This window comes from Ptychodera flava, chromosome 17 (genome assembly GCF_041260155.1).
Source record: "Ptychodera flava strain L36383 chromosome 17, AS_Pfla_20210202, whole genome shotgun sequence".
Classification (NCBI taxonomy): domain Eukaryota; kingdom Metazoa; phylum Hemichordata; class Enteropneusta; family Ptychoderidae; genus Ptychodera; species Ptychodera flava.
Window position 1 is genome coordinate 19411013 of NC_091944.1, and position 51674 is coordinate 19462686.

A 51674-nucleotide genomic window follows, 5' to 3' on the forward strand; every position below is an offset into this window, starting at 1 on the left:
TAGCCTGGTGTTTTTATGGTTAATTTTGAACTATGTAAACTAAGTAAACGGACGTAAAGATGTCAAATTATGGTGACTTTTCTGGATTTGAAACAACGTTTCCTGGCCACTCTACGCCACGCCACTCCGGTTGGTGACGATATCGCAATAGCCTCCGCCTCCAGCGATGCATGGGAATTGTCTTTCAATGGCTATATGAACTTTATCAACAGTCGAAAACTTAAGAGGCTTGTGGTCTTTCTGTGCGCGGGACCCGATACAACATTCCGTATGTTTTGAATTCTTAAGGGAATCTTGGGCTCATCTAGCTTTTCCTTAAAAACACAGGACTTCATGTGTAAGTCGTACAAATGTGGATTGGCGTCTTTCAATAAAAACCAACAGACACCCTCCTTGCTCTCACGAATGTTCCGGGGCCATGTCCCGCGTTTGCTGATGTCATGTCGCTTGTGGTTGTATTGACCGGATGTGAAACACTGAGTTCAAGTTGCTCACGGTCATCTTTTACATCTTCCGTTTCACGCGTCTACAAGCTCAGTAATATTTTGTTGGTTTTTTTGGTCAACAGCATCCGACACTTATGAACGGAAAGTGTACAGAAAATGGCCAATCAGGTCATGATCACAACAAAATATAACCACCAACTTCACGATTGCTATCGCTTTTACTGTCATCACCATCACGATGACGATGATAGTGATGATGATGATGTGGTGGTTGCGAGAACGAGGATTAGGATGAGAAAGAAGAGGAGGAGGAGCATAATGGTTGTAGTAGAGATGGTAATTATGATGAAGTGGGGGATGAGAAGTGTGTGGTCGTGATTACGATGATGATGATGATGATGATGATGATGATGATGGTGATGATTATTATTATTACTATTATGACGATGATGACGACGGTGGTGGTGTTGGTGGTGATGACGAAGACGACGACGACGACGACGACGACGATGATGATGATGATCATGATGGTGGTGGTGGTGGTGATGGCGATGGCGACTATAGTGATGCTAATGATGATGACACCGACGACAGTGATAATGATGACATAATGGTAATTAAGTCATTTGACGATGGGCTTTATCGCCAACGTTACAAGTATAGCTACATCAAATCTTGGCCACCACCTCTCTATCAATGACATCCCGCCTCTGATAGCCTTCACTTGAAATGCATGCCTTGGCGATCTGTGACTAAGAAGCTTAAGTGGCGACCAAATCCCTCCTATCAATGAGGCGTACACTTTCATCCCCCATTACTTCGGAAGGGCCTTGAATCATGATCTGGCCATCTCATGTCGTTTCAGCAAAGGCAAGCTGTTCGGATGAATTGTATTTGAACAATGGTAACCAATGTTTCATTTGAACTCCTGTATGTGATTAGGATGCCACGGCACAAGGACATAATTATCCGTTATGAGAATATAGCCTGCCCCCCAAAAATACCAATTGCGAAATTAGGTGTGCATGACCAACGCTCTTCTTCAATCTCTCATCTTACTTAAACAGTCAGCGATTGTTCTTGAACGGGGGAATTCGAATTTCCTGCGATTTCACGCAACATTAGCGCGAACTTGAACTGTGCCACACAAGACTGGCCTCTGAAATTGCCGACTTAGTATCGGACCAAAAAGTGGGCTGTTTGACCAGCAATTATCGGCTTGGTCTTTGCATATCATGTCACGTTTACTGTTATTGTGACGCTAAACATCCTCTAGGGCCTTGTGAAGTTATGATTCATACATATCATGTGGCTCCCCTGTATGCTGTGCACTAACTCTCTCACCTGCCTATCCAAATTCTTTGAGTATTTTACTTCCATCCATGCATAGACGTCTTCCAATAGTATTGTACATTCTACACGTATAGAGGCATATACACTCTCATTCTTCATACCTTTTTAACCACCCTGTTTGTTACAAACTATTTATATAACTTGTTTTCTTTCATCGTCACAGATACAGGTTCCAATGTGTAAGACAGATTCGGGAAAGAATACTTTTATTCAAGTTGGCGAACTATCAAGGACTGGGATACCTGACCCCAAGATATTGTAACAGTAGAAACACTCGACATTTTCAGAGCCAAAGCGTCTTGGAATGAATTGTCTTAGCACCTATTTTTCCACAACTTTTATGTTCAGTTGCTCACAGCTAGCGGACTCTTCAGTTTGATGAACTTCAAAGTGGTTAGCTTCAGAAGAAATAAGCAATTAAGGTAGTATGCGCCTCGAAAGTGAAAAAAAACGTAATATTTTGCTAAAATTTTCCTCAAGGAATATTTCAATCGTTGTCTTTCAAAATCAAGAATAAAAATAGGGGGTCACTGTTCAAATTTTGGTACAAGGGAAATAAATTACTCAAGATTTACCGATATTTGACATTCAAAATGGCTGCTATCTCTGTGTTAACTCTATGGAGAAAAAATAAAAATTCAGATTTTCCAAAAACTAAGCCGGTGAAATGTTTTCTTACACTGAGAGCTTTAAAATGAATCCCCACACGTCGTAGATCAGAAAAGAATTGAAAAAGTTTATGAGTCCGAATATCTGTCCCCAACGCGCGTTCTTCCTAAAATGGACAATATAGCTGTAACGTTTGATACTGTTTTTATTGTTTCTGTTCTGTGAAATAATTGAATTTTCGTTTATACTTCTGATGTTTAAGTATAAACCTGCAAACGCAATGCACTGTACACAGCAGGCGATGTTGTTATTGGCAAATGATTTTTAGTCCGGACATTAAACCAATGGTCAACAATAACAGTCACTGTGTACATCACATTGCAAGCGCTAGCATACAGGTTGTACTGAGAAATTGAATACTGAGCCATATCGACATGACTTTGGGAATAGAACGGGAAGACTTTATTTAGCAGGCAGAATAAACATAATAGAAAAAAACATCAAATATTACAGTTAATGTAGGTTTCTGTAGGTCGGGGCTACGTAAACCTTCATTTATAAACACATAAACACATGGTAGAACCCAACATAAACATTTATTGTCCATTTCTCATCTAACAGATGCACATTTCAATACGGTAAATGAAATGTTGTTTGCAAGGAATTAACATGCACGGAAACTCGTTGCGACAGTCATGACTTGTCGAAAATCGCTGCGCCAATAACAGGTGGAGTTCCACCGTACTTCCCTCACGGCGGGAAGCTTACTTCGAACGGGGTGGTCCGCTGCTAGAAGACTTTGCAACAGAAATATCTTTCTCGCGCAACGTAAACAATTCAAATCCTAGTTTTAAAATGCGGGGATGTCTAGCTCATATTGTATCGATCGAGAATATACGCCGGTTTTTATCGCTGAGAACGTTTTAGCGTGAGTTTGATAAATGTCTTCCTGGATCGCATTGACAGCAAAGGGCATGCGTTGATAGACGAGACCTGGATCGACAAAAATGCTTGTCACAATACAATCCATGGAATCGATGTGAGAATGTGACAGCGCTGTCTTCCAAGGCGAAGGTGAGGACAGATGCTCAACCCGGTAAAATAAAGATTTGAAGATGGCTGAGAGAGAGAGAGAGAGAGAGAGAGAGAGAGAGAGAGAGAGAGAGAGAGAGAGAGAGAGAGAGAGAGAGAGAGAGAGAGAGAGAGAGTCTGATATGCACGAATGACAGTGTGTTTGGTTTTCCAAGAATACGGATAGTGCGATGGGGACAAGGACAATTTGAGAGCATCTCAACATTTTCATGTTGCTAAATAAAGATGTTTTATCATTTCTCAACTGTCAATACACACTCCGTCCCATGTACATTTCGTTCAAATCCCTCTGATGACAAAAGTTCGTTCATCAACAGCCTGTCAGTATCTCTACAATACGAAAAGGGAGGAATCATTGTATATACAATTTAAAAAAGTGAAATATTCTTATCGCCCACTGATCAAAACATTCACTCGATTAATACCGTGTGATCGGTTTACAAGGTTGACAACGTCAGTTTGAAATCAGCAGCCGGTAAAGCAAGTTTGTGAGATAGATGAGGGAAGAGAAACATGAATTTCCTCAAAATTGAATAAGCAGGCCACCCAAAGCAAAGGAAACGACTCTAGACTTCCTCTCAAAGGAAAGTATTTTTTCTGGGATTTGAAACAAGGGTGAAAGGTCAAAACCAAACGACGGTCAAAGTTATGCGACAAAACACGTTGAAAGCAAGGCTCTTAAAAGCTTTGCTCCGGACGTCAAACCGATGTTCTGTTTGCCAGAGTTGATGAAGTCCGTATCGTCGGATGTGACAATATTGTTCAACACAAAACACGTTTGACGCAGTGCAGGCCTTGGTGTTTGACAGAGTGATTCTCGCCGAGCTAGAAGCTGGTCCAATGATTTACTGTCGTGTGATGCAAGGAATTTAAAGCTTTTAGCCATGGATTATCCAAAATACCCAAGTACCATTAAAGAGGCGAAGTTGTTTGGGGTCAATATTTATCCCCGGATAGTGTTCTGCAAGGATTATCTTCGGGCATAGAGGGCGTCCTTGACATTTTGATCGCCGAGGGTCTTCTCAATGTTGGAACTGAAACTGGACTGTCAAAAAGCGTTAAAGGGGCTCTATAGTTTGACCCCACAGCCATCTCCAGTTGTCGTCAAAGTGTGCAACACTATAATACGCATAGAATGACAGTGTATTAAATGATTCACTCTCAAACATTTCAGAGATGAACAATTTGTCACTGTCAGTGAGTCGACTTCGCTGGAGATCAGCGTGTTATTTTGAAATTCAAGAATGTCATTGCTGTCACTTCAAATTTTCGTTGGTGATAGTAGACTATTATCAGTACTATGGGTCAATCAATTACGTGAAATCAAAGTAGTAGTCGGTTGTTAGGAATTACAAGGAGAAATACCGAGTGAAACTATGAGACAGGATGACTTGAAATAGCTTTTAAATTACTCTAAAATACATTTCGGCTGGCCAAATCACAATATACAACAAAAATAGAATTTGGCAAGATCTGCCCCTGAATAAGACAAATTTGCATGGCAAATTTTATGCTGTTGCTAACGAGCCGATGCCTGTTGTCCACACACAGCGTGACAAGGTTGACAATATAATTCAAACTTGGTATGGTTACGATGAGACATTGTCCTAGCATGGACGTATACAGAGTTTTTTAAGTCCATGATGATAGTGACCAGCGCATATTTTTCAGGCACCTAATTCTGTACAGGATGTGCACTGTGCTTCTTTCCATTGCATCGTCGTCCGTTGAACCCAAGAAATATCCCTGTCGACGTAATTCTAATTGAACCTGACAAAAGAAACAGATAAAACAATTAACACGCGACCAAATTTACGACAGTACAAATTTTTGCAAGGCTTTGAGTAAAAATATAACTTTTAAGAGAGAATATAACTCTTCTATGATGCGGTACTGTATAACATCATTGGTTTGGCTATGAAGGTCGTCGTTTGGGAGCAAATATCATCATCTCCAGTAGGCGAATTACTCTGAGAATATTGTTTTAATATCAGAGGAAACGTTGCATCTCCGTTAATATTTTGTTATAAAAGACTACAAGGGTCAACCGTCCAGGCAATATCCGGGAAATCAAACTTTTTGATGCGTTGAATTTATGATTTGCACAGTCCGTGAAATTTCTGTCCCCATAATAATATCAGTGAGTGTCTACGAAGATAGGAATATAATGCGGATCACTATTGTGTGGCGTCATCGCTGTGCCACTGGATGATATTTCACACTCAGACAATTATTTGTCACCATGGCGACAGCATTTTCAAACACTGTCATTGACAGGCGCCGATCCACAGACATACACCCTGACTATATGTCTGGCGGAGAGCAATTTCACAAATTTTCCCTTGTGAAGACTAATTTTTGTTTCTTTGCTAAAGTCGGGATATCATATGTATGTCATATGTATGTATGTATGTATGTATGTATGTATGTATGTATGTATGTATGTATGTATGTATGTATGTATGTATGTATGTATGTATGTATGTATGTATGTATGTATGTATGTATGTATGTATAGGGAGGGCGTTGCACATGCATGTATGTTTGTATTTGTATATTAATCTGACAGTTTGTCGTTTTTATTTTTCTCTTCATCTGTGTATGTCTGATAATCCATGAGAGTAGGCCTATGGCGTCAACTTTCCTCTCACACGTGAAAGCAAAGATTTATACCGTAGCATGTTACGGTATCATCTTGTGCAGTTCAAAACGATTATAATGTTTTATGCGCTAATTACTAAGATGTTTTCCCTTACTTATCCTTGAGTGGATAAAAATGATTTCATAACTATATGATAATATTCAAGAGATTACTGCAGACGAAAACCTGATTTCTCAAAATAAAGCTGTCCTCTCATATCATCGTCATTTTATATACTTCCTATGACATGATATTAAAGTTACGTGTGCTGGATGTTCTGGGCGTGTTTCAGGAATATCATGACTGTATTGGAATCGTGAGTTGTCACGCAGTCGGCAGGGGCTCAGGTAGACTTGCAAGATTCAGTCATGGGTAGGGGTCTCCTCCAACTTCAACCCAAACCACGCAGTTATAGTATTAACGGAGATCCATACAATCCTTCAGCATGTTCGGTGTTAGGCTCAGTCTATGACCCACAGACATAGCGAGTTCAAAGGTCATAGAACGAGAACCGAAACACGGAAGTTGACAGGGTATGGGGATTATCGATTACTCACAGCTGTCACGGGGGTAAAGCTACAAATAAAAGTCTAATTTTAGATCAGAAAAAACTCCCTGTCGGTGCTGTCCGCAGAGAACGAGGAAAAATCACATATTCAGTCTTACATCCTCGAAGTAAAAGTTGCCGATCGGTCGCCGTAGTGTGCGACTCGGAGCGGGGACATAGAGTTCTCGGCAGGTGAGCTAGCTCTTGCTTTGAATTTGCAGGTCAGCTAACGGGCAGCTTTGGCGATGCATTCCGTGCGATCCAAATTCACAGAGATCTGACGATTCACCAATAGAGGTATAAAACGAGAAACTCGGTTTATAGAAGGAAGGGGAGCTAAAACGCCAATTGGGTGACATAGATTAGGCACTATTGTGTTTCAGCTTGAATTGATGGAGAGTAAAACTGAGGTCGGGAACGTTGGAGTCTTGATCAAAGACCGTTCTAATAACTTTCAATGTCAAGGGCGATTTTTAGTCGGCATTACATAACACATCAAGACAACACAAGACAGCACAACGCAACACAACACAACAGCATAAGATAGCCATAACACAAGTAATATAGCACAGCATAACACACGACATAACATATCATGATGTTGACGTTACGAGAAATTTCACTGAACAGTCAATCCTAAGGTGTTCAATGGCACGTACTTTATATATATATATATATATATATATATATATATATATATATATATATATATATATATAGTCAGAAGTAGTCATACAGTTTAAGTTCACTCGGACGGAAATAAGTACAGCAATGGTGTACAGTAACGTCATGCAAATGCAAAGAGTGGATCATTATGTGTTCTCTAAGATGGTATATATATATATATATATATATATATATATATATATATATATATTATATATATATATATATAATATATATATAATTGTGTGCAATGTACAATATTACAACATGGGCGCAAGGAAATACTTGGTACTTCCTGCATTAACACACTTCTGCGTTTTCTAACAGTCTTCCTCATTTCCATGACAGAAGTGAGATCACTAACCACGAAACGGTGTGAGTTACTAGGTTGCTACTCTCGACAAGTATACAGGTCCAGGTCGAAAAATGGCGTCCGTCAACCTCTTTCCGTCAATTGTTGCTCTTCTCCTGGGAATCGTAGCGAATGTCTGTCACGGAAATATGAAAGCCGACACGAACATTGACCTCGAAGCCTGGCTCGGTGCCTTCGGGGACGGTTTCACATTCGAAATTCCGGACTTGGAAGAGTTTTACAGCGAAAAGGATGCCCCGCCATCGTTACTGTATGGCCACAGGAAAATGCCAAAACTACAAATGGCGAACTCTCTAGGGGCGAGTGCTACCAACGACATGGTGGAAAATTGCGGTGAGTTCAGAGTTTCGTCAAGTTGCTTTAATTTGTCAAACTTATAACGTAAAACCACTCTATGCTGAAACATCATAGTAAACAGTATAGACCTAGCTGTGGGTCAATAGCTGTGCTGGTATTTTTCTAACGGGCTTTCTGACTTCAATAATTTTTTTCTCCGGTAGGGTGGGACTTAAACAGACAATTCGTCAGAAAACCACCGACACCTCTATGGACCCACAGTTACAGCAAACCTAGCCTTGTGCCGTACTATGTACACTAACTAGTTTTGAGTTTTTTGTTTGTAACTCACGTTCGAATGAGTCATATTATTTTTTTGGGACAGAGATATCCCGGTTGCGGTATAGCAAAAATGGTCGAAACTACATCAATTTTATAATCATGATATGGATTAAAACTTCGGAAACAGCAACTCATTTTTAAGATTCCATTTAAAATGAACAAATTCTGTTCGTTATCCTGCATTTAGTCTGTTCTTCTTTAAACTTGACATTGAATTCACTCGCTAGAATAGGAAGTTATTGATTCGATAAATGTTTACATGTAGTTTGCGGGATTATTTTTCCTCTGTTCCGCTGTTTCTATGTGCGAACGCAAAGCATAGTCCCAGATTGCGATGAGGGCGCTCTTTCCGGGCAGCCAACTTTGGTTCAGAAGGGAAGTACGACTACGAATCACTGAAAATCTGAGTACCGGTATTTTATTACTATACTGCCAGTAGAACATGTGAGAAACCATGACAACATGCGAAAAAACATGACAAAATTTCAAATCATCGTTTCTTACTTTAAATAAATTTAATCTATCCATTAATTATTCTGCAATTCTGGCCCGATCTACTCGAGTGACCGTACACCATTACATGTTGAAACTTTAAAACATGTTATGAATGATAAAAGTCACCCGGGCAGTTTAAAAGCTCGTTTGCAATTTCTATTCAACATAATGATTTTATATGTAGTAAAAAGCAATTGACAATTGATCTTTAAATGGTGTTAATAGTTTCATAATCGGTGCGAAAGGCATGCACGTGTTGAGCATAACAGATATATGGGTGTGGTGTTGGTCGTAATTGCATATTGAGAATAGCGCAGGTAATCATTTTTATGTATTAAAAGTCGACGGAAGGTGTTTACTGTCGTTAACTCTGGTTGGCGTGCTAAACAAGAAATTCTCACAGTGTAGTGAACTAGTACAACGAGAGCCTTGGTTGGAAAAGATTGCTTTAAATAATGGTCTGTAGAATCATGGCTGTAAAAAATGTGAGCCTGATTTTGAATAGGTTACCGATTCGATGGAACCTCCGAACATCTCAAAACTATATACAGTATTGCATAGGTCAGAGGTCATGAGGTCAGAGATCCAGCTTTGGGATATTAAACTTATGAAATTCAGATCTAGAATATGACGTTAGCAACACCGCCGTTCTTACACTATCCAAACTCTTCTTTTTCCATATGACCAGGGCCAGAAGGGAGTGACTTCTCGCTAACTTGGACACCAGATGGTCCCCTGATAAAAGGGAACACTTACACTGGACGTTTTCAGGGCACAGCAAGTAAGGATAGCACATTGATATATTACTGAAGGTCATATCAAAGAAAACGCGTGTTTCCGGTTATATATGCTGGAGGTATTTTTTTCTTTATGTTGCTGAAACCCATAAAATACGGTAAAAATGAAAGAATTTACAAATTACTCGAAATGTTTTGAAGATGCGAAAACATGATGCCAAGGGTCGGCGGGTCTTTCTCAGGATCGTTCTGGTTACCGGAAACATGTTTTTTATTTGTTTTTTATTTTATTGGCCTAATACACTTTTCGTCGTTTTTTGTTTTCAAAATGTCTATTTTCCATGCTTACTTCCCATCGTGTAATTCCAAAATTCTTTACGAGTAAAGCTCAGTAAGCTTTAACTTCCGATGTACTTTTAAGTACTTTTTTCTGTAAAACGCATTCTCTTGTTTTTTCTTCCATGCCGAAATGCTCCTAAAATGTTCGACCCCTGAGTACAGCCTATATTTGTGAATAATGTCATGTAATGATTTTAGCATATATTGATGTTAGTCCGGCCTAGAATGCATACACATTCTAGGCAATGCACTGCATTGGCATGATTAACATCTCTCAGGAGACGACAGAAACAGAGATTTTTGTTAAACTACTAAAGATAACGCAAGGTCTATCGAAAGTCACGGCAACATAAGGCAACCAGGTAACTCTGAGTCGGTATCATTGTCGTAAAAGTTGCTTTTTCCCGAATTTTATTGAGTATCAAAGGTATACAGTCACCTGTAATCTAAATATGCCCATATATGGTTAAAGGGGCGTTCCTTGATATTCAAAATGCCCATGCGAGGGCGCTGTTTTTAAAAAGCGGCCGGTCGCTTAAAATCTGTGATTGGTTAGATTTTCTCTTTCCATGGTAACTGTGGCAAAATTAAAAACAGGTGACAGTATACCTTTAAAGGTGACAATTAGGAGCACTGGCGCTAGATTTTCCAGAAGGGAGCTGAGGTAAATTAAGTCAATTTTGTATCCAGTCCCATCGACTCGGAAGTTCTTTGCCTGAAATTCTTCTATAATGGCATGCGTTAAACATACGACATGCATTTGCGCAGATTCTGTTATAATTTAACCATTGAAGTAAACAAAAACCAAACAAACATACAAAAAAACGAAAAAAGAAATGGGGAGCAAATGAGTAACCTATCTAATATAACGTGTTTTTCCACTTTAGTCCACGATATGCTCGGTGAGGGGCACGTAGAACCCAAGGTTTATCGAGATGGTATGCAAATATTCCCATTTATTAAAAGTGTTCCTCTGTGTAAGTTTGTTCCGAGAGAACATCGTAGGGAAATATGCGACATGGAAAAAGGAGGTAAGTTATTTCTTTAAAGAAACCTTACAGAACTATGACCCAATTAATTGCATTTTCAATGGTGGGCGTATTGTCTTCCAGGTTTGCATGGCACAACCAGTCACGTGAGTAAGGGAAATTCTAGAAAGGGTACTGGGGTGATGGCTTTTGGTGATGAATATGAATGAATTCCAAACTGACTTTGTAACAGCATGCCTCCCCCTCTGTACGCACAGCTCAAACTTTTGTCCAGCGCTTACTGTGCAATCAGGCTGGTCTAGAAATATGGAGTAACGATAGTTAAACAGCCAACATGTTTTCAACATGTGAAAACACTTGCTAAAACCGTCACTTGTGCTTTTGAATATGTTTTGTGCCATGTTGATTTGTAAGCTGACATGTTTTTTGACAAATCTTATGAAATGTGAAAGTCCTCTCGTAAGTCATCGACAACCCCAAATATGGATGGAACCAGCTGTCTCAACTTTGACCTTATTATTATGCAAAACTATTGTCATTTAAATGTATGAAAATTAGCCGATACTCTATGAAATTTTTCTGTGGAGAACATTGCAGTATGGATGTAACGTCTAATGTTGTTGAATTTTATTTCTGACTGGAAATCAACAAGTAAAATATGCTTTCATCCGTATTTCAACTGATGTTTTAGGACGAGAATAAAATATGTTTTCCCCAAAGAATAAAAATGATTTAAGTATTATAAAAAGCATAGGCAGTTGAAAAGGGTGCCCCTTAGACCCATTTTGATTCTGGAGTAATCAGATTCAAAGTCGAAACAGGCCCCATAAAGTATAGTTCACGCCTCAAGAGGACGCAACTTTGTAAATATTCATCCTTTCGTGATGCTATTGTCAGCTGTACATTATCAAAAAATAAATCTCTTGGTGGAAAAAACGTAGCAATGGTTCGTTTCGTGATGACGATTTTTCTGTTCTCGTTGAAGGCACCATGGTTTCAGACGCGTTGCTTTGAAATATATAAACATCACTCATCAGTAGATTTTCAAAAGGTCAAGCTAATTCAATTAACAAAATTTAATCCATAAGCAAAATTATAATTCAATTTATTATCGTATTTTAAATATTACTTATCAAATTATAATTATAATTAATCTTCGAGATTAAATGTCGGTTGCCACAGGTCAAGTTTATGGAAAGTATTCTCCGCAAGGACCCATTGTCTCTCTAACCTGGCCATACAGGTTGCCACTCAGGAAAAACCCAGCCTCGTACGTCTTTGCAGATTAACAGCGCCCTCTATAGCAATAGCAAGCTAACGCTGTCCATGTGTTAGCCCTAACGACACGGTGAATCGAAAAGTATATCGCAGAGATGAGACTCTGTATTTGTAACAGATCATTCTATAGGATAGTGTTCACCATTTTCATTCGTACACGTACCGCGTTGACCATATTTTCTTTTTCTTGTCCGCAGACAAATTAGACTATAGCTACACAGGGACCATTCCACACTACTCCTTCCTTAAACCAGTGAGTACCTCTTAATCAGCTCGAATAATTTAATACTTATTTAATAATCTTGCTCAAGGGTGTTAGACTTCCGTATCTATAAGAGTAAATGCTTATGTCTGTGTAGTGTGCGTGAATGTGTGTGTGTGTGGTGTGTGTGTGTGTGTGAGAGAGAGAGAGAGAGAGAGAGAGAGAGAGAGAGAGAGAGAGAGAGAGAGAGAGAGAAGGTGTTTACAGAGAGAATCCAAGGTTGATAATTTGTCAATGTTTGAATAAAAAAAATCCTTTTAGTTGATTTTCTTCGTTAAAGACGACATGCAAACCAAAAGTTCAAAGAAAATAACCCTCGTATGTCCCGATTTCAAAAATGTCATTTCTCTCGCTTATTTGTAATATTTTTGCCCGTGTGTTTGTTTTAGGGGCATTACCACGGAAACCTGCGTGTCTTCAATAAGGATTACCAGGAAATGGCTTGCCTCGCCTTCGATGTCACCCTGTATTAACAGTAACCATGACAAATGATGGACCGAGTAAGGTCGCATCCCGGATAGAACGAAATCCTTCGACTGCAAAAATTCTGATAAGTTTAGAACAGAATGCAAATTTTCAAAACTGTGTGTGTTTTCCTGTCTTGCAGGTTTTTATAGACTCATAATTGGTTATATTTTAAATGACGTCAAAAGAACGGTTTTACAAAATTTCATGTTATGTTTCTTTGACTTCGATGAGTTTTCAGGTGGCTAAGTGTTTTTATATCTAATACTCATGACGTGTGATTTGTTGACTCCTTGCCGAAGGAAGCATGGTCACCAAATTTTTCTGCGTCAAAAATATTTGCATTGTGTTTAAAATTGTCTGTCTGTTGTTATTCCCTTTTCAATAATCGCTGTAGTCATATCCAAAAGAAGAGCACTACAGACAGTCCCTCCTGTACTTTGAATGGTGAAAAGGCCATCCTTGTTTAATGTATTTGTCATTTGTAGATCACATGACTTACATGTCTCGGTGACCTTACAGAGATACACTGGTAATAAACAAGCCACGAAAAAAGCAAAACAAAACAAAACAAAACAAAACAAAACAAAACAAACACGATAACAAGAAATTGAATCTACTTTGGTTTAGCGATATGTAAACATCCAAGTGAGAGTGAATCAACTGACAAGTGTCAAATTCTTGTCCAATGTGACTTTAGACTGAAAGATACGTCGCTCGAGGGCGAGGAGGGGACCGTAGAGGGCGTCGTCGAGCGACGGACCCTCCTCGCCCTCGAGCGACGGATCATTCAGTCGAATGTGACTTTTGATATGTCGACATACATTGAGTTATTCTTGATTTCTTTAATTTCAGGTTTATTAGTTTACCTTTATCCTGTAAATATTTCTCTCACTAGCTCGATGAGATTGCGAATTTTTTATGGATTCTATAGATATTCAGGAAAATGGACATCTGTCACTTCGATATACATACATACATACATACATACATACATACATACATACATACATACATACATATATATATATATATATATATATATATATATATATATATATATATATATATATATATATATATATAATATATACATATATTATATTATCTAATCGCACGCTTCTTCTGTTCTACGAACGGTACCATGCAGCGACGGGGTGTTTTATTGAAATTTGATGAAAACATGCCACGTGGAGGCCATTAATAAATCGTCAAGCCATTGGATAATTGTGATCATTAATTAAGTCGAAATTAATGATCACGTGTTTCCGTGTCAGAAGACATCAAACGCATGTGTATGACAAAGTCACTGTGTGAATGGGGCTACACCAAAATTTCTGCAGGTTCTGGTTTGCAACACACAGCAGTGAACCATTGGAGACAATAAATCGAATCGATACTACTGACTTTGGCTCTCGTGTTACTATCTATATTCATGTTGGCGTTTATGTTGTTATCCTACATGTAATGTGGCGAAAAGAGCACTTAGACCTAGGAAATGATAGACATGAACTTGCACTGACAGGCAGTGAATATAGATACCATGTCGGAGGAATTTCAACACTTTATTTCTTTCTGTTTAATATACTGTTAGCATGCTTCTTTAACAGTATAACTTATTCTGTGAATCATACAGTAAGGCGCATGGTAGTTTATATCGTGGTTATTCAAGTAACAGCTGTTCTGTCGGCCTGGAACATATGTTTACTTTAAATTCGTTTTCATATATACAAAACACAGACACCAGCAAATTTCAAACAGTCTGTGCAAAAGTCTAACAATGGAACATGTAGTTTGATAGATTGGTGTATTATTCATGATGTACAACTGACTGCACAATGAAGCAAATAAGTCATCTTTATCTAGCCAGTCTAGCACATGTCTAGGATACTATAGGACGAAGAAGGAAAACCGTTGGACGTTCATAGAACATTTAAGCAATAAAGCACACCCAGCGACGGCTATACCGCGAGATTTTGACCAGTTCACGACATATATGCACGGGCGATAGCGAGTGCATATATGAGGTGAACTGGTCAAAACCGAGTGGTAAACCGTCGCTGGGTGTTATTTATTGCTATTATATCATAACAGTATATTGAAATTCTGGCATGGAACATCAAAAAATGATTTTTGCTCTAGTCGAAAGCTCACGCGTGTACCAGTCGTGCTATATTGCGAATATACCATGGCTCTTGTATCATGGATAACGCACCTCCGTCGGGGACAGATATTCGGACTCTCAAATTTGCATGCTTTCTTGGTCTACCACTAGTACTTGAAGGGGGTTATTTGAAAGCTCTTGGAGCGCAACTGAAGTTTTTTAACCGCCTACTTTTTCTGAAAATCAAAAATGTAATCCCCAAAGAGTTAACACAGGGATATCGGCCATCTTGAATTTAAAATGATGAACAATTAATAATCAATAAAGGGGAAATATTATTCTACTGCTTGGCGTCGACTTGAAAAAAGAAGGCCAAAAATCGGCGGGCAGGGAGTATGATGCGACCGTTATCAGGAGTTTGTCGATGGGCAGACTAGAGGAGAGGCATTTGGCAAACAATTCCATTGCATTTATTTGCATAGTGATCCCGGTTTTTATCCATGGTTTTGAAAGGGAATGGTTGAAAGTTTCCCCGAGGAAAGATTGGGTAAATGTTTAAGACTTGCAGTTTCGAGGTCGCGTACTGCCGTAAATAATGAAAATATTGTCAAAAGTTTCAGTCATTGTCCTGTTAGTAGCAAGCTTAATCCCCGAACTCGATGGACCAAGAGAAAGTACTGTGTTGCAACATAGCCAGGTGTTTGCAATTATATAGCAAAACTGAAGAAACACCGGGCCCATTCTTAGCTGTAGAATAGTTAAAACTGTCTTAGGGGTATGTCTGTCTGTCTGTCTGTCTGTCTGTCAGCATGTTTGTATTCATTCATCATTGAAGACACCCGTAGGCAAATACTGATTTCTAGGACGAGGCCAAGAATTCCCTTTGGGTGTGCTGCTCTTTCTGAAGCTCATTAGCATATATTTCCTGTAGATTACGTCACTGTTTCCTTAAAGCCCCCCACTCAATTATCGAATTTATCTAATATAATGAAATGGAATGAAACTTATGAAAGCATGATTGACGTCCCCTCTTTCTGGGTGCTTTAAGATGACGACCAACAAATCCGATTTTACACTGCGCTACGCGAAAGTTACAGATTATTGAGCTTGATTTTAGCTTTTAATTTGCTTTTTTCTCAACATGGAGGTAGATACAGTAAGACGAAGTATTCGGAATTCACCAGTAAATTTGTTTTCGGTAGAGTGAGCTTGTTAGGAAAAACCTGACAAATCAATCATAAAGGTAAAATAAAACGAAAGCGAAATTTTCAACCCTATGTGAACACAAGTTAAGACAGTATTAGTGAAGGTATACGCTTTAAGTGTTGCGTTGTCAACGTTCAGTTACTAAGAGCGCAAACAGGGACCATTTCATGTATGAATCTTCTGCAATACTGAATTTCTCTAGGCTTGAACTTGAGTCAACAAAGTTTGGCAAATTCTACAATGGAAAACAATGAAATGCATTTTCGAATTTTGTTTCAAGCAAAGTTGAGAATTTTCTCGCTTTCTGCGTAAAAAGTGTAGGCACTAATAAAGTAATATTATGAAATTTCTGACTTATACTGATCTATAGTGGAGTCAAACTGCAGCTTATATGCGGCCAATAAAAACGAGAGGAACATAATGACTCAACTTGAACTACTGCTTTTGGTGTTCAAAAACGGGAACCAGTAAGTTCACGGTTGTGCTCAATCCCTGGGACGAGAGTTTCCCCTTCTATATGTTGCACCACTCGTTCATCTTCAATGTTACACAAGTTGGTTGGTCCAAGCCGTTGATCATTCTGCATCGCTTGCAAGGCCACCTACAACACAAAGAATGCGATGTAGCTCATAGTACCCGCTTGACATTTTCGGATTTCCTTTACTTTACAGCTGACGCGGTTGTATTTTGCTCACCAATTTAGGTAATACCCAGCAACTTAGCTGAGCAGTTTGCTGTACATGCTCGCATTTACCTAAACAAGAGTCTGTTTTATTGTCTGAAGCCTGATAAGGAATCCATCAAACTTAGCAGGCAGCTCCTCCACTGAGTAAACTGATAAAATTTGTGAGTACAGGATGAAATCGTGATTACTGCAACCGCAGTTTAACTGAAAATGCAAAAATCTGCGGCATCACAGAGAAAAATTTACACGCAGCCAGATCATAGTGAGTGAACTGAGTTAACACGAAATCAGAACACGGAAATCAGTGTTCAACAAAACAAATACCATTCGATAGAAACGTTGACTACTTTAATAACCGGATAATGGCAGAATTCATTACTTATTTACAAATTTGATGGTAATTAACTTCGATAGAAATTTGGCAGGATGTCCACGTGGAACGATGTCAGGGGACGTTGTAGGCCTACGTGCCGTGACCGTTCCATTTTTGAGAGGGAGAGTTTCAAATAGTTCATCCAGAAGTGTCGGAGAATTTAACACTTTTGAAGTCAACTGGTAAACGAAACCATTTCATGCTCCAGCTATGCCGAGCAAAAGTTGGTTACTTTTTCACTCAATTCAGTTGTCATAGCGACGCACGTCCATGTATATAAAGGAATCGACCTCACATTCAGATCATATGAACCAGGAAGTCATATGCACGAATGTACAAACGCGAGTGCGTGCGTAGACTTGAACACATTGGAGAAAAGAAACGACACACATACGATCCTTTTCAACATGGCAGCCATGGAGAAAGTTGGTGTCTGCAGTTTTGCCCTGATTTTAGCGTGCTGTCTGCTTCTTTCATCGCCGCCAGTCAGTTGTGACGATGACGAGCAGAAGCATGTGTACACAGCCGAAATGTTCGAGAAAGCAGTGAAAGAAGACGCTCACTTCGTCATGTTTTTTGCACCTTGGTAAGTTTTTGACAGCGTCGCTGCGAGTTAAAAGTTTGCTACAAATATTTTGTATGAACCGAACACGTTTAGCATTGCAGCGTTGTCGATCCGAGGTCATATAGACATTCACAGTTCTTGTCTAGCTAGATTACAAGAAGAACTCGGTCACGTTGCATTATATCTGTAATGTAGACATTTTTATTGCCACCCGCTCACTGTTCTTGTAGTCAACGCGTCACAGTGTTGTTGAGTGCTGCCCTAGCGGTCTTTGACTAAGTGTGCGACGTGGCAGTCCAGGATGGGTTGCCCGACCAATGAACATGACTAAGGTGTTTATAATTCTCGACCTTGAAATTTGAATATTGAAAAGCGGGAGGATTTGGCATTGACGCTGCCATGGGTGTAAGTGTGATACCAGACTTTTGAGCTCCACATTTAGCAACTAGAAAACAAATATTTCCACAGTCGACAGAAATTTGTATAACGGTTTAAACGATTATCGGTTATTGTCATTAATTTAAACCGTATGGTCCGTCGTAAAGTTGTGCGCCGCTATTATGCAATTACCGGTGCTTACCCCTATTTAGCATGAGTTCTCCGGTATGGTGAAAATCTTTGGCACCTTCAAGTTCTGCGAATAGAGATTTGTAAATACTTGTATGAACTTTTCTCAATCTCATGTCACAACCTGCCATGCTCGTGAAGTGATGTACGTGTAGGTATTCTGTTATCTTGCAATGAGGCCAGGCTTCACCTGCAGCTTGACACTATTGTTAGGCGTATGAGACAAGAAAAGATTAAACAAGCTTGTCCAAGGTAGTTAGTTGTAAACAGTTTTAAATGTTCAAAGTAAACAGTCTGAATATTTTAAGATAATCTAAATCTAAATAATTATAAAATAAACAATCTGTAGACCTGACAATACAGACATACTCCCTGGGCACCCTCCCCAATATCATATTTTTAGTGGGGATATACACTATTTTTTTATGAATGCTAACCCCGAAATCCAAAATGTCCTCAAACAAATTAAAACTATTTTCATGTATTTGGGGGAAGTGAACAAAAAGTCTTGCTAATTACCATAGTAATGTGGAATTGTAATTTCAATCACATAATTAAGTCTTGAGTGAATCAAAAACACCAGTTGCTTTTTGCATTGTCATAACAGAAACCGAAAGAGGTCTTCCTGTTGATAAATTACATTAATGAGTTATTAACTAGTCATATTTGTGTAATTTGAGTATTCTAGAAGTCAATAGTGCAATCGTTGACCGGATTGATAAGGTACATGTTGTGTACACATTGTTCTAGTGACACACTTTGTCCCCATTAAAATAATTTATAGAGTTAGTTCCTCTTTTCAGTGATAGTGTCATGATGATGCGTTCCCATCATATCTACAGAGATGCCTTTGCTATCACATATTCATTTATAATAGGTGTAAAATAATGTTGCATTTTAGAAGTTCACAAGCTGTGTCGTGTACGTATCCAGTTTAAATAGCTTTACGGGGGAGGGGGATATTCTCCTGACTTACCCCAGAATTTTAGCTGGTACTTCTACACATCTGAATACTCAAATACACTGTACTCTACACATTACCCTAAATTACTTGTACAGAAGCTAGTGGTCATGAAACTCAAGGCTCTGACAAATGTGTATCTTGTAAAATTTTTTCATTATCATAATTCGTAATCAATAATTTTTAAACTGCAGCCTGGAAACAATATTCTTGCAAGATACTGTGTAATAGTAAATGCACAGTACAACTGATGAGAAAATTCCAAGAAACTTTCAATACCTCACCCCCCTTGAGTCTCATGTTAGTCTTGTTGTCTGTGAATCCTCTTGATTCCTATACAAATGTATGAAATTTAATTTGGTTGCTGACTTAAGTATACGTGTATACTAGTAACTAATAGTTGTATTCAAAATTCTTACCAGAGGGTATAGGTCATCAGTTTAGTATACATACATGTATGTGAGATATTTGACTCATACAGACACTTGTACTTTGTTGAAACTTGTTTCTTGAACACCTGTATATTTGCAAACACCCCTCAAAAACTATTGGGAGTTCAAGTTCAATAGTATAATAATTTGAATGAGTATTGACCGGTTATAAATGCATCACAGATCAAATCAAAAGTGCTTTGTGGAAAATAGTTTGAAGTTCATTGAATACGAGGCTTTCAACTCAATTCAAAGCAGTGCATTGTGAACCATAACCCACAGATTTTCAATTATTGAATTTATTCACTACAGTATGCATTGTTCATTTTAGTATTGAATGAAAGCAGTGCTCTCTGTGCCAGTGTACACTGGTTCTTTGTTGTAGAAATCATTTGATGAATTGGCTGCATGTCAAGCGTAAGATGAAATTCCTGACCTTCATGAAAAAAAGATCGTCATATCCGTAATGATTTCTGGTATTTGTACTCAAAGAGATGCCTGGACACTACTGAAATATCAAAGACATCGCAAATCTAAAGAAATAAATGTATGCTTCACAAAAATTGGAAAATTTCTGTGACGTGTGTGTACAAGCATGCCTTTTGAAAATTCAGTTTCCATATTGTACATAGGCTTTTAATTAACCCTCATGTCATCAGTTGAAGCCATACCCACCTCTCGGCTCTAATTAGAAGTCAATTTATCGGTCACGTCAAATACCTCTTTGATTTCAACACTTCCTTAAATATTCCATACTGCCAACATTTATGTTTATGAAATCGGCCATCCCAGAAATTTTGTGAGAGTAAATTTTTGAGTAAGTATTCAAATTTCCGTGAATACCAGAATTGTTTTTTTCACCATGCTGTGATGAATAATGCAGTGCAATTAGTCATCCTGTTCAGAGTTGCTCTGCAATATGTTGTTCTATAATGAAGTAAAGTCTCTGTTGTTATGTTTATCTGATAAGTTTTGAATAATAACCATCTGTGAGTACATACAGTCACTGATTAATGTTGAAAATTGAAAATCAAAAATCCAATATGTGGGTACAGTGGGCCGTACAGAAAGTTATCTATGCTTACAGTCACCAGGTAAATGATTTCAATTACATAGATTCTGATTTAGAGAATTTACATCTGCATTGCAGACACATCACCATTGTATATTATCTATCATAGCCCAAACCAAGGGCCTATGTCCCTGAGGGCAAGTGACCGTTTGCCCAAAGTCTGAGAGGCAAATGGTCTCTTGCCTCGAGTGTACATTGTCCCTTGTTTGGGCTTCAGTGTTTTTATTACATGCCTCACTCACATAGTTTTTACTCCAAATTTTTGGTATTCTTTGCAATCACAGCTATATGCTTTATTTTCACGATACGCAAAAATCCATTAAAAAAATAGAACTATTGTCATCATCAAATGCTGCATTGATATAATTAAATCAATGTTGTGCGGTTAATAGAGTTTTTAATGCATCAATTTGTAAAACCTGGATTTCCTATGTAAAACATCGAACTGGGTCATTTTTAAATCCGTAAGTCATCATATTGATAATTGTTCTGGTTCACTTTCAGTCAAATGATGACTATGCGGCCCATGACGTCATCAACAAGTTTGAGTTCAAGTTACCATAGGGCGCACAATATTCAATATGAGGCATGTAATAATGTTTGGTCATGCATTTGGGAGTACTTTCTGCATTAGTGTACACTATAGATTTGACTTGCATTCATTGACTTATTTGTTCAGAATATATTTACATGTCACTCAGTGCAATGATAGACTGTAGGGGGTAACAATTGAATGTCACAGTGAATAAGCAAATTGAAATAATTAATTTTTCAATTACGTGCTGTACTGAAATCATCAAAAGTGAGTTGAGTCTGTTATATGTAATTGGTATGGCACCTATTAAACTTGATCAGTATAGTTGTACCAGATTCTTTAATTTGGGTTTTGTAATTTACATGTAGAAATGAAATTTAAACAGGACTTTTCCCACCCCCGAATGCTAAATTCAATCTGAAGCTATTGCTAAATTGCTCACGGCAGTGTATTAGTGTCAATCCATTGTGAGTGTTTGCCAAGAGCAGCGACAGCTTTTCATAATAATCCCACATTACAAGTGACAGTGTTGGTTTAAGGTGCATGCATGTACAGATTTAAATTTGTGCATTGAAATAAAAACATGATTATAATCTCACTTTTGTACTCAGTACAATGTCTGGAACTAATGCACACACGGTGTGGAATTGGAGAGTCAATAGATTTTACTATTACTCTGCATACATAAAATTTTTAATGTTACCTTTTGGAACTCTGTGTAACTGATAGGCAATTTACTGTTGTCCATAGTCGCGTCATTGACCAGATCAAGTTGGCCTGGACAAGTTCATGAACTTTTAGCACAGGAAAAGAATTACCTTTAAACCTCTCACTCCCAGAGTAAAATAGAACATCCTACATTGGATTTGTGGGTCAATGTACAGTACAGATAAATCAATGAAAAGAATTGAAGTTGTACATTCATAATAAATATTAACAAGGGGCAAATGGTTATGGTACAAAGACCAACAGAGCATCCTGGAATATTTTCAGGATCCACTGATCAGAAAAAAGCTTCCTTGAGTGAGCCTGTGTTGCATTTTTTATCTTCAATGGATCATTATTGCATGCACCATTATATATTTGAGAAATGCTACCAGTATTTATATTTTTCAGAGGAGTAAATTTGAACAGAGTGTAGGGGGACCATGAAAACACATGCATGACTGCGACTCAACTCAGATATTCTCACCAGCAATATATCAAGGTTACGGCATAGATACTGTGTTACGCTGAATATGCAAACGGTTTAAATTTCCAGTGACTTATCATGTTTGTGAGATACATCCTAATTTTATAGTTAGAAATTTTCCACTTCCAGACTTCAGTTAGTTGAAGGGACGAGAAGGTTTGAGGTCATTTGTAATGGCTAATGACTTTTGTCAGCCATCATTGCATCTTTCTCTTTAACGCTGTTTCATTTTTGTCCAAATATATGAAACAACTGAGTGGAATTAACTGCAAGTCAGACCCCTGCATTGTATACATAACAGGTAGTGACTTGTTTATAATTATACAAGGTTGGTTCAAACATGAAGTTCCTTTACATGTCATTTCAAAATTTTTTTCAACCTTTGTGTTGTAGCCAAAATCTGAATTTTTTTCTGTTTGTTGTCCATTTCCTTGACAATGTGTGTACACACATTTTTTCTTTATTTGTTACAGAAAAATAATACAACTTAAAGTGAGGTGTGAAACAAAATGAAAAAATTCCACAATCAATCATTTATGCCCATAATAGGTTTGTTCATCAGTAAATAATTGTTGCCTCAATGTAGTTATTGAAACGGTAAAAAAATTAACATGGTAAAAAATCTAAAAGTTGAAAAAAATTATATGAAACTATAGAATTTTTCACAATTTTTTTCTACACGTGTGCAGGGGAAATGTATATTTTACTATACCTTACCAAGCTTACCTTATCTCACCAACCTTACTATCACCTCCAAATCACAAAGTGGACATTCTCTGTAGCTCTAGATAATGGATTAGATTATGTTTATGAAAATATTGTTCTAATAAAGGAGGACTTAAATTCAAACAGAGAAATTTGTATTGTTTAACATTTCACTCCTAGCTAATCATACTGATGTGGTTCATATTTCTTGCAAATTTTGGTGATTCCACAGTGAAGTGTGTGTCTTTAACATGACTTTATGTCAGTAGCTATTCAGGGCTCGACATAAGCGCTAGCCCACTAGCCCGAGGCTAGTAAATTTTTAAGAGGACTAGTAAAAATGTCGTCGGAGGTAGTCCTGCGGACTAGTGCAATTTTTCAATAGCAGTCCAGGAAAGTTTATCGCTACAAAACTCATGGGACGCCGGGCCACTCATTCGATAAGAATGAACCAAGCCTCAATCATTTAAAAATAAACTAACTTTTACCCAAACAAATTGGACAGTGAAACAGTGAAGCAAACTTTATTGATCACCAACTCTAAAATGAAACAGTTTACCTGCTACGTAGAATCAAATTGTACGGTACATGCCAGTAACATGGCCCCGGGAAACATGGCTCAACGCTGAGCATCAAACAGAATTGTCTGCACGTCGTGCATTTTGGTTTGCTTGAAGCTCATCACTTCGCCTAAAACATGAGCAACCCCACAATTTTGCTCAAACACTGCATCCTTGCCTTTCAAAGAAGATTTGTCTCAAGATTTCTTCAGGGGCATTCCCAAACAACACCTCCGATCGTTCGTAGCCAGCTTGACCCTGCTTTGGAATGTCTCCACATGCTGACCTCCATATATAGTCAAGACCCCCTAGCTTGATTGAAGCTGATCTTAAAAAGAGCCATCTAGCTTGCCAAAACAGTGCTATTGCAAGTTGCTACTGCTTGTACAGGTGAGGGAATTCCTCTCAAGATACTAACTTGGTGCAAGCAACTTATTGTTTGCCATTTTAGTGGAAAAGTGTAAATTATTGGGGCAATAAGAGTGAAGTGAACCTTATAACAGTAGTGAAAAACAACGTATGCAATGGGTGTATCAGACTGTTGTATCCAATCACTTCTGGGAGTCATTGGTTATTGCTAATCACATTTTGTTACCAGTAACTGGCAAAAACTCATGAAAGACACAAGCACATGAAATGGTAAAATGCAACATTTTTACAATTAAAAACTAAATTTTTCACAAACCATTATTACAAATGAGAGGTCCTCCCCACAGCTGGTCAATTTTAAAATGTGATATATGTCAAAAATATGAAGGCACTCCACAGGAACATTTGTGAATGGCTGTACGAATTTCAGTTCTGGTGAAACAAATCTGTCCTCACCATGAACAAACATGTTCTTTGCCAATTAGTGGTGCATTACCTGAGCTATGAAGAATTTTCCAACAAATTAATCCCTACGTCTTATTTTATTCTTAATGGCAATAGGCTATTTTCATGACCTTTCCTCCTACACAGGATATTTTATTCAGGTCATTTTAGTGCTTTATATATGATTCAAAGTTAAACATTTTGCAGTAAGCAAATGTGCTAGTTTTGCATGAAAAAATAATCGCAATCATACCAATCCATAATCCAATAACACTAGGTCAGAATTTGTAAGACAATAGTTGTAAACATATACACAAAACAGCACAGAACAGACAGTAAATAGACGGTACACAAACAAAGTCACATTCGTGAAAGAAAGATACATGGACCTCTGGTTATTGGGTTTAAAAACCTTTGTCAAAAAAAAATATGAGAATGGTCATATACACCTCTTTCCAATATGAGAGCAACATTTGGCTTTGCTTGAGCAGGACTAGTAGATTTCATTTAGGACTACTAAAAATGAACTGCTACTAGTCCTTCGGGCTAGTGGATGATTTGACCTTGCGTCGAGCCCTGCTATTTCACAAATGTTTGTAATATACAGATATGACACATCAGCTTTTGAACTGGCCATCTTTGAAATTCATTGACAAAGCAGACATGCTATTGTATTTTCTACATACTAAATATAGGAACTATTCATAAAAGTTTCAACACATGCAAATCCATTTTGCGACACGTGTTTATGTTAATATAAAGATACAGCCATTGTATTAGTGTACTGGGTGCCCTCATTTCTGACCTTATCCAGATGGCCTTTTCCGTTTATTTCAGTTTGGTAACAAAATTACTGTGTAGTAAAAGTAAGTCCTTTCACCAGCGTTCTGGCTTTTGTTTGAATTTGCAAACCAACTGAAATCATATAAAACCAATTTACCATTTCATTTCATTAGACAGTCATCATTGATGCCGTATAAAATGAACCAAGTTTGGCAAAAGTTGATTCTGCTTTTGTGCTTTCTGATCGTAAGTGTAATTTTCGTATTTTCAAAAACAGGACAAAGTTAATTTGATACTTCACAATGTGCAATTATACTGTAATTACATGCATAATGAATTCATTTCCTACCACGTGGAAAAATTGTAAATATCAAGTTGTGGAAAAAATGCATGTGCAAATAATACCAGTACCTTTGTTGAATTCATGATTGTATAGAATGCAGGTTATCAGATAATCGGTAGTGTATATGTACACTTGTGTTGCCCTTTATCAGCAGCCAGGATGTGTCGAGTCATGTTTTACCAACAATATCAAAATGTCAGTCTATTACTAACAATTTAACAACTATAATCGGTATTTGGTTGTGTTCTTCCAACTGAATGCATTTGTTAATATTTGGAAATAGGCTGTCATTATTTCTCGTAGGGTGGCTTTTCAGGTTTATCAAGCATTGTAGCTGTGAACAATTTTGTGAATTATTGTACCATATGGCTGTAATAATGAATAGAAAAATTGTCCGCACAGTAATTTTTACATGTTCACAGAGAATTCAGTATAATAACCCAACTGTTGGCTTACAATTCAAAACACATTAGGAATGATATATTTTCACTGTTACTGTACCTTTGCTTTGCTTTAATTGGTCAAAATCCAATTAACGCGTCTTGGCAGACGAGCCGTCTTGAGTCAAATTCTTCATAACAGCCTCATTTTGAACTTATTCGTAAATTATTTTCCCAGCAAAAACACCGCGCATAAGCACAGGACTATGTTATGGTTTGCTCAATAATCACCAGCGTGGCTGGAACTATAAAAGTTGTTCTGTAACAATATGGGTGAAACCTGTTCTCATGTTTCACTTCCTGTAGTGATACAATAACACTACCAGCTTGCACATAAAAACTGTGGCAGGCTGTTACAAAGTAATATTTCTAGTGATTAAAAATAGAGCTTTACTGTTTAAAGAATGATATACAAATGTATAGGAGATGTCTGAAAAACTCAGCAGTAGGGTTTGCACCTAACTCTAGGCTACCACATGGACATGTTTTTGATAAAATGCTATCACTATTGATCATGAAAAACAATCTTTGTAAGCTTTTTTATCCCTCTTTATGATTAAAAAATAAGTTTATAGGCAGTACATACAGTACCATACATGTTTCTTGCATGTTATTATCTGAAAAAATTGCAAAAATCACATAACTGTATTCAAAATCTTGTTTGTTGAAAAAGTTCAGGTTAGCACAGATTTTTTTGCCAATGTCAGTTGGCGTGATAACGTGCACATAGTTATAAATATATGGTAGAGTTACTTCCGCAGAGCCATAAAATTGTTTGATGTACCAATAAATCTCTGGGAAACTTTATTGCTTTTGTGATATGTATAGTTTGCTGGTAGTTTGACATGCAGCATTGCTGCTATTGTGTTACACTGACTGACAATTGAATTGCTTTCAAAGAAAATGTGAATTTGTTCTAAAGAAAATGTCATCGATTGAAGGTTTTCCTGCCAGAGTCACAAAATTTTATGTTATTTCAACTTTTAGGTGTGGGCATTGCAAACGTCTTCAACCGACATGGAATGAACTTGCAGAGAAGTACAACAATGATGAAGACAGTAAAGTTCATATAGCAAAGGTGGGTCACTTTTTACCCTTCCCACCCCTATTTCTGTCTCTAGAGGTCCAACTTTACCATAGAAAACAATGGGATTGGTTCAAACCATGATGGTGAAAGGGTTAAGCTCTTAATGCATGGAGAGCTGTAACTTTTGATGTATTTTCAAGCAGTTGTGTCATGTTTTCAAAATAATTTCTACCGCTATTTGCAATATCATGTTCAAATGCATTGTGTTCAATTTATGTAGACAGCATCTGTGTCATGTCAAACTTTAAATGCTGAGGACAGAACTTTAGTCTGGACTAATATTCATTTTCAACGAAGACATTACATTTTATACATTGCATTGGCAAGGCTAACAATGTGCGTTTCAATTCTCTGTTGGCACACAAACAATAATAACTTGCTTTGTGGAACAAAATTCCTGACAATACTATCAAAAGTTACGGCTGTTGTCTTGTTTTATAGATTTTTTCTCTGCGATCAAAGCATTTTTGTTTAAACAGTCTTTAAAGATCTAACAGCACTCCTGAATTTCATGTATTTATCACAGAAGCACTGATTTGTTTCGTTCTCTGTATTGACACAACAATTTCAGTAAACTTTGCAGGTTAGCACATGTACATGTTTGTGTTTGCAGTAGTAACAGTATAATTTTCTGTGTTTTTTCCCCAGGTCGATTGTACTGTAGAAACAGCCTTGTGTTCATCCCATGGAGTACAAGGCTATCCAACGTGAGTACTTAACTAAATGAAAAAAGGTAATGTGTCTGCCTGAAATTTTCAGAGCACAGTCGACTAGTGTGAAATTGGTGCAGTTCTTCTAATTGCTGACCCCGTGTTGCTATAATTGGAGTGCTTGTTGTGAGCAATGTATTCTTTTGTGGTGCTGTGATTTCAGTGTTTAAGGAATAACAACTCATCTCAATCAAATTACAATTGCCTCATGTTTTAAGGTAGTGTGTACCTCAAAAGTGAAAGACCTATACTTTTGCTAAAACTTTCGTCGAGAAAACCTAGAACATTCTCTTTCAAAATAATGAGAAAAATCAATTGTCATGTGCTAATTTTGGTACCAAAGGCACAATTTTCCTTATATTTACTGATATTTGAAAGTCAAAATGGCTGCTGTCCTTACAGAATGTTAAGTCTGTGGGAAAAGTTTAAATTTAAATTTTCACAAATAAGACTAAAATATCTATTTACCCCAAGAGTTTCAAAATCAGTGGGCCCTGGCAAATGGTAGATTAGAAAACAATTGTAAAAATTTGAGTTTGATTATCTGTCCCCAAGGCGCGTTCTACCTTAAGCAGGTGTATTCTGAAGTCTATATCTGTAGGTGTCTTTCAGTGTCCTAAATTTTAAGTCTCTGAACCAAATTTCTGTGATGATCTATAAGGTCATCTGTTTGATCAAGTTCAAATTCTGTGATGTTTGTTTCCCAGATTGAAATTTTTCCAGCCGGGCAAAGATGCTGAGAAGTACAAGGGTAAACGTGACAAAGATACCCTGGAGAAGTTCATCAGAGAAACCATGGACCCCTCATTGAAGGTAAGCTGCATCCACTTCCCACTAAGCTAGACTGAGGAATACTGGGTACATACTGAGGAATTTCACAAATAATCATAATACTAGGGGGTCTTCTTGCTTCACAAAGCTATAGAAGGGCCCCTTAGAAAACCATTTTATTGTAAAATCTGGTATTGACTTTTACAGACTCTTACACTGTAATATGTGAAGTCTGTGCGGAAATTTTCATGTGCAGTACAATTTTAATATTACAATGAGCACATGTAATCTGTTGAATGAAATACAACATGTCAAATACACCCAAATACAATTAGTGCTGAATATTTTTATATTTTTTTACCAAAAACAAAACGTTGAAATCCTGCAGATTTGTCCAAGACCATTGTAGCACTATGCCTAAATTCAACTTGTTCACTTTGCTGAAATTCATTCGGCTCTCTCTCTCTCTCTCTCTCTCTCTCTCTCTCTCCTTTTTTTCTGTATTTTTATATTCAAATAAACCTTCCCTATTCTTCAAGGAGGAGGCAGAAGAAGCCAAGTCAACAGGACCAGCCGTTGCTAAGGATGGTCTCTATGAATTGACTGTTGGCAACTTCAAAGGTCATGTTGAGAAAGGCAACCATTTTGTCAAGTTCTATGCTCCATGGTGTGGCCACTGCAAACGTCTTGCACCAACCTGGGAGGAACTGGCCAAGAAGTTGGAATCTGATGAGGCTGTCACAATTAACAAGGTGAGATATTCTAGAGGCAATGAGCTAATAGTTGTGACAAATATTGACCCTGTCACCCCCTTTTCCAACTTTAGAGGTCCAGCTTTGCCATAGAAAACAATGGGATGGGCCAAGCCATAGCGGCAAAGAGGTAAATAACAGAGGTGATTTCCATGACGAGTACTCATACCCCACCAAACGTCATCCCCAATAACCAGATCTCTGTCATAGTACATTCTTCAATGGTGTGGTGGCTGTGCAAGTCTACTCAGTGCTTTTGAGATTACAGCACTCCACTGTGAGTCTGCTTAAAGCAGGCCCATTCAACATGCATCTGCCAAAAGTTGTAATTTTCTGTGAAGTATTTTTGTCCCTGATGTCAAATTTTTGTTGGTAATGGTGCTTCAATCTATTTCGAAGGCACTTTTGAGACCCCTGACTGTATAGACATTTGTCTATTCAGTGAAAACATGTATACAGGGTTCATGTGCTCCTTGAAAATCCATTGAAGTGCTTGAATTTTAAAGCCTCATGGAAAGTCATGGAAAAAGTCCTTGAAAATGGAACTGGGTTCTGGAAAGTCATGGGAAATTGATAATTCACCCACAATTTTCAAAAATATCAAGATGATCATTGGTGATATTGTATAATAAATATATAAAAAATGATATATTGTAAAATGACAACTGGAAAATGCCATTTATGGACCTCAAAAGGTCTTTGAAAATTGCTGAGAAAATCTTGAAATTCCATAGCTTTAGAGTGACTTTGATTGTATAAACCCTGTATTGCTTCACTTGCTTCTCAAGACACCTGCTCAAGATGAATTGATTTTTTCACCGAATTTGGTGAATGAATTGAATACCAACTCACATTTCAAGTACACACATAGGATGGACTTTTTGTACATTTCCCAAGATGTCTGTAATATTCGCTATTGTTTCCAAGATGTTCCTGCCAACGTTTCCGCGATCTTCTTTCCTTCAAAGGTTGATTGCACTGAACACAGGCCAGTGTGTGATGACTTTGAAGTGAGGGGCTACCCAACGCTGCTCTTCATCCGCGACGGTCAGAAACAGGACAAATACAATGGTCCCCGCGACCTGGACTCTCTCAAGAGCTACGTTGAGACCATGAAATCTGGCAAGGCAGAAGCAGAGCCAGAGAAGAAGAAGGCAGAACCAGAGAAGAAAGTGGAACCAGCAAAGGAGAAAGAAGAAGAAAGACCAACTAAGGTAGATTTCAGTTCAACCGCAGCACTGTGAAAAAAAGACTTTCATCCTTGTGACATTGGTCACTTTATGTGTAGAATGCAACATTTATTCTGGAGTAGACCTTTAAACCCTGTTAGTGCCAAAGTTAATTTTTTGTTGCCTTTTAAAAGATATAACGCAGACAAATATTTTTCAGATCGAGACAGTTTTTTCAGATTTCTCCAAAGATTTTGATCAAAAACTGTAGCCAATGAAAAGTAATGTCCATTTGGTCCAAAATTATTGCAATGATTACAAAAAAATTCATAAAAATTGGTAAAATGTTGCACTTAAGATTTGGAGGGAAAAATCACAGCACTCAAAGGGTTAATGAAACTGTTTGATACATTACCCTTTTCTTCCACAACAGGTTGTAGCACTGAATACTGAAACCTATGAAGAAAGCATTGCAAAGGGTCTTTCCTTTGTGAAGTTCTATGCACCATGGTAAGTGTGTTGTCAATGCAATCACTTAGTGTACAGACATGACATTATTTGATCATTTCTTGTGAAGAGAAAGCCCACTCACCTCCACAGTACATGCACCTTGCTATGATTGCCTATATCGTACATAACTGTTTTCCAAGTGTGAGAAGGCAGGACCAAGTGTCTGAAAATTGTATATAGAGGACAGTTTCCAAGTCTTTGTCAGTAAAATCGATAATCAACCACAGACTTTGAATGTTCCAGATAGTGTTACAGTATCTGTACTGTTACCCCAAGACGTTGTTATTCAGTTTTCCCACCCACCACTTTAGGGCTAGGGTTAGGGATAGGGTAAGCATTAGTCTCTGATGGGTAAATTGTCAGGAGGGAGCGGATGTTACAAATTCAAATAATTTAAATTGTCTGCTTATCACCACTGATGCATTACTGAAAAATATTTTTTGCATCCCATTTTTTCATGAAGACCATGTAATTTACCCCGGTTGCTGTAAATTCTGTCATTCAGCTTCACTATGTCCACTTTACAGGTGTGGTCACTGTAAACGCCTGGCGCCAACATGGGATGACCTGTCAATCAAACTCCAAGACAAGGCCAATGTGAAGATAGCTAAAGTGGATTGCACAGTTGACAAAGACATTTGCAAGAAAAACGAGGTAAGAGAGCTTTTGTTTGTCTAGAATCTGTGTAATTTTAATTCCATTCTTAAAATGTCAATCAGTCAAGTTGCCTTGCTGAGTTAGCAAACAGATTCTGGTCATTAAATAATGTCACCAGGGCTTCATCTGAACACATGTTGGTCACAGATTGGTGTTGGATGATAAGTGAAAATGTCGTTCAAATGTGAAATAATTGGCCACGGATGCAATACATGTATTAGCATTGTTACATGCCAAGATTGAGAGACAATCTGACAGCTGGAAATATTGCAAAACAGATGCCGAGACTGTAACTCCCTCACTTCATTTCCCTGTGTGGGGTCCACCTTTCCTGTTGAAAACAATTCAGATGTACCAAAGATTTTCAGTGAAGGGATTCAACCCTTTCAACACCATGGTTTGCCCCAAACCCATTGTTACCAGTGATGAGTGTGGACCAGTCTACAGGGAATTAGGGGTGAACAGGATAAGGACAATTTGCTACTGACAACCTTTGCAAAGTAAAGGATAATGTATATATAACCCTATGTGTGTCTCTTTCTCTTTAGGTGCGAGGATACCCAACTCTAATTCTGTTCAACAATGGGGAACAAGTTCAAAAATACAACAAAGGCAGGGATATCGACGCGCTCTATTCTTTTGTAATAGAAAACACCCATGATGAGTTGTAACTTACCATTAGTCTCTTTTTTGTGCTCTTTTTTTAAGACTTGTTTGTTTTAAATTCATTTCAAAAACAAATCTTTAGCATCTTTGAAGCAGAATCTTAACTTTTACTTTTACACATAGTTTTAAAAACTGTCAGATTTTGTCAGAGTCTGCAATTGCTCCATCTGGTGTTCACAAACTTTGATGTGCCAAGTTACATTTATGAACAATGGTAGACCTGTAACATACTGGATCCAATTTTTCTTTTGTGAGGAATTTACTGTTGAAGCTATTATTCTTCAGTGGGGCAAATTGGTGATTACCCATCAATTTAGCTAGGGATATTACAATATACCAAGGGAACTTCCTAAGCCAAACTCTGTTTTCCTATCTGGAGCGCAAGATGAATTCTAAACAAACACAGCGGGTAACAAATTTTACAGCCACCAATGGTGATCTGATAACTAGGATGAACCATTTTCATGTAGGTTTGTGAACCAGGTCTTGTTGTACAGTCTAACGCCATCAAAAGTGGCTGGTCTTCAGCCAAATTATTGAAAGCAGTGCTCTGTAAATGGCTTCAGCTGCTCCCAACACAGGGTCAACATTTGCATATATTTGCATATGAAAACACGCTTATGCAAATAATGAGTGATCACCAGAGAAATCAGCTGGCTGTCCATATTACAGTCTGTCCACCGTGTATGAAAAAAATCTAAGTACACATCAACATAGTGGTTCAATTTGTGGATGCTGACAAAATTTGACCATCTTTGCAATACAATCATTTGTTTTAAAGCAGGAACCCCTTGCTTTTCTCACTGGGGTGTTTTGACATGCCACATGATGTGCAAATACTAGTTTATTTATTTTATATCTTCTCAAATTACAGTTTAGAATACAAAATCACGTCTCATTTAAAACTCCTAAAGAAAATCCCGCCACATAAACACTTATCTAGGTATCACTGTATACAGCTTGGCTCAGATTTTACTGATCAGCACACAGGATGAAATGGTGACACGATCTAAATTTTTGTGGAAATGACAACTAGAAGAGTTGCAAACATCAGTGATTTGTAAATTTGAAAGGTTAATGTCTCCTTGTACGCTAGCAGATAAGTAAACATTTCTAAAGTGACCACGAAAACAATTCACATCCTGCACTATTAAAGGGGGACCGTCTTTGAATTTGACCGGTGCAATACAGCGCCCTCTATCGCCCTGATGTCTGCTCGAAACAGCAGAAAGCTATTACGTTCACAAAGTGTTATGATAAGAATAGTTCATGAAAGTATGAATGAAAGATATTGCTGTTTTTGTATATTTTGACCAGACAATTTATAAAAGCCAGTATGTCCTCGTTAAAAAATCAATAAAAATGAGATTCCAACAAAAGTTTCTATGAGTGTTTGTAGTGTGATTATGGACCATTGTATGAGTATGATTGCAATAAAAACCATTGCTGTATTATCAAGTGAAGTGTGTACTCAAAATTGAATGTATCAGCAGGAAGGTTGCAAAATGGTTATTATATCAGCACTGTACAGAAACAAAATCTGTGTTTAACCTGTTCACCCCAATATCCTGTAAACAGGTCCACAATTACAGTTCATATTAAACAATTGGTTTGGGCCAAACCATGGTGGTGAAAGGGTTACAGAAGGGACACACCCATGTGTTTATACATAAAAAAATCAACAATGAAACAGTTTGTGTCAACGACACTTATGTAGATTGAATATTTTCCTTTCCGTAGAAATCTCTCAAAATCCCCCGTTTAATCCTTTAATGGCTGCTAATGCGCATGCGCCCCATGAAAGAGTTCAGTCAACACAGTAACCAATTTATCACCAACTGGCGATGATTTACATCACAATTAAAATAGAAGGTTACATTAACCCTTTCACCCCCCAGTTCCCTGTATACAGGTCCAACTTACCATAGAAAACAATGGATTTGGGACAAACCATGGTGGTGAAAGGGTTAAGGTAGAACGCGGCTCGGGGACAGATATTCGGACTCTTAAACTTTTGCAATTCTTTTCTGATCTATCTACCATTTGTTGGGACTCATTTTAAAGCTCTTGTAGAAAGAAAACCTTTAACCGGTTTAGTTTTTCGAAAATCGGAAATTTTATTTTTTCTCCATAGAGTTAACACAGGGATGGCTGCCATTTTTAATTTTAAAGATCGGTAAATCTTGAGTTATTTCTTTCCCTAGTACCAAAATTTGCACGGTGACCCCCGATCTTTATTCATGATTTTGAAAGAGAATGATTGAAAGATTCCTTAAGGAAAGTTTGAGCAAAAGTTAAAGTTTTCCACTTTCGAGGCGCGAACTACCTTAAGCCCATACAGAATGCAGTGCTTGCAAACAAAACCTGTGCATTTTGTCGTGAAGAAAATTTTTATTTTTTTAATCTATTCGTAATGTACATACTGTTTAAATTCTGTTTAACATATTTGAATATTGCTGAAATTTATGCAAGAGGTCGGAACGTCTCGTCGCTCTCCTTAAGTCGTCAAATTGGATGCTAACTACATATTACATCTCTGTAGTAACTCTACACAATATTTTGCTTCATATCAACTCTGTTGCATACCAAAGAATACTCTCTTCAGATAGGTCTCTGGGGGAAGCGTGTGTCGTGACTGTTCGCTGATTGGTTCAATCTTCCAAAGACAGCGTGTCTTTAGCATTGAGTACTTAATATTGAAACTGACAGTTAATGTGAGAAGACTTACACTTGGCCGGGAAAATATGTATGTGTATGTGACCTTGATAAAAAAAACAGTTTACGAAGGAAATGACTACAATAGAATTTAGCAATGTCAATTTCCAAGTTCATGTTACATTCTGGCAGACAATTTGGCCAGTTAGTCACCGCAGTATCTTGTGACACTCCTACCAGGACAATTTTGAGCTCCCTGGAATACGTCAAGAGTGATCTCCACAGTACAGAGTTCGTAAGACCATCAGTGAGCTCACACTTTGACATTGGACATGCATAATTAACCATGATTTTAACCTTTTCAACACCATTTCCCCATCCATGGCCATGGACAGACAGATCTACAATAACCATTGAAAACAATTGCGTCGAGTCTAACCAAAGTGGTGAAAAGGTTATACTTGTGGTAAATATCCACTCTCGCATATAGTGAATTGAGTTCTATGGCCAAACCTAAACCACAGGCGCTCCTTAGCTGGTTAGTCTGCTAAGTAGATCAATTTTCGGCTCGATTTATCGATCCCGTAGTCGATATGCCCGCCACTGCAACCTAAATACTCACAAGGTGTGCAACACAATCACTCAAAAATCACACCACCCGATTTGTCAACTGGCCGTGCGCTCGCACAAAACATTCAGAACTACACTCCCATATACCTAGTTGGATCACAATTTAACCATCTCCTCGAAAATCACGCCAATGAACGTGTTACTCGCATCATCTTGAAGAAATCGGCCGTGTTTTGAGACCAAGCGCAGTGAAGTGTGGCCTGCAGAACGATTCTACCATATGATGTAATTTATTCCACTACTGATTGGCTAATCAACGGCCAAAACAAAGGTCATGGCAAGACGTCACTGGTGTAGTATAGTTGAACCAATCAGCAGTGGAAAAAATGACGTCATATGGTAGAATCGTTCTGCAGGCCGCATTTCACCGCGCTTGGTCTCAAAACACGGCTGATTTCTTCAAGATGACGCTAGTAACACGTTCATCGGCGTGATTTTTGAGGAGATGGTTAAATTTGTGATCCAACTTGGTATATGGGAGTGTAGTTCTGAATGTTTTGTGCGAGCGCACGGCCAGTTGACAAATCGGGTGGTGTGAATTTTGAGTGATTGTGTTGCACACCTTGTGAGTATTTAGGTTGCAGTGGCGGCATATCGACTACGGGATCAATAGATTGATCCGAAAATCGATCTACTTAGCAGACGACCCAGCTAAGGAGCGCCTGTGCCTAAGCAGCCGACTTGCTGATGTTGATTAGCATCGCTATTCACGTTACGGTGACCGCAGTGGAAATGATTATCATTGGACGAAAGGGCTTTCTCGTTTGCAAACAGCTGATTGGACAAATAAATCTTCCGTGACACATATTTATCTGTCCACGTGGTTATAATGTACGATAAATTTTGGAATCGCTCCTATATTAACTGGTTTTCGAAGTAAAGTTGATTAATTTCAAAAGATATTTTTCTTGGCTGGGCAGCCTTCTTACCCGTCCTTAGCATAAATGACGTCACAGGACAGGGTGATTTGCATACAGCATTTGGTGGCATTCCGCGGCTTCATTTCGCAGCCAGAAATAGGCCTACGAATTGACGTCATGTCGGCTATTATCTGCATGTTTGCAAACGGTATTATCTTGTCAGCCTTCCAAAATACACCATTTTTTACATCATGAAATGTCCTAGGAGCTCTTTCTGGTTTTAATAATTCACCAACTCAATTGTGAACGATGGACGACGTCCAAAGAAAATTATAACGCAAATAACTAAATCTTGATCATCAGGATTACAGACATCGCGGGAAAATAAACCCCCCGACATTCGCAGAAACACGGAATGCGTGAATTTAAACTTAAACTCACGCTACTCTGCTGATAAACTATTATATTGAACTTCATCAGTATACTTGGACAATTAGATTCAGACGATACTATCTTGTGAATGCTTCAAACATTGACATGTATCTTTAGGATCACCCGAGCTGTCGCACCTCTCAACTTTGAGCAATCGTTGCATCACCCATTTACGTTAGCAAGAAATAAAAACAAAAAACAAAAGATGCGATCGAAGGCTTTCAGTCTTCGCTAACTGCCGCCAGCGAAATTTCACAATTTAAATTTGCAATATTGTAATTTTTTAGCACCCAGAGAAAACAAACCTTACAGTGTCCTTGGTATTGTTTTCAATGGAATCACACAAAGCGGTCGTTTAAAATTAAAAAAAATACACAAATTTGTTCCACATCATAAACCACGCAGCTGACACTAATCTGTATTTCCATCGTAATTTAACATGAGCCTTATAAAATAGGAGGTCTATATGGAGGCTAACCATCCATCAATATTGACCAATGGGCGGGCTTGTTGCTAGTCAGGTGGTCTGAGAAGACTATCATGTTTAAGTTGGACTGTTCGTTATATTAGAACGAAAACAATCGATGAATTTTTATTTAAAAAGTAAAACGGAATGTTCCGGTTCCGACAAAGTGATTGCCCGGTAGTTGTACTGTCTATATTGGACTCAGAGCAGAGCACCGCCGCTTTGACCAGGTCAAATAGTGTTGGGCTGTTCGGCGTGGAGTGCACGATTTGGGCTGCAATAGATATAAGTTTAGGGACCGTTCAGTTTTTACGGCCGGGGGGGCCCCGGCAAAATCCAGGGGGGGGGTCATCATAATTTTGGAATCCGCGAAGGGGGGGGGGTCATCACTTTTTCACTGGTAGGAAAGGGGGGTCACCACATTTTCAAAATCATAATACCTACAATAAAGTTCACTTTATGCCATGGCCATGATCGAACCCTCTTTACCGGCGGGCCGCCTTCGGCGGCCCACTACAATAAATATATACTTTATGTATTACCCATGACCCTCCTAACAGGCAGACGCCTTTGGCGGCCCCTCCGATTAGGTTTACTTCATGCAATGGCCATGATCGACCCTCTTTACCGGCGGGCCGCCTCCGGCGGCCCATTACAATAAATTGACTTTATTGTAATACCCCATGACCATCTTAATGGCCGGACGCCTTCAGCGGCCATGGTCAGTAAAGTTTACTTCGTGCAATGGCCATGATCGACCCTCTTTTTCCCAGCGGGCCACCTTTGGTTGCCCACTAGATTAAAGTTGACTTTACGTAATGGCCTATGACCCTCTTAACCGAAGGGCTGCCTTTGGCGAACCACTCCAATAAAGTTTACTTTATACAATTTCCATGGACATAAGTTGTCTATGGAAATGAAGTTCAAAATTGCCTTACAGTCGTCCTAATTAACAGACGTTTGCATGGATGTGGCTGAGAAGTTTGTGCACTGGCATCTCTGCTACACGAATAAAGTGCGCCGCGTACCGGAGTTCAAATCCAAACCGTGCGGGTAAATTTGACATATGGGTTTTGGTTATTTTTCAGCGGGGGGGGGGGGGGGGGGGGGGGGGTCATCAAATTTTTTTGTCTGACAAAGAGGGGGTCATCATTTTTTCGCGAAAAATGCAGGGGGGTCTATATTTTTTTGAACACCGGCGACAAGATTTTGCCGGCCCCCATCCCCCCCCAGGCCGTAAAACTGAACGGTCCCCTTAATATGAGAGAGAGAGAGAGAGAGAGAGAGAGAGAGAGAGAGAGAGAGAGAGAGAGAGAGAGAGAGAGAGAGAGAGAGAGAGAGAGAGAGAGAGAGAGAGCACCAGCATAGACATCGACAAACACGGAATCAACAAACATGTCACAATCTGAACTCGAAACGGGTCTGAGAAATCCGATCGCATTCCTATGTGAATACTAGTAATTCATTAACTGTCAAAATCGTATGGTATCTTGTCAAACCGCAAAATACACAATGTCAACAAAGGTAACACTGAACTCAAGGGGCCAAGGAAACAGGAATTCGAAAATATTGAGTTGACCTATACTGAACAAGAACAGAGAAATTAATCGCACGTGGAACTCATCTATGATAAACACCTCATCAGCTTTGCTTTTTAAAAGCCCCTTTGCACTCTATGACCACTCGCGTGCCGACATTCTAAATCGGTCTAATTTGCTTTTGGTCGTAAATGCCGGGCAAAATATTTAAACAGCGTGTTGGCATGTGTACACAGATAATAAAATGAAGTTCCGTTACAGGATCCCCAGCGATGTAATTCGTATGGCGATAAAGGGGCGACATATTCAGTTTACTTAATACCATGTCTATATTCAAGCTAATCTATTTTAAGGTTATGTCAATATTTACCATGAAATATCGATCGCTTGTAACTATATGCATTTTGAAGAAGTAAAAATGAACGAAGTCGTGAAAATAGTAAATAGCAAAACATGATTTGACAAAATGCTTTAGTTTTTGGCGGTTGAAAACCGTATTGCTTTGAAATAGTCTTTCGGCAAACCGAAAAAGTAATCATACACAGCTTTTCAAACACTCCATGTTAGCATGTCACAATTGTCTTCTATATGTATGTAACAAACCGGAATGCCATTGAAATGTGCGTGCGGTAACTATGGTAGCCGCATTTTTCACAATCGCATTATGAACGCTGATCTTCCTAACGAGTAAAATTTCAAACCACCGGGAAGACTTTGAAGGTAGTTTTTGACTGGTACATGGCTACTTTTTGACTTGTTTCAAAATTTACAGCATAAATACGGCAATCGGAAAACCAATAATCGACTTGGTAAAGTATGTATATTAGAATGCCCAGTCAATCAATATTGTACGCGTGCGCGTGCGCAAGAGGATGACATATTGCGACAACTTGCTTGCGAGACTTGGCGGAATATGATTTCCACGCATGTAACAATTTTATGGCATTTAAGATAAGTGATAGATTTCAAGGCACGCAACCACGTGAACACGAGAAACAAGATTAATGTAATGAGAAGGTAAAGGAAAATAATTAGAGGATCTAGGTCCAGGTAGTCAGAAAATATTCATAAACACAAAATTGCTTCAAAGATTTCGAGGTGATATAAATCATGCGGTAAATCCTGAACAAGTACGATATATATATATATATATATATATATATATATATATATATATATATATATATATATATATATATATATATATATATATATATATATATATATATATATATATATATATATTGGCATTCACCTCCATGATCACATTCGAGTGTATGTATATGTATCTGTATCTAACTTTTTATGTTGCATATATACAGATAAACATACATATGTATTTGTGTGCATGTATGTATGTATGTATGTATGTATGTATGTATGTATGTATGTATGTATGTATGTATGTATGTATGTATGTATGTATGTATGTATGTATGTAATATGTATGTATGTATGTGCATTCAAACATACTGGAGGCATGGCGCAAATACAAATATTAACCAACAGCAGATGGAGTACTGTACCGTTATGCAATCAAATCCTTGAAAGGCTAAAAGTAAGCATTCATGCAGAAATAACTACGAATAAATAGCATTTATTGAAATGACATTAATATACCGGTATCGTTTTTTATAATCTAATCAATAAATCACCAGTCAATAAACCAATCAGCTCACCCATTATTAAAGCACCACTATTACTCAACTTCGATTTTGTCGTTTGCAGAGAATTATGCAAATGACTGTGCGCCTCGGTAGGTTTTGTTGCATGTTAGCGCCTTAACGCCGATGAAATCCTTAATGATAATGTAACAATCCAACTCCTTTGGCAAATGTCTCTACCCGATGTTCCGGCGGCAGACGTCGCTCCGTGGGAACATATGCATACGTTCATCTTCAAATGTCGTCAACATCGCTGGTACGACACGCTTAGGTCAAGTTTTAGTCCGCGCAGATGAATTGTGTATAGTCAGAGCATTCTTACATAGTGACAGCAACGCAGGGACATATTAAAAAAATAACCAGTAACGAAAGACAAAACTTATGGTTATCTGGCCAGGCTGAATAATGATCAGAATTCTTATAAATTAAACGACCATGCAAAAATGAAAAGCCCTCTGATAGTTATGAAGGGTAACAACTTGGGATTGGTGCTGAGAAATCTGCAGCGTCAAATTAAGGCAACCATTAACTTTTTAAATTTCCAAATTTGGTAATATATATTACTAATCTGCGTCAATGTTGGCCAGCTTCTCTGTTTATTTGCTATTCCTCCATGATAGAGACTGGTTGAATTTTTCTGCAAGCATTTGGTCGTACGGCTCGAAGTACTCATAAAGTTGCGATTTAAGGGTTTCCGGAACGTCCTTCTTCGTATAAAAAGCCGCCTGGTCCTTCTTGCGATTCTTCTGCTTCCTCTTCTTGCTCTCCACGCAAAGATCTTGCGGGAAACGTAGGCAATACTTGCTGTGTTCGTCATCGAAACGGAAGTGGGTGTCGTCAAAATATGGCGGGATTCCCAGAAAGGTTTCCATCCGCTGCAACTCTCGCGACGGGTGCTTCGCGATGGTGTCGGCGTCGATGAGGAAGATTTGCTCGAGCGGGAAAAGGTGCAACCATCGCATAAAATGTTTGAAGTACATACTGCCGTCGACCAGAGCGTTCAGGTGGTTGATCTGCCCGGCCTCTGACATAATGGTGTTTTCCAGGGACTTTGAAAGGTATTGATCTATTTCCTCCGGGTTCTTGTCTCGTTTTGCGAGGTTCACATAATCGGATATTATACGTTTAACGGGGTCGCAGACGACAGCTAAGATTTTGGTGTTCGACCCGATGTCGTCGTGTACTTTCTTGGGTACATCGTAAGGGACCACGAAGAATTCGGGCGTTTTCTCGATCGTCATTTGTTTCTCGGTCGTGTACGGCATCTGTTTTCTGTACAACCCTAGGCCTGATGTGTATGCACCGCTAAAGAAGTCCAACGGTACCAGGGACGTACGCATTTCGATCGCGGGGTGAAACCGCAGAAATTGCAAGATATTCGACGTGCCACATTTCCTCCCGCCAATTGTTATCGCCTGCGGCAATTTCTGTTTGCAACCCCGCTTCTCCAGTTCGTCTTTCTCCAGCAAGACGCGGCTGCTCAAATCACTTGGATTGGCTTTGTAGCAAGAGTGGTTGAATTTCGCTTGGATGTAAGCCTTTACGTTTTGTCTAGCTTCCTCTGGCACCGCCTCATATGGAGACCGTGGAGACAATTCCTTGGCGTACCGTCCGCCGGAGAGACTCTGAGTGTCCGTCGGACGTTTATGCGTATACCAGTTCCCCTCGACCACGTACACGACCCACAGCGAAGTAAAGAACAGAATAATCCCAACTTCAAAAGAATGAACTCGCAAGAAATGGCAGATGCTCCATCTTTTCAGGGCCATCACGATGCCATAGAACAAAAATCAGATATAGATGCGCGCGACAGATATTCGGATGTATAATACAGACAGTGTCCCCTCCACGTGTATGATATTATATCGGCGTCAGCTGCATTAAGTAAATCTGGCCACACATACTTAATGATTTGTTCAACTATCATCTATCTAAGGTATTATGAACTCGTTTTAAACCAATATTTATATTCAATTCTAAAAAACTAGTATTTTATCTTCTTTTCGCTTCAAATACACACCAGTCATTATCTTCAAGTGTTTAGCATGATATATTGGTTTTCAGAAGCAGAAAGTCACCTTCAGTAATACGGTCTGTACCCAGGATGCTGTCCTGAAATCGGCTTCATTTGCATTTTGAGATTAAGATAAATGCAATTAATTATTTATTTAAGCTAATTCTGGCCCTTTCATTTTGTATGAATTAACTTAAAAAGCAAATGTGAGCCTAAGATCGAAATCTAGGATTCAGAAGATATTTGTGTAATTCTTTTTTCTAAAAGTCTACGATCAATTATTGTCTCGAAACTGCACGTTCCTTCGTAACGTATACACCAAGGCTTCATTTAATGCATCTTTGGAAGAATGGCAATCCTTCCACTCAATTATACTCAAGCAAATTCATGATGCAAAATTTATCGCAGATGGAACTGACATTTTTTACAGTAAACTCACAGTGAAGTTCTGATGAACTATCTGATCAGCTTTTCTCCATTTCAAAATAAATACATTGAAATTAATAAATTTATACTTTCAGACAAAATTAGTAGATGAAATCATGAGCACACACAGCTCGGAAATATTTTTACACATTATCGCTTGAAATGACTAATTTCCAATATAAAACATTTTAAAGAAATTATTCTTTCTTTGTATTTCAGTCTGATAAGGTAATTTTAGTATAATAACATTTCTCATAAACAGAATTGTTTTTAAAGTAATCCTACAGCTGTTTCCTGAAAGTCTATTATTGTGAGCCGTGAAAGTGCCTCCAGGCTAATACGGTACCGCCCTCGTTAGTCTTGTCGTCGATTCCTTTGTTTTTAGCCACCGCCTGAATTTATTCAGACGCCTTGGTCTTGTAACGTTTCTATTTTACCGTTGGTCTCTTGAATGAAAGCAGAGACGTTGGTAACAGAAGGTCCAAGATATAGGTACTGTTTGCTCTGTCGGTTGCATTTAGTTGTCTCGTCATAAAATTTCAGTACGCTTCCCATCCTACTTGTTTCAGAGACATGTGAGCACATCGCATAATATGTACGGAACAACAGCAAATTTTATGAGCCTGTAATTGTGGCGACATGTGGATATAATACTTGTTCGTTCATTGTTTCACACTAACTGCGGTATTGAAAGACAAATACAGATGTTACGTACTAACACAAAACCTAGATTACAGTTTACACTAGCGCGCATTAGAGAGGTTAAGTGACAAGCATTGCCGTGCGCGTATCCGTGCTTACGTGCAAATTTTTTGGTTTAGTTGTGCGTTCGCGATGATTTTGCTGTAATTTTTTCTCAGAAATATGATGCCAAATTTGTGTAATTTATAAGAAAAATAATTTCTCTAAGTTTGAGGACTATTCTTTTACCTCGTTCTAACCTCGAATTAAATCGGCCGATTTTCTTTGATACAGTTATGAGGTTTAAAGAAATCTTTGTGGATGCGTCAGTTAAAAAGTGGAATGAGACTTCAACATCTGTTTATATCAGGAAATCATTGCAAGTACTTCTTGTACTGATGCAAATCCTGTGAAATATTCTGATATCAAAGGAATTTGCTAATTTGCAGTGATATTTTACGTGATTGTTTGCCTAAAATCACGAAAAACATCAAGAAAATATAAAAAAAATATTACACGTAAGCTTAATTATAACTAAGTGTAGATGTATCGTTTGACGTTCCGAACATCTATGCTGCGACGCGACCTATCTATATGATCATATATTCAAACTAGAATGCACAGTTAGATAGATAGATAGATAGATAGATAGATAGATAGATAGATAGATAGATACATACATACATACATACATACATACATACATACATACATACATACATACATACATACATACATACATACATACATACATACATACATACATACATACATACATACATACATACATACATACATACATACATACTCAGGACATATCATCATGCGAGCATCATCAAGTTGTTGCGATGCGTCAAGTCATGCAAAGCGCCCCCACCGGGGGTAATGGCGTGATACGCAAATAGGTCTGTTGTAATCAGAAGGAGTGAATAAACAACACAGACATTCATTTCAAACATTTCAACCATGATAAAGTTGACTACTTTAACGTTTGGTGTCACTTCTTGTTTTATTTACAAAATCCTGACTACAGCTACATGTGGTTCGAAATACAGATACTCCACATAACTTTGTTCCCCCTATACTCTTGGCTTACATTTTGCTATGTTCAGAACTGTCTATTCTACACAGCACCAGTCTGAGATTAGAAGTCTTTTAAGCAATACGCAGCGATGCTACTAACAGAAACCGGTGTTTCCCAACAGGATCTATATGGACTACACGGTCGAGTCAAATAAATAAAATCTCGATCGTGTTACAGTAAAATCTTCAAGTTGCAATTCATAACTTTAACTCTTCATTCCAGCCCCACGGACTTTGCTGCAATAATTTGAAAGTAGTTTTGCAATGCCGCACCGAGATCTATCTCACCGAGAGAGGAGTCAAAATACTTGCGCGGATTGAACTGTGAACTGTGTGCGCACCTGATAGTATCCAGAGCTCGAAGAGGATGACCAAGAAACCCACGCGGTATGAACGCATAATGTCGTCTGTTTTGATGGCTATCTTTTTGAGACTGTGTAGCTTATCATGTTTTATGGATCATTAGCTTACATGCAGTTTATCCAAAGAGGTAGTCAATGTTCTTATACCGGCAATAACCATCACAAAGACTCCTTCTTGATACCATAAATTATGACAATACCGATGGTATTTCGTCGGTTTTCTTTGCTGTCTGAAGACTTCAAGTTATAAAAATACAGGTCATTCTCTCTATTTTAATGTTTGACAAATCAGCAAAGCCGCAGATAATCAACTATAACGCAGGATATTGGCTGATTGTATGATCAATTATCGTTCAGGGAAAAGTTGTGGATCATTGGAATGGCTTGTAAGGAAGAGGCACGCCTTGAAGAAACCTCACTGTTCTTGAGCAACGATGGTTTAAACTTGTACTCGAGTCTTAAGAGGCATCTACACGATTTCCAGCATTGTAAGTACAGTTAGCTCAGCGTGCGGGTCTGTGTTGCTAATAGCCTTTAACAACATAAGGATGCGCAAACTGAGTATTTTAAGTTTGCTTGGTTCGAACGAAATTATGTTTCACTGTTGAGGGCGCTATTCCAGTCACGAATTTGAAGAGTCAATAGAGGTATTTGAAAGGACAATCTGGCGTCCATTTGGATAATCCAAGGAGGCGCTTCATTCAATAAAATATTCTATGGAAGGATAATGTATTGATTGGAACTGCAGTTGCTACACTTTGATGATTTATTGCATACTCCGATATGACTCTATTGTGATTTACGGTACACGTTGCACCATCGGTCGCACCGCCCAGAATTGCGAACATGAACTATCGACCCGACGCTCGTGCACACTATTACCGATTTTAAAGAAGTTACACTACTCTTAACACTGGCTCGCTTTGACCTCGACTCTTTAACACTGATCACGTTAATGAGATCATCATTAATCAATCAAATGTCATCGGGCAACATGTCGGGAAAACTGCATTGTGTTTTATGTAAGTATTCTGTAAGCTGGAGGTCCGCGTCAAATTGTGGAAGTTAGCCTCGCTACCAGCAGCCAATGAAACTCTACCGAAATACCATATCAAAGTATTAAACTCATAAAATATTACCCCCACAATATGGACGAATATATACAAGGTACATAATAATACCAGTACGTAAGCCATTGTCCCCACTTTACAATTGCAAGCGGCATTTCAATGAAAGTCACAGTGAGTAAATTATCGGATGGAATGTGAAAATCACAATTACATGTCACCTGGTTGTAGAGAAATATTAATTACAAAATAGCACATGAATAGCAGTCGTGTTCTGTTCTGGAGATAACGAGTTTAGAAGATATGAAACTGAGAATAATACATCCTTTTGTTTGATGAGGTCGCGATTCACTCTAAACCCTTATGTATATATCCACCAGAATGCAGGCTAATTGTTTGTTGCCAGGAAGTTCAAAACAGCGGGGACAGTCTTGCTCGAATCCATATCTTCGAAGGTTTGGGGGCATCTGCTCGTTGCATTACGATATACGGAAAATGTGACGTGTCCTCTTTATTGCAAAAAGTGCTTATAGAACCGATTATTCAAATCTGGTCCTTGTGCAAGTGGTGACGTTGGGCACGGCGGCCATATTGGTTGACAGTTGTATACTTTCGACACCTTGATGGTCAGAAGTTAAAAAATCCCATTTCGTCCGATCACCTGCTATACACACTATCGACAACAAATGTAAGAAAAGCGACCGAACTTGTGTTTATATTTTCTGTAATAAATACCGACTTCCAATGAACTAAACGGAATCCATGAAATTATGCCAGCAGTTCTAAAGAAGAAACACTAAATAGAAATGTGACTCGCCCACTATTCATTCTTATGTTCTGTCTCGTCTAGGACCAAGTTACCTTCTTCATCCAATTTGTTGGACCATGAGAATGGTCTTTTGAACATATCAGAGAGCGACCGGTCATACGGCGCGAAAAATTCGTACAGTTTCTGTTTTGTCTCGTCGTCTACATTCGGTCGTCTGCGATTTTTGGACTTCCTCGGCTTAACGCAGACTTGCTCGGGGAAAACCAAGCACTGCTGGGTGCCGAAACTCTTCGCCTCGCCGAAGTGAGTACCGTCGAAGAAGCGCGGCAGCTCCAGAAAGTCCTCCAGTTGTTGCAAAGCGCCCGCAGGGTTTTCGAGCAGATCCTTGCCGTCTATGAGGTGAAACTGTTCTTGAGGGAAGTAATGTACCCATCGAAGGAAGTGTTTGAAGTAAATGCTACTGTCGATGATAGCATTGAGATGGTTTACATTCCTCCACTTTTCTTGCTCTAGAACAGTCTCCTCGAACGATTTTCCCGTCTGCACCTGGTTTTCTGGGTCGCCTTGAGCTTTAGCTTGCACGTACTGGGAGATGGAGCGCTTCACCGGGTCGCACAACACGGCGATGATTTTTATCCGGGGCGAGATTTCGTCGTGGATTCGCTTTGGCACGTCGTGGGGAGTAACAAAATATTCCGGGGTCCGTTCGATTGTCATCTGCTTCTCTGTGGTGTAGGGCATCTGTTTTCGGTAAAGCTCTAGGTTTTTGTCGTAGGAGCCGCTGAAAAGTTCCAGCGGGACTAAATCGGCCCTCATTTCAACATTCGGGTGGAAGCGCATGAATTGCAGCACCCTGCTCAGGCCGCAGTTGCGCACGCCTGTCAGAATAGCTTGGGGAAGACGCTGCTGGCACCCTCGTTTCTTCACCTCCTTCTTGTCAATTAGCTGCCGTTGGCTCAGGTCGTCGCGGTTCGCAACGTAGCAAGAGTTGTCAAACTTTGCGTGGATGTACTCCCCGACATCATACCTGGCGGCTGACTTAATAGGCGGCACCTTGCTCCGCAGGCTCTCAGGCATCCATCCTAGGCTGTTCAACACCGAACTTTTAATGTGCGGCTCGTGAACCGATATGTACACCACCCATAAACCACAGCATACCAGCAGTATAACGACTTCAATGCCGTGTCTTCGAAAGAAGGAGTGCGGAACTCGGCGGCGAAGTGTCATCGCTGAACAGCGGTCTGCATACAGTGTCTAGAGTACGAAGGATTCCAGTCCACGGGACATGCAAGCAATATCGCTTGTCATATTCAAATCCCTTTGACTGATTTTCCAAACATTGTTTGCGGCTATAATCTGTCTGTCACAGCTTGCAACGATAGAATATTTTTTTCCTCTTATTACGTCGTCAGCTGTGCCTGCCAACGTCACCGAACTCGATCGCAGTAATAGAAGCAAACACTCGTTCGCTAGAGCTATGCACTGAAAAAAATCGGCCCGCACTGTCTGGAGCATTGTTTGTTTTTGTTTTTGTTTTGTTTTTATGTTTATGAAAGTGTAAGAATGACATTTTTATGATGTTATACCTGATCGATCCATTTCCACAGAGGCAGATATTCAACGGCATTGCATGAGTATGAGCAACAATTTTTTACCTATGGAAAGGGCACCATAATCTGTCCAACCATATTATTTGTATTTCTACAATTTAATTGGATTTCACACCTTTTACGAGAGGTTGGGTCGAATATGCCCGCTTCCTGCAGCTGAGACATGCTTATTATATTACAGGGCTAAATTTTTTAGTCTTTTGGCTTCTCCGTCGCAATGACAAAAAAACTCAAACATTTCAATACGGTACTTTAAAACCCTTTACCAATCTAAATAGTTGCCTCTGTCTGTGGGCGAAGATTATGACGAGAGGTTTTCAGTCATGAATGACAGTCTGATGTTTGGATTTAATCCCCGACATGCTAATATTCCAATCCATATAAAGTCCTGTCCCAATATGAAAATATCCACTTATACTCCCATTCAGAATATTATATTGCTGGAACAGTAATTTGTCAGCCACGTGATCAAGTAAGGTTAAAGGTCACGTTATATGAAAACCTGTGCCGTATTGGCTATTGATATATCGTTGTTGGAAGTAAACCTCGATTCATATTTCAAGCATTCGAAACGACAAGTTTCTCTCTCTTTATTGTTTTATTTCACTGCTTACAGATCGATTCCTTACAAAATATTAACCACACCCACTCATGTACAACTGACAACTGTATGTATGTATGTATGTATGTATGTATGTATGTATGTATGTATGTATGTATGTATGTATGTATGTATGTATGTATGTATGTATGTGAATGTGTGTGTATGGATGGATGGATGGATGGATGGATGGATGGATGGATATGTGTGTGTGTATATGACAGACAGACAGACAGACAGACAGACAGACAGACTTCGTAATGTACTAAAAAGATGTCAGTGTGATATTGTCTTGAATGCAAAAATTACAACACAACAAAACTAGGGACACTACAGTTGTTCTTGGTATGCGTACTCTTGGTGTCGAATTCCTATGGGTAGGTAGGGAGCAGTCAGATTTTAAACAGCCCGCTTAGCAACCATGAAGCACTATGTGACGCGAGAGATGTCTTCATCGGTTCATTCGCTACAAATGAAAAATGTCTGCCACTTTATATGTGCATAGTAACCTGAACAGCAACCATTTATCTTACTCTGCACATGACAAACTGACGACTTGAATTTATAAGGAACATTCCAGCGAACCTTTGAAATTCCATTGCTTATTGAGGAATATTAATCACGTATAATATTCACCAGTAACAGAGAACCTACTTTGCAACTTTTCATAGCAAGGATACCAATAACCCATGAACCATCAAATCAATTATCAACTAACACGATTGAAACTAATTTGGGATAATTGGATTTTTATATTTTTAAAATTTCTCAAAAGTGTTAGGTGCCTGATAGTTGAATGTTGCAATATTACAAATTACTCATAAAAACCAAGTGTGTGACGTAGAAAGAAAAGCAGATGAGCTAACATTTATAGATTAAATCGACATTACTTCACCATCCATTTATCCCAAATTAACATGTTCCAATCGTGTTCAACTATATATATATATATATATATATATATATATATATATATATATATATATATATATATATATATATATATATATATATATATTTAGAGGTTATAAACGGCAAGCGAGGGTATTTGGTTGCGGATATAAGACCTCTGGGGTGAAAATTAGCATATTTGGCGGGAAATAATCACCGAGCGAAGCGAGGTGATTATTTCACCCAAATATGCTAATTTTCACCCCCAGAGGTCTTATATCCGCAACCAAATACCCGAGCGCACCGTTTATAACCTCATTATAATATGCTAAAGTTAAAAACAAGTGGGCAGTTTCGTTATTTAGGGTCGAAGTTGGAACGAGAGTTCAGGAGCGCTCAGCCTCATACAAACTCTAAAAAAGAACGTTTCAGAACGCGCGCGCGTGCACAGTTGAATTCATAAAATACGGTTACGCAACGCATCGATATCGCGATCAGACATCGAACTTGAAGAATTTTACTGATAAAAAAACGCTCAAAAAACTTTAAAAACTCATGTTGTTGTTACATAGCCTCCGCTCCTTACAGAAACTCTTCATTTGTTGGTTCGTCAAGCTGCACTAGACTAAAATTTAACAATCAAAATCAATCTGAAGCTATAGACTTGTTCGACATTGTGGCGCGTTGAGCTCTCAAGTTTGGCGTTCGAAATTTGCGCGAGCTCAAAAATGTTACGCGGCGCGCAGGTCTTCTTGTGGAGAATATAAACCCCGGCTCCAGCCAATCAGATTGCCGGATTCCAGCTAAGCATATTATAAATATATATATATATATATATATATATATATATATATATATATATATATATATATAATATACATACTAGTATATATATATATATATATATATATATATATACATATATATACATATACATATATATACACACACACACACACACACACACACACACACAACCATTTTGTCTTTGAATTTTTCTAGGCAGTAAAACTGATTATTACACCTCTAATAGTATGTCAACACCGGTGCACTGTCTTCAAGAAGTGAAATCAGGAAAGCATTGCAGTGCATTATGGGTGAATACGCTATCAATGAAATTCTATGTGTATCGTCACACTCAACATGACCGTTTACATCGCAACCAAGATAGATAGATAGATAGATAGATAGATAGATAGATAGATAGATAGATAGATAGATAGATAGATAGATAGATAGATAGATAGATAGATAGATAGATAGATGGATGGATGGATAGATAGATAGATAGATAGATAGATAGATAGATAGATAGATAGATAGATAGATAGATAGATAGATATAACTTTATGTATACA

General features: G+C 38.4%; 3 protein-coding genes across 3 annotated transcripts; 2 read left to right on the forward strand and 1 right to left on the reverse strand.

Moving 5' to 3' along the window:
* Window positions 1-6741: 6741 nt before the first annotated feature.
* On the forward strand, window positions 6742-13459 carry LOC139115707 (uncharacterized). The gene is made up of 6 exons (XM_070678025.1): window positions 6742-6880; window positions 7703-8060; window positions 9529-9621; window positions 10804-10947; window positions 12381-12436; window positions 12835-13459. Exons 2-6 carry the CDS (start codon window positions 7781-7783, stop codon window positions 12916-12918), a joined length of 657 nt encoding a protein of 218 aa, XP_070534126.1. The 5' UTR covers window positions 6742-6880; window positions 7703-7780; the 3' UTR covers window positions 12919-13459.
* A 3710-nt stretch (window positions 13460-17169) lies between these two features.
* On the forward strand, window positions 17170-33946 carry LOC139115708 (thioredoxin domain-containing protein 5-like). Its single transcript, XM_070678026.1, has 9 exons — window positions 17170-17864; window positions 27233-27323; window positions 27981-28039; window positions 28750-28855; window positions 29353-29565; window positions 30534-30779; window positions 31168-31244; window positions 31772-31898; window positions 32450-33946. Exons 1-9 carry the CDS (start codon window positions 17602-17604, stop codon window positions 32570-32572), a joined length of 1305 nt encoding a protein of 434 aa, XP_070534127.1. The 5' UTR covers window positions 17170-17601; the 3' UTR covers window positions 32573-33946.
* Window positions 33947-41408: 7462 nt separating this feature from the next.
* Window positions 41409-42581, reverse strand: LOC139116322 (heparan sulfate glucosamine 3-O-sulfotransferase 1-like). The gene has a single exon (XM_070678955.1). It carries the CDS (start codon window positions 42579-42581, stop codon window positions 41409-41411), a length of 1173 nt encoding a protein of 390 aa, XP_070535056.1.
* Window positions 42582-51674: the final 9093 nt, after the last annotated feature.

Excerpts from the sequence above, each read along its gene's own strand:
- LOC139115708 (XM_070678026.1), top strand. The coding sequence starts at position 17,602 with ATGCACGAATGTACAAACGCGAGTGCGTGCGTAGACTTGAACACATTG. Across the intron at positions 28,856-29,352 it reads CCATGGACCCCTCATTGAAG|GAGGAGGCAGAAGAAGCCAA; the intron begins GTAAGCTGCATC and ends CTATTCTTCAAG. Across the intron at positions 30,780-31,167 it reads AAGAAGAAAGACCAACTAAG|GTTGTAGCACTGAATACTGA; the intron begins GTAGATTTCAGT and ends CTTCCACAACAG.
- LOC139116322 (XM_070678955.1), bottom strand. The coding sequence starts at position 42,581 with ATGGCCCTGAAAAGATGGAGCATCTGCCATTTCTTGCGAGTTCATTCT.
- LOC139115707 (XM_070678025.1), top strand. The coding sequence starts at position 7,781 with ATGGCGTCCGTCAACCTCTTTCCGTCAATTGTTGCTCTTCTCCTGGGA. Across the intron at positions 9,622-10,803 it reads ACGTTTTCAGGGCACAGCAA|TCCACGATATGCTCGGTGAG; the intron begins GTAAGGATAGCA and ends TTTCCACTTTAG. Across the intron at positions 12,437-12,834 it reads ACTACTCCTTCCTTAAACCA|GGGCATTACCACGGAAACCT; the intron begins GTGAGTACCTCT and ends TGTTTGTTTTAG.